Source organism: Clavelina lepadiformis, chromosome 1, assembly GCF_947623445.1.
Source record: "Clavelina lepadiformis chromosome 1, kaClaLepa1.1, whole genome shotgun sequence".
Classification (NCBI taxonomy): domain Eukaryota; kingdom Metazoa; phylum Chordata; class Ascidiacea; order Aplousobranchia; family Clavelinidae; genus Clavelina; species Clavelina lepadiformis.
The window spans coordinates 17,434,220-17,494,931 of record NC_135240.1 but is presented as its reverse complement, the minus strand read 5'-3'; the positions used below and the strand labels follow the sequence as shown (position 1 = coordinate 17,494,931).

The window sequence follows — 60,712 nt, the reverse complement described above, 5'->3', positions numbered from 1 at the left end:
AGCTCTAAACGTTGGTAGAAGCGAAAGATAAAGTTGCTGTTGTCGCAGGGAATGTGATTACCATAGCGGTTTTCACTAATGCTCCGAGGTCAGGTAAAGAAACTCTATATAAATATGTAGACTTATAACGGAATGGCATCTTATGCGACCCAAGAGGCTGGATTGGAGGACAGTTAGGCCTAATACACGAAGGTACTCTCCATATAAACATACAATTTCTCGATCTGCAGTATTCACGCTTGGTTGTCCACGATGTATGAGAAGACGTCATCGTGTCTTTAACGTAATCATAGTAAATGGTAGTGTGAAACAGAAAATCGTTTGTAACTTTCTCAGAAGCAGAACTTGGCCAAATCTACTTGTAATGTATTTCGAGTAGGGTATGCAGCAAGGTTAAACATAAAGAGTTTGCCATGTGAAGTAAATTTAGTTTTATTTCAGAATAAGCATTTTTGTTTTTAGGGTAGGTGTGTATCGAAGGCATTGGTCGATTTTTGATGACTCCCAAAGAAGAAGTAAGTGATTTTCCAGGATGTAATCTGTGAAGTGCAAACTGCTGTAGGAATCTCCTGGAGACAGATGTCTGAGCAAACCCTATTTTAGTGCAGTTGTGTACGGAGAAGGGTGTTTGCTTTTGACAATGGATGTCGTCATCAAGGGTAAAGAAAATGCGAACGCTGACATCATAGAAACTGTTGGGAGACCAGGTGTTCATTCACCTGAGCGACTGATGAAAACACAGTCAAACCACCAGTTTGAGAAGTGTTGACGGTGGCAGAAGAGGTTGTGGTATCTTCATCATTGTCATCTCCATCAGAAGCTGAACTACTCTGAGCTGGAACCGCATGATGATAAAAGGTACATCCACTTGAACGGTGTTGACACTTTTGCTTATGGGTGTTATTTACGTAAAGAATAAAATATAGTATATTCTAAAATAAATGGATCAGTGTTGTGAAATGCCAAATATTAAGAATATTGCTGGAAACAGAATTGGCTGTAACTGCAAAACATTTCATAAATTCATTAACGACTCTGACAGAACAATCGACTTTTGTGAAATTCGAGATATCAAGCATATTGCTGGAATCAGAACCTGCTATAACTGCGAAAGAGTTTACAGACCTCTACTCGTATGAAATGGTAAACTTTGACAGATATAAAATAGTTCCTCCAAAAACAATCTATCATAGAAGCTATCATGTTGAAGATAAACTATTTAAGCTTAATTTATCTCCAGAAGAAAGACAAATGTTTGATGACGCATGGGCTATTGTTGATGATCAACTGAACAGATTTTTGAGTGAAAACCATCTTAAAAGGAGACTTAAGTCGAACTTTTTTTTATCAACAAAAGCTTAGAAAATTTGGATATTTCAAAACAACTTCCTTGCAAAATTAAATCAAAAACTCCCCAAAAATACGATACTGTCTGGGAATCTATGAGTAATCTTCAAAACACCACCCAGCTTCGTCCATCAGCTCGCAAGAGATGCTTCATTTGTCCAAGATTGAAGGACTAAAAGTGCAGACTCACCTGCAGTAGATGTTACAAGGCCAGCGGCGAAGATCACAGCATGACGGTCTGTAATCAGCGCCAGGAGTAAATTATTTGTGTATTGAGCGCTCCACTACATTGTTCTGACAATAAACACTGCTTGATAACAAATTGAGTTTTTCTCCTGGTGTCTAAATGTATTTTCAGTGATTGGGTCATATTGACCTCAAGATACCGTTAAAGTGATTTCTTTCATGGTACCAGAGCAGGGTTAAGAATGTTTACGATAAAGTGAAACACGTTTTTAACACTGGGTCAAAGATTTTAAATCGAATACCAATCGGTATAAAGTATGAAATTAAAAAGTTGCTACCCCTTTATTATAAACGGCTGTGACTGACGCAATGAAAGCGACTGCCACAAAAGCAATGGAAAAAATTCCAACAAGTTTAAAAAAAAAAATAACACCTTTAGTATGTAACAGGTCAAGAGCTACCCTTACCAATTTGGTTGCAGGATGGGGATTTTAAAATTATTTATATGAGTTAAAAAAAGAAGAAAGATGACGCAGATAACAAGTCTTTACTTACAAATTAATAAAAGCAATTTAGTTGACAATTCAATTACTTAGTTTGATTATATTGAATATCTCCCACGAGAGTAAAAACAGCATGAACAAACATGGCCAACATATCATTGAAACCAAAGATGAAACGTGTACCTAGTTCCTTCCTCACAACGCATACTTAGAAGTGAGAAGAAAAGTGCAAACAAATAAAAGTGTTGATTACAATGATACTGATGTGATTTCTTCAGTAAATAATGGATGGTCTTTATTTCACACTGCCCTGTATCAAATAAATAACCAAACAGTTGAAAATATCTACCTTTATTTACCTCAAGTTTCGACAATAGGCTACAAAATTTAGTTAGCTTCATCGATGACTATTCAATGCCAACAGCATCAAACATGCTCTGGTTCAAGGATACCAGAACTGGAAAAACGTCTAATTCACGGACCTAATTCCCCATTTAAAAATATTCAGATTCCAGGATCAATAATATAAACATATATGTAAAACGTACTACTAACATTCATTACACTCAACTGAAAATCAGAAAAATAAAATTGCGAATACACACAAAGAGAAAACCGGTGTGAGGATCAGAATAACACATGCAAGTTTGAACTCACCAGGTACGCAAAGCGCCTCTGGTGATGTTCTTCTCTTGACGAGACAACAAATCAACAGAATCAATAAAGCAAAATCATCTAGACATGGAGTTAAAATTAAATTCAAGACTAAGAGGTTTTCTAAGTGCTTTGCTTAATTTAGGAAAAATGGTACTGCACTTTTTAGCTAAAAAGTGCTAGTTACTTCAAGATTAGCAGCAGCTTCCGGAACTATTCAACGTGCCACACACTAAGCATCTAGCTCGTAAGCAAACTCAAGCAAAGCTTGTACTAAATAAATAATTATATACTTTTTAAAATAGAACCGTTATCTAATCGCGACATTGACAATATTGTGAGTGAATTTACGAATTACGGTGGAACATTTAGTAAAGACATGTTACCTGAAAAAATTAATCAAAACGAATCAACTATTGTGAAACTACAAGACTATTTTAGTGGTGCGGGAATTCATTGGGTATGTGTTTATAATGACCCAAGCTCATTGAATGTAGAATATTTTGACAGCTTTGGACTTGTGCTTCCAAACGAAATTTTAAAATATATAAAGACTTTAAATAGAAATATTATTTACAATGACACACAAATTTGAAATATTAATTCAATTCTGTGTGGTTACTATTGCAATTATTATATCTTCCGATGAAACAACAAATAAAAACCAGAGGAAATTTTAATAGATTTTTATGAGAAACCTTCATTGTCTAATGAAATGTTCATGAAACGTTTCGCAAATTTTATCTAAGTCTGTAATAAAATGAAAACCTATCGGGAAAAAAGACTAAATGTGTTCCAGGAAGCGAAAAAACTCTAAAGAAAAAAGGAAACAGACTTATTTTATGATGTGTATGTGCTGATTGTGGTATAGGCCTACTTAAACATAGCTTTATTAGCAACAACAAAAGGATAAGGGTATTGAATGTACATGTACTCGTAGGAAACTTGTCCAAGCAATCAGGTGAATTTACTCTGCCAAATCACAAGTATACCGAACCGTATAATTCTCTCGACAAACAGCTTGATGCTAACGATCAACCTTTGCATGGACAACAGCTTTTTAATCAGGTGGATTTTATTGCAATAATGCATGATATATGTTGCAGGGACAACGACAACAAGATAAGAAAACTGAAATGAGACAAGGAAATGTTGGATAATAATCTATCAAAGACAAAAAGAAAAGATGTTCGTGAGTCGTTTGTATAGGTGGGCAGTACCGTGGTACTTTTTCAGTACCGATACCGGTACCGTCGGTACTTTGTATGTTTTCAAAAATACGTGTTAGTTAATCTTTACCTTTACCGGGGACAAAATAACGAGACAAACATTGCACTTGTAGCAGCATCTTTTCACAAAAAGTACTAGTACCGAGAATCGACAAAGTACCGAACTACGTTTTTAAAATATTACCGAATATCAAAACCGTCAGTACATTTTTTGCCAAGTACCGGTACCGTTACCGACGGTACTTTAAAAGTATACCGACTGCCCACCTATGGTCGTTTAACAAAAAGCTGGTTCAAGCTGCGATTGGAACCAAATATAAATTAGAGTTAGGAGTAAAATCGGGAGGTGGTGTCGTGGAAAACAGAATTGCTAATGAACTACACAAGCCACTACGAAGAAATTTTCCTCAACGCCGTGTTATTGCTAAAGGAATTTTTGAAATTTGGGCTGCTAATTTTGTTGAAATGCAACAATTTTCCAAGTGGAACAAAGGTGTGAGATATTTTCTAACAGTTATTGATGTGATTTCTAAGTATGCCTTGATTGTTGTTTTAAAAAACAAAAAGGTTGATTCTGTTGCGAATGCTTTAAAAACAATTTTAAGAAAAGAAAACCTAAGTTTTTCGGACTGACAAGAGAAAGGAATTTTATTATCAGTATATGAAAGTATTATTCAAAAATAACAAAATAACTTCGTATTCCACTGTTAACGAGAAAAAATCTTCAGTTGTTGAAGATTTAATCGCACCATGAAAAATAAAATGTGGAAACGATTTACAAAGCAAAATTCAACACAGTACTTGAATATATTACCACAATTTGTCGCTGAATATAAAAATACCAAACAGAAATCTCCAAAAATGACATCAACAGAAGTAATTTTAAGAAAGGACGAAGGAACTGTTTATTATAACTTTTATGGCAATTTACATAGATTACAATCAAAACCGAAATTAAAAATTGGTGATAATGTTAATATCAATATCAAAATACCAGCGAAAAATATTTGATAAGGGTTATACGCCAAACTGAACATAAGAAATCTTTGTCGTAGCAGAGGTATCGAACACAAATCCTTACACATACCAACTAAAATAGTTAAATAGTGAACCAATAATCAGATCATTTTACGCACACGAATTGTAGCATGGTCATCAGTTATATGCCTAATATGGAATGCCGTTACCGCAAAAAATCACTCGTTTGAAGTAATTTTAAAAAACAAATGGTTTAAAACGTTATTTTTGAATCACTTACCAGCTTTTTAACAAAATTGCTTAAAACATACCTTATTTTATTGTAGAATACGCAAATTACGACAAAAATATGTTGAAATCTTTTGATTTATTACGTAAATTGTGTATATCGATTTAATGAGAATAGAAGTAATTGAATAAATCATTTTGTTTAAAGCGTTAATTTTGAATCATTTGCCATCTTTTTGACAAAATTGCTCAAAACATACCTTATTTTGTAGAACATACAAATTACGACAAAAATATGTTTGATTACTCAAATGTAAGGATTTGAAAAAAGACGCATTTTTAATAATTTGTGATAAATTACGACAAATCACCTTTCAAAAATCGTGATTTGCAAGAACGTTGGTCGAAAGTGATGATTTGAAATAACAATGTGTTTTTGCAAAGTCGTAATTCAAATATTTGTTTTTGCAAAGTCGTGATTCATCATGAGCAGCCAATCAGAATTTAGTTAGAAATTGGATAGCGCGTGTTGCAGATTTGAGGTCCACAGTTTTCAGGATATAGCCAGAGAGTTGGTCTAGTTCTAGTCTCTGCAATTCCGTAGATGTTGGTAATGCTGACTGATTTAAGTTGGTTTGCGTGGTACCGGTATTAGTTTTATACAAATGCGAGCTTGGCCCATATTGCTCCCATTTGTAGATTGTGCAATTTTGGTGGTTAATGTGTAGCCTAGCCAGCCCGTAGTAGATCAAGATTTGGAAAGTCGGGCAGTTTTCGACGAGAAATCGTAAGTGCAGAGACAGAAATTTTGGCGTGATTGCATGCACTGAAATCTCAATACTTTGTTTATATATTATAAATTACCGTTCAAACAACCACTTTCTTTGTTTGTTTACCGTCGTGAAGATAACAATTTTCGCATGTTGATGGAAGTCATGAGTACTGTTGCTACATGACTAAGGAAAACTTGCTGACCCCAAGGCAAAACAGTAAACTTTTCAATCGAACTGCCACACGTTTCACTCCAGCATACTTTAAGGTTTACCATGCAAGGCCTGGTCTACATTAGTATATACAATCAGTCTGTATATTATTACAGGATTCGCTAAGATGTGGTGGATGCAAACTCGCTAATTCAAGTATGCAAGGCCAGCCTAGAGTGCACTAAATATTAAGACGAAGAAGTGTTGATTTAATTCAAGTTCAGTGATTGTGTTAAGCAAAATATTGCGTCTCTCTAGCAAATAGCAGGAAAAATGCTGAAAAAGTGGTCGCTAAGGTATAAAGTTATCGCAAATAATTAAAAAATTTGCATTTGGAATACGCAAGTTGCAGGCAGGTACTGCTATTTGTTGATGCTCAATAACTGTGTTCATGTGCGTATGATACGTTGTACCACGCATAATAATCAGTGTTAAAACCTAAATGCCTATGCACCCAAAAGTATCGCGTGACATCATCACGAGTATTCGAATTCGTGCCAGTCTCATTAGCTATTACCTGGCCTCTGGGATCCCGTGTAATTACATTTGTGTCCCACCCCTATTTTCCACTACTTAAACGTCACCCAAACTTTGTGCAATGTTCTTCAATTTTATTAGCGATGCTGAAACGTTTTATGTAATGATAAATATCTTCAAAAGAATTATGGCAAAAAAAAATTCTCAAGACATGTCTAATGTTATTAATCTGTTTGTTTTTGTTAATACCTCATGAAAATAAAGAGATGCCAGCTTTGGATTGCAGGTGGTTGACATTAGCGTTGAAGTGCTGACAACAACTAGCAAAGCGGCCGACCAAGTTTGAATTAACTTTGCACATGTATCCACCATCTGTCAATAAATTTTAGACAGCAAATCAAACATTGACAAACATAGTACCACAATTAACCAGATAACCGTGTGGCAATATATGACTTTTAACGTCACATGTGTTCATTACATTTTTAATACTATTTTGACACAGTTCTTAAGTTTTTAAGCAACATAGAGTAAGGTGGTTACACTTGTACACGTATGAGTCACAAGCGTGTGGCCTTCCATTAACAGTATACATGTCATTGTGTTTTTTTCTCAAAGATTTAGTGATAATAATACAATGCAACACTTAGTTGGCATTGTGCCAAGGCAAATTTTATATTACAGCAATCGTTTAACAAGGTCGAACACTCAACCAATTAAGCGAGGCAATTCAAAATGTCATAATTAAATTGACCCTTTCTGAGTTACTGCAACCAGTTTTTGTGGGTGGCAAGATTTTTTCGATCGCCTATAGGCCAAGCTCGCATTCGTATAAAACTAATACCGGTACCACGCAAACCCACTTAAACTACCTTTCTGTCAGCATTACCAACACCTACGAAAATGCAGAGAGTAGGCCAACTCTCTGGCTAAATCCTGAAAACTGAAGACCTCATATCTACGACACGCGCTATCCAATTTCTAGCTCATCTCTAATTGGCTGTTCGTTATGAATTACGACTTTGCAAAAACGCATTGTTAATCACTTTCGACAAACGATCTTTCAAATCACGATTTTTGAAAGGTAATTTGTCGTAATTTATCACAATTTGTTAAAAACGCTTCATTTTCCAAATCATTACATTTAAGTAATCAAAAATATTTTTGTCGTAATTTGTATATCCTACAACAAAATAAGTTATGTTTTAAGCAATTTTTTAAAAAAGATGGCAAATGATTCAAAATTAGCGCTTTAAACAAAATGATTTATTTAATTACTTCTATTCTCATTAGATCGATATACACAATTTACGTAGTAAACCAAAAGATTTCAACATATTTTTGTCGTAATTTACGTATTCTACAACAAAATAAGGTATTTTATGAGCAATTTTGTTTGAAAGATGGTGGGTGGTTCAAAAATAACACTTTAAACCAAATAATTTTTTTAATTACTTCAAACGAGTGATTTTTTATGGTAACGGCATTCCATAGTCTGATATGATTATTATTTAAGGAGTATAAAACAATTTTTATATCTTTTGATATGTTTCGTTGTATCAAAATATGATTGTGTGAGATAAGTACAATTGCAATTTTTATTCCTGGAATGGGGGAAATATTCTTTTAATTTATTCATGTTTTTGTGGTTAATCTTTATATCATCACAAACTATTATCTTTTGTTTGTCATTAAGTTCTTCTACTGGTAAGGTACCTGTACCAATTAAGGCCCACCTAACACTTTTTTGAAAATAACTCAAGAACCACAATTGAGAATAGATTGAAAAATCGTATTCTATTAGTGAGGGTATATTACAACATATTAAAACCACAATACCTGACAACCCCCCAAAAAACTTTTATAAAGAAATTAAAAATTCCAAAAAATGGGCCTTATTAGGAGCTAAGGCTCCTAATAAGGCCCATCAATTTTGTGAGTATTTTGATTCAAAACATAGTTGAAAATTCGTATTAAGCAAATAAAACAAGACAACAACCACCAATTTGTGTAAGACAACGACCAACAAACGTGGGTTGAAAACTTAAAGGAATGTGACCCATCAGCATAGGTGCAGCAGGCGGGGGGTCACCGGCCCCCCTAACCGTCATTAAATAGGCAATTTTTGGGCAGTTCAAAATTATTTGGGCAATTTTTGGTACTTTTTCTGGCATATTTTGTAGCAAAGACCTTTTTTCTTTTTTGGGGGGAATCAACCACTCTTTGTTTTTTTTTTTTAAGATAAACCTACTTTGTCTACGTAATAAATTTGGGCAAATTGACGACCACCCCCTCCCCCCCCTTTTAAGTTGTACAAACATTTAAAAAGATTCCACTAGGCGCATCAAAGTAACTGCAACAACTTGCCAACTGATGACTGGAACCACTCTTGAAGTCTGGAAATCAATTAGCCAAGCATCTTGCATGGGCCTTATTAGGCGCATGTGGCATCCACGAAAAAAATGTCACATTTTTATTATCAGAAAAATTTTAGCAAAAAAAAGTGCATTATCCTTTTCAATACTAAGTTGGTTGTTACATGAAAACTTCAGCCGGCTGACAACAGTTCATTTAACCGGCCAAATTCTCACTTACTTTTTTTCTAAATTAACAAAACCACCTTAACTGCAAATATCAAATTTTTGTTGTGCTCTAGCGAATCGGTTGATCACGTGACAAGGATGAAATCTGGTAAACCAACATGAATTTATATTAGTTTTTATAAAGGGATAAAATTTTTCATTTATTTGCACGGGTTTGCGAAATATGAGCAATGGGCCTTATTAGGGACCGGGCCTTATTAGGCACAGGTACCTTATAAGTTCTTCAGGATCTAATAAATCTAACTTTTTACCGGGTTGTTCACTCAAAAATTTATATTGATTTTGTTCTGGATTAATAGTATAAATAGAACATTTATCAAAATTGAGCCACTTCAAAATCATACTTGTTAACAGACTAGTCTTTCCTGAACCTGTTTTACCAACTATCATATAATGAAAATCTGCCGAAAGATAGTGGTTCTTAATTTTTCCATCATCATCGCTTAAGTATTGCTCAAAATTAATTATATCCATTTATATTGAAAACAGATTAAAAGATTAGTATCTCAAAATTTGGAACAACTTCTAAAAATGTTTGTACTAAAACTAAAGTTATAGGAATTGAAAGTAAAGTGTCAAAAGCTAGAGATATTATGCAAATAAACCTTGATTTGAATAGTGATAGCATTAAAAACTTAGCCAACCTGAATCTAAAACTGATGGTATAATCAAAGTATTTTTAGAAAGTTTTATAAAATTTTTTACATTTTCATAGGAACCCAGGAATTACAATTTACATGGAACTCAGAAACTTGTAATATTACCAAATCCAACTGATAATCGAGATGCTGTGAATAAACAATATGTTGATAATAAAACTGTAAATTTTAATGATAGAGGTGATTTAAGTATGATTGATAATAAGATTGTTGATTTAGCAAACCTCATTTTAGATGATGATGCCGTATCCAAAATATATGTTGAATCTATACCACAACCTGCTTATGATGCGTAAAGAGTATTTTTTTAATAAAGATACGCAAAAATCGACGTATATAGGTGGAAGAAATAGATTTTGAACTCTAATTAATAATAATATTTGATATTAAGACATTCAGATGTAGAGAACGAAGAAAAGAAATAATAGAAAAATTCAATCTTAGCAATATATCCAGTATAAAATAACGTAGATTCAGTTCGGTAGATGAATTACATCCTTTTCCATCAGATGAAGTGTTAATTGAGTATAATAATACAGAGAAAAGAGGAAGAGAACATCGTCCTATTGTAGGTGATAGGTATTTGTTTTTAGAATTAATTAAATTGGGTTAATATAAAAGATGGACGTTGGGTTTAATCACATCAGTAAGAGTTTAATAAATGAACAAGTTTCTGAATTAAAAAATTATACATTTTGTATCATAAACAGTTCTGGTGTTACAAGAAAATGTTTAAAAAAAAAAAAATTTGGAATTATCTTTAAAAATAACATCAGTTTTTCTTACTACAGCCGGAGTAATTGTTGGCTCCATAACATCAAATCCAATTATTTTGGGTAGTATTAGTGGTACCGGTGTTCTTTTGCAAACAAAAACTCCTAAAAAAATTACTACAAGAACTGAAGCTTGTAGACATGCTTTTCAATTGTATCAGAAAATATTAAACAAATTGAAGTACATTTTGAGGTCTGGAGAGTTTGATAGCTTTGTAGAAAGAGAACTTGCTATGGCTGATGACCAAGTTGTTGATGTTTGTTCACCGAATTCTGATTATTTATTAAGAGAAAAAAATATTTAAAGAAATTTTTTTCTGTGAACTCAAAACTTAAAAGTTTTTGTTCAATTTTATCCCAAAGAGAATTATATTTTGAATTAATTTCTTCGATACGGGAAAAATGTTTATCAATTCCAAAAATTTCCAATGTTGTGTTAATAAAAAAAATTAGTTTAGGAAATCTTTTGCTACTTTTTGTTTTAGATAATCTTCAACAAGACTCAAAACCTCATTAAATATTTTTTTTTTCATAAGGAGTTAGTAAAAAGAGCAGTTTCTTTCTAACGTGTTGAGTTCAATCATACACTGTTTTAGGTTTAATGACATTGTTTTGATTATAATCAATCCAAGCATAAGCAATTTTAGGTGTATGAACTTCACGACGACTCTTACACGATAACATTTCATCAACAGAGACAATTTTTTATTTTCACAAGATTTTTTAAATCTTTCACCCGAACGGCGCTGCGTGTCACTCAAAGGCGTATGAATTATGAATGTGGCACTGTACGTCACATTCATAATCATTACAGTTAGTACAAACGCAAAAACTCCTTTAAAATTCTTAATGTTTGAATTTTGACAACACCTTTTTTCATCTTTTTTATGGTGTACCGACACTTAATCACGCGACACTTAATCACGCGACACTTAATCACCGACACATACTCACTTGGACATTTAATCACGCGACACATAATCACTTGGACATTTAATCACGCGACACATAACCACTTGGACATTTAATCACGCGACATTTAATCACGCGACACATAATCACTTGGACGCGACAGCACTTGGACAGCGCCTTTGTCTATAGCCTGCCGCTGTCTTACCGTTGTAAATCGTGATTATTTTAATTTAGCGGACATTACTATGACTATGATGCACGCGCATGCATATGACTATGATGCATGCGCATGCATATGACTATGATGCAATTAAAACAATGATCCCCACTGCTGCACCGGAATGTGTTTTGCTCGATTTTGAGACTGCCGCAGTAAGTGCTTTCCGCACAGCATTTCCTACTGCAAATGGTAGGAGTTGTTATTTTCACCTTACGCAAAGCGTCCTGCGCAAAGTTAATGAAATTGGCATGAAATGTGACTACGAGTCTGATGACGAATTAAGAACAGCTGTTCGGTGTTTACCAGCCTTAGCCATGGTCCCTTCCTCTGACGTAGTCGAGTCATTTCTGATCTTAGCTGATAGCATGCCCGATCACGAGGAGATGCCTGAGCTGCTTTCGTATTTCGAACACACATATATCAGAGGCAGACGACGTCCGGGACGTGGTGAAAATTACGGCTCAGCCACCTTTCCAATCGAAAGTTGGAATCATTACGAAGCCGGGGCAGGTTGCATTGCAAGAACCACGAATGCAGTCGAAGGTTGACATTTTGGTCTCCAAGCGCTTTTTCAATGCCACCACCCGACATTGTGGACTTTCATACAGGAATTGAAAAAGACATTCAAATGCAACGTGCAACGTTTCTGCAAGGAATTGCTGGTACTCAACCTTCTATTCCAATGCGGTACAAGGCACTGAAACTGCGCGTGCAAAACACAGTTGACCGTTATCTGTCAAGCGAGATTTTAGTTTATCTTCGTGCAGTTGCTCACATTTCCCATGCATGACGTTGTTACCTAGTGTGTACGGTAGCCTTATCTGCGCAAACAATGTTTAATCATTTTAACAATTTCTTTTCAGGTTTATATTTGTTTTTCGTGTGTAGACATGCAATTTTCGATACTGTAAATGTGTGATTAAATGTCCAAGTGATTATGTGTCGCGTGATTAAATGTCCAAGTGATTATGTGTCGGTGATTAAGCGTCGCGTGATTAAGTGTCACCAAACCCTTTTTTATATGATAAAATATTTTCTTTTTAAGTAGTTTTATGGCCGTATGCTAAAGTAGTTATATCATCTTCAAGAATATATCTTTTATCATCAAAAAATTAAAAACATTTTTGGTTTATTTGTGTTGAATAAAGTTGATGATGGTCACTTCTAATTGTTCTCATTTTATGAAACATTTGTTTGGTGTCTTCCAGAGTATTTACATAGTCTTGATGTTTAATATCTTTCTTGATAACACATTTTTAAATACATTTTACCTTTGTAACTCCTTTTTCTTTATTCGATAAATAGCTAAATATTTCCGACCTAAGTCCTATGAATATGACAATTGGAATACCACAGGTTTCATCTTTTATTTTACCGATCACTTTCTTATTTCTTGAATGATAAACTCCTGAGTTTGAATTGTAATTACTAAAGTTAAAATTTTTTTGTCAACCCAGAAATCTTTGTATAATCTTACATCTTTTTTTCGATATTATATGTTAATGAATCTGTATCTCCGAATAAGAGTTTTGCTTTGTTACCATACTTCTCTTTGATGTACTTAAAATGAAAATCATACATCAATGTTATTTAAAGTTCTAGAATACTCATTCCTACATAAATTGGTCGATTAAGAATTAATTTTTCTTTCAACCGAAGGTCTCTTCAACCTAAACATGTGACCTGGAAGTTTTGAACGCATGATTTGCTAGGGTAATCCCCGCACTGAAAACCAACATCGATCATGCGGGCCTTTGATTAGTCTAACACGCTTTTTTTAACCATTACGTTGGTCGTAGAACATCCAAGATTTTCATGGAAATCGCAAAATTTTAGGATATACAGCTCCTTTATTCGTTCAAGCGGCAATAACATTCTGTACATTGAATTTGTCTCAACGCATTTACCACACACAGAGCATGGCCACTTGTCACACCTCTTCACAAATCCATACTTTGGATTCACTTACATATACCACTAGTCCATAACATTCCAAACAGTCTCTCTACTTCGTAATATTATCTAAACCATCAGCGTACAGCACTTCTATTAAAGACTAAATCCTACTTCTAAGTATCGATTTATTTGCCCTAAACCAGGGGCTCCCAACCTTTTTATGTTCTCGTACCACTTAGCCACCACGGATTGTCAACACGTACCACTATTTTCAAAACAACTAATTTGATCCAATATTCGCACAGCAGCATTGTATTAATAACAATGACAGCACACAGCAGGGAGCAAGATCGACAAAAGTAGCTTACTGAGTGCAGAGAATTTAGTACGGAAAGAAATAAAAGTGTTGTTCGCATATTTTAGCAACTCAAAATTAAATTGTTATACTACTATACTGTATATCGCATGCAACGGAGAGCTGCTCGCGTACCACCTGAAAAGCTCCCGCGTACCACCGGTTGGGAACCCCTGCAACGAACATTATGTTTTTATTTGAATTAATCGACCAAAATCGTATTATTTCATCGAATCAATAATTCACAACAAACCGAATAAAGCCATTTAAATCAGCGTTCACTCGATTACTTGGTAGATGCAATCGCCTCGATAACCTCTTATTTTAAAGAACATGCTAAGCTCGATGTGAAGCGACGTTTCCAAAGAGAGTCTGCATGTGAACTTCGACGTCGAAATGACGACTGTGAAGGACGCTGTTTCCATTGTCTACCGAGTTGTGACGTTATAATTATGTATCTGCTATTTACCGTGCTATTATTGCACACCGTCATACTTGTCATAAGTTTACTCTCAGTTCACGACATAAGTGTCATCCAATTGAAGAATATTTGATTGACAACCTGTTCCGTATCATGTTATCTGCATGTCATTATGAACTCACCGTATCCGAAATAGCCCCTGTTAGATTGACAAGTTAATCGTTAAGCATGTCTTCTGCTCGATTAGTAACCGTCTAGCGCCCTAGCCATTCTAAAATAGACGGCGATTGATTAAAACTTGTTTCTTTTTATTAATAATATTCTATTTTTAGAATTGACACTCTTAACTATAAATCTTCGAGTTCAAAGTCCAAACCAATCCCGGTTTTGATCAAGATAAAACTATGTTTCTTTAATTCCTCCCTTCAGCGTATGTATGTGGAGTTGCATGCTATGATTTTAGTATCCAGTTTAGAGAGAGACAGTGTTTGGTGATAAAGAAGTATGATGGTGAATTAAAAGAGATGCACTTTGATGGCGATTAGGATTCCTAAAATCCTTTTTATATGAACAGAAATATTGTTGCAATTTCTCGTGTTTGTTTGAAGTGACAATAAGAACCATTTGGTAAAATTATCAGTGACTGCTACATGTAAAAAAACAAACAAAAAAGATCGATGATTTCTTTAAAGAATAGGTGTCGAAAATCTTTTGCAAAGTTTTGCGAATAAGGTCAAATTTTCACCACACAAAGCGTCACAATTGGTTGTTTCGCACTGTCATATTGCTTAAGAATTATAAAAAAAACAAACACAATTCAATGCATAACGGTAATGAGACCTACGTGCCTGTGACCCAGACATGTAGAAATGTATCAGACTTGGGCGAGAACACTGAGTAGTATACAAATTCGCAAAATGCCAAATTACCATGTCATTAAAAGGGTAGTAAATACAGGTAAGGTAAAGTCTGTTACGCGGTTAACTATGCTACTCTGTGTGTCAGCACAATTTAGTTAGTCTGAAACGACTCATTGACTAGTGGTGGATGCAATGAAAAAGTTTATTTGTCTCAGTTAATCGCCAACTCGTTTGAGCGTTTTGTTTTGCCATAACTGTTTAGCTTGCATTTGTTAATACATGGAGCCTTTTAGCGCACTAATAAACAAAAATGTCAAAAAACAAAATTTGAATGAGGTTTGTGTAGTAGAAAACAGTCGTCATGTCTATGACGCAAAACGTGAGATGACCCTTTCGCCAGACGACAGGTAGACTATGCTATATACTGTAAAAACAGATTTAAATGTCAAAACCTTCATAAAATCTGATAATCCAGATAATAGGCAACAAATTGAAAAACTAAAAGAAAATGTGTTCATCATGAAGCATTCCGAGTATTCGACTACAAATATTGGCAATGTGTACAAAAACTGCCCAAACTATGGAAAACAAGCTTAGCAGACAGCCAGTGAACAGTCGTCAAAGTTACAATACCGTTGAGCAAGACTTATTGGAAGTTCGATCTAATCATAGTTTGCTGGCTGCACCAGCATCCATGATCCAATGAAGTGTTCCCAAATTAGGTTTGACTAAAGCAGCTGGTGGCAAATTCTTTAAGACTTTTCCTGACTTGAAGACTTCCTAAAACAACGAATTTTGAAAAAAATTTAAATTTAATGCAAATTTATCTTTCACGCCTAACCCTTTTAAGACCAAAGAGGATAAAGTTAAAAAACGTGTAAGCTAAAAAACACCAATAAATAGTTAATATGAAAGTTTTACAAAATTTAAGGTAGGGGTTCCAACCAGGCCTGCAACATAATCTTTACGGAATGTGATGCCTAGCGATCGACAATTCAGAATTTAACAAATCCAGAGGTTTCACATTCTATCTATACATAATAATTAAGTTTCCTTTACTTGAAAAAATGATTGATGATAATTAATTAACAAACTTATGATTTGCACTGTGTGTGAAGGAATTGTGACTCGTTTGTGAAAGCAAAGTGCTGTCAAAAGCACTCTATAGATCAGGGGTTCTTAAACTTTTTGGTACACGCCCCCCTTGACGGTACCTAAAAATTTCGCGCCCCCCTCATCACAAAATAAAAAAGCATTAAAAAAAACAACAATTTAATATCAATTAACTTTCATTAATGAGAAGGATGTAGTTGTTTTTTGGAAACCAAACGATTAATTCGAGGCTTTGTAGAAGATAATGCACATCTTAGGTCGGCTGCACAGTCAAGTTTGTTCCTAGGTTTTGTCTTTATATTCATGAACATGACGCTGCAAACGACTTGATCTCAAAACGTCGTTGCTTAGCTTTTCTAAGCATATCTCGCATTGCGGTACGACTTTTTCGTTCACTGTGGTATCTATAAAGCCATACGTCAGATAATTTTGGTCATACTTTCTCTTTTGTCCACTCAATACAATTAGTTTAATTACTAAAATATCTGGTTATTAAATCAATACTAAATTTATGTTTTACTACATTTTACGGTTTTAATATTGGCTGACGTTGGTTTTACCCTATTTAAACCAGGTATGCGACATTACTATTTTTATTATGTGTGGCCGACACTGCACACAAATTTTGAATCGTTAATGACTCCAAAATTATACGTCGTAAACTGATCGGATATTTACAGGTTAGTAGCAAAAACATCTGGTTTCCTGTATACAGCATAATTGTAAAACTAAAGAAAGTGAAATTAGTGTAAATTTAGTATTTCTACAAGTGATACATTTGTAAAAGTTTTTCTTGTTACGCCGCCCTCCGTTGTGAGAAAAACAGGTCACGCTAAAAGAGAACAGTTAGTCGAGCTAGGATTGCATGAATGAGTAAAGGAAAACATTACGCTTCAACGCGGAGAGACAACAGATATTATGACGTAACAATTGACGTATTTCAGAATCAAATTTCAAAAATACAATTGCCATCGTGACACACTTTAAAATTTTAGTAAAAATGAACCTATAGTGAAAGTCAAGAAAGCATGTTTAGACATAGCTCATATAATAGACAGTTTGTCATCTCTCGCGCCCCCCTTGTGAATGTTACACGCCCCCCAGTTTAAGAACCACTGTTATAGATACTTTGCAGCTGGAAAACTGAGGATTTCTGAAAATTCGATTACGAATCCATATTCCTCCAATATAAGTCATCTGTCAGACGATGAAGAGTTGAAACAAGTTTTTCTGGGTCCGCAGACCAATAGTACTCTTGAAACCCATGTCAAAAGAAGTAGTTGAAGGATTATTGGTTTTGAGCAATAAGATGTTTTAAAGACTTTTTGAAACAGTACTGGGTGTCTTCATCCCATTTATGATGACAGACTTATGTGAATCTAGATTTAGTTAGTTCTCTCAGTCAATCAAGACACAATCCAGAAATCACCTGAATCTATAGGATGTGCTGTTCGCTTTCAGCAACAAAGTACCATGTTTCAGCAAATTAATAACCAAAACAAGTGGAACAAACAAGTCGTTAAATGTAAATCGAACAGTTTTGAATAATAATGTTTTTGTTCTTATTTGAATTTATAATGTTTTGTAAACGTTTTATCTGCAGTTCAACACCCTGGTTTCGTACCACATAAATAATATTTCATCACAGAATTTTGCATATGCCTGTGTAACGAAATTATGTCACGCGTTATTCACAGTATTTTGTATTTTACCGTTTTTGTGAGTTTGTTCTCTAGTGCGTTGATTGGTTGCAATTACCTTTGTTTGTCTCACAATTTGTGCACTTTTACCGTATCACTAATTTGGCGCCTTGCCTTTTGTACCCTATAAAAGCCGTTCGTTAAGTGATTTGAGTAGGTCGGTTTTGGTTTTGGGTCGTAGAGGCTGTTGAATAAAATGAGTTGATTTCTTGGGTTTTACTGGTGGTGTCGCGGTTCACCGTGAATGTGGAAATTGAGCCTGGCTACACGAAAGAAAAAGTTCTGTTACACCTGATCAAAAGTTAGTTATGATGATCACTGAAAGAGAATCACTTGTACACGCCAAGTTTTCATTTCATTAAATAGTAATACGTTTAACACTTTTCTTATGGACAAGTCCATAATTTTGAAAAAATACTGTTTTCTGTGCATTTTGCCTAGGTTTGCTTAAAGCAATTTTTAAGTTTTTAAATTTTTTACGAACTGTATATTTTTAAACCCAAAAGTTCAAAATTGTTTTTATGTCCAAAAACTCCTATAGTGAAGGAAGTAGGTGACACTGTAAAATATAAATACACTATAAAATATAGTAAAAAATATAGTGACACTTGAAGGGAATCCGGTAACTCTGACCCAGACCAATATTATTTAATCGAATATTACTGTGCTGTACAAAGGCATTGCAATACTGTCATGATTTAGGCAACTGCATGTGATATGCACACAAACCAATGATATAATTAGTAACTAATAATAATTAGATACCGATTAGCAAACACAATGCCCTGTTTATTGAAATCAACAACACATATGTTTTTCCGTCAAGTTACTAATTTTTAAGAAAAATCAAGATCGTTGTTGCTTTAATCTTTGTAAAGAGTTTAGCCAATTTTCGTCTGTGATAATCTCATAGTATATCACAAGAACAAAATTTACTCAATGGTCTTTTGTCTTATCCACCTTGCTTTGCATAAGATAATGTACTCTATTAATTTGCGTCATCTCAGTGTGTTTAACTTTAATATATAATTAGTGTACAATAAAATAAAAAGCAAAATATTGGATAGCACAATAGGGCTAACTTTTAATTATACTTTCTCTACACAAGGTTTCGCAAGCATTAGCTTGTTTCATCAGGTGTAATAAGAGATGGCAAAAATATTTTCAAAGTTGCTTGGTTAAAGTCTGCTAGAAAACAACAATCGCAACATTGACATTATATCTACATGCATATAGCAACCAGAAAGCACTTAGTATCGTAACAAAGTTTGCAAAGCTGGGTAGGAGTGTGCTCACTTGTTGTGGATCCTTTTTTATATTTTTGGGATACAAATGTTTCGATTAAAAAAATTTTAAGTTTGTGGATTGCTTTGAAGACTAATTTTGTGTACTATTAAAAAAATAACTGCTTTGAGACTAATTAAAGACGCAACAATAACCAAGTCAGAACCATGTGTTGGTGGCTAAATATAAACGCTTTTTTTAAACTGATAACAATGGCCATAGATAGACTAACACAGATGAGCCGAATTGTCATCATAGTCTCATAATTTGGATCCACATTTCTAGAAGATTCTTAATACTCTACTGATTATTTTATTGGTTTTATTAATAGCATTAATCATTTGTGGCAAGTGTGAACAAATCAAAACTCTTCAACATCAGATTCCACAAAATTAACATTTATAACAAATAATGATAAGCAATTATTGTTTTACAGTTAGACACATGTTTTACACTACAAACTTGCAAAGTACGGATGCGATAGGTTTTCAAAAATGCGCCGGAGTGAAAATATTTTTAATTGATGAAAAGGGCGCTAGTATGAACTGCAAATACTGTCAATTATGAGCAGTGTATAACATCTGTCTCTTGTTTAGTAATGGATATGCCTGAGCCTGACCAAAATGATCTTCCTCAATTATCATCTCTGTCATTTACGTAAATGCCTTATTCTGATTACGTCATAAGTCCATGATATATGTTTGTAGCTTGACACATCTAAAACAGTCGAGAAACTGGACGGCTGCATAACAGACGACAAGGTTCCCTGAGACTTTTCGGGCTAGTCTTGATGAACTGTTTAACTGTTTTGGACTTAAATCAAACCTTCAATGACATTATCAACCTTTAATGAATTTTACTTGTGTTTGTGCAAACTGACGAATGAATTGACTACAATAAACACTATGGACAATTGTACTGCTACTGGATTCTACTGGATTCATAGAAGTAAATACAAGAACCACAAACATTTAATTAGAAAGAATTCTAATTCCAACAGGTGATGACTGAACTTGGAAATATCAAGGCATATTCTGATCGGGAAAAGCGACAAGTAAGAATCGGACCTCAAAATTCCAAATTAGCATGCTGGAATTGAATATACTTCCTGTTGAAACTTTACAGCTAGTACTTCCTATTTTAGGATGTACTTTTTGCTCATAAATGTAGTCAGTATTGAAATTTGTTGCACTCAAAAATTTAGCTTCTAAACATGATTAGTCATAGTCATTACATTTGCAGGTTGTCTCGACTCAAGCATGATTTAACGCCTGTGGAATGTTGCTTGTTGGATTATTTAAAAAATATCATGAATAATTGCCTGTGCTTGCAAAGCAACGTCACTAGTAACACGTACTGTATTATGAAATGGTAATAACTGTCAATCATTTACTTTTGCTGTATCTTTTCAATGCAATCAAGCTCATTTGAACTGAAGCAATTTTCATTTATCAGTTGCTTGAACACACCATCTGCTCGCCTGCTTAATTTTTGCTTTTTCAACTTATGTTTTATGGATTTAACTAATCATAGGTTTAATGGCCGTGCTTGTTGTTATCAGCAAATATCAACATTATTTCTATTGAGCACGTTATAGGCCTTTTCGGTTTTGTCACTTTTTCCTGCTCATTGGCGCGTGTTAGCGTGTTAGTAACAACTGGATTGATTTTTCGTCCCCACCGCGCTTTTGGCGAAAAATAATATGATTGATTGATTATATGCATTCGAAAATCGCAATGCCTATCCTTATTCAAACCTTATTTTTGTACTCTTCTCTATATCATTCTTATAACAATTTTGTGATATATTAAAATTTTTGTTTTGAAACATCATTCTTATTAAAAATATACGTCTCTGTCATGAAAAAAATTAATTTGTTGCATAGTGGTGTGCTAATTTATAGATCTTTTAAAACGTAATATAATATTGCTAATGGAATTTACTGCTTGATACTTTCTTTCTTTTGCGTGTACAACGATGTCTTTATTTCAAGCCGCTGATGATAGACAACAATGACCTGTGGAAGCAGCGACATATGCACATGCTACAAATTGCAAGGATGTTCAATTGGGCCCAGAATTTCAACGACAAACATGAAAACGCTCTTCAATTGCGATCACCTGAGCTATCATGTCTTTTAAAAGCAATGGTCGTTATCGTAGCGAGTTAATTTTAGAGGGACTTTGTGTGATTGTATACTGCCTGTTTCGTAGGGCGTTGGAAAGTCCATATATTTTATTCTAAATTACAATTGTGCATTACCTACTGTAAATTATGACCAGGGTATAAAAGCTGTCTCTTGGGTAGTAATGGATATGTTTGAGCTTGACAAAAATAGTTCTCCATAATTAATTATCAGCTGTCCATTACGTAAATGCCTTTTCTGATTACAACATAATTCAATGGTGTATGCCTGTAGCTTCACGGATCTAACACAGTTGCCACCAACGTTCCCTCTAATTTTTCACGAGTCTGAGCAAACACACTAACTCCCTGAGCGGTCCCTTGGACCACTGTGAGCAACATCAGACGTGCCACGTGCGCACTGTGGCCATTATTATGCGTTTATTTCATTTTTAATTCAGGTTGGATTTTTTTCTTGTGCGCAGCACAGATTTTCTGTGCGCGGAGACCGTGTCAGCAGTGCGCATTTGCGCACGCGCGCAGCTTAGAGGGAACATTGGTTGCCACATAAGGTTACCCAAGTTGTCTTAAGCTATCCTTGGTGAACTGTTGTTTTGAAATTAAAGCAAATTACTATGAACTTTCAATGACATTAGTTTGTGTTATGCGAACTGACAAATGAATCAACTACAATAAAGACTATGGACAGTTGTACAGCTACTGGAGGTATAGAAGTAAATGTGAGAATAGAAACATTTAAGCAGAAGCACTAATACCTACAGCTCTTTCTAAAAGAGCAGTTGTCCAGCTCTGATAGTGTGGAAAGCAAGCAAATGAAATTAACTGCTAAAAATATAACTAGTTAGTAGATGGATGAAATCAGGGATTAAGCTACAGCAAACTTTATTAAAATGAAAAAATATTTATTTAAAACAAAGTTCCACAAGACTACCATATCTGTTAGCGTTGCCGCCATTAACGCCATTAATGCAATTGTGGGAAGTGAAATTAATGCAATTGTGCTGTTCCTTGATTCTGCAGTCAAGTCAAGGTTGTTGGAAATTACACTACCACTGTAGGACCAAAACCTGTCCCCCATTGAGACATTATAAATTTCATTCTAAATATGGGTTTGAATCAGCAGAGTGCTCGTGTAGCTAGAAAAGTGAAAATTAAACACTGGCATATTTGGAATAGAGATAGTAATAAGAATTAAGACATAAAATTAAAAGTTTGGATAAGGACTATAGATCTTTAGCGATATGCTTAATGGGTCTCAGCTGTGGAGAGAATTTCATGACAAGTGAAGTTCTATATGACGTCTGTAACGGTACCTACACTCAATGCTATGTTTCCAAGCAAATCATATGGGTCAAGTGGTATGTTGCTTCATTGCTCGCGAGCCTCGGTTACTAAGTTAGCATTTGTGCAAGTTCATCTTATTGCCTGAAATTTAGAACTTTCCACCAGGTCCACAAGAACAAGTGTCGTTATTACCTTGCCCAAGGGCGTTACAACGGTAGCATGACTGGGTATCGAACACCAAACAAGAATTGCATTATTGCAATGCCTTGCCATCTCATCACATTGGGGTGATCAGTGCTTACTATGAACCCCACCTTACTACCAGGTGTCTGCTATCGGATAAATCTTATTGTACACACAAGAGATCGTTGATTTAGGTCAAGGTTCACTGAATGCCAGTGTCATGATCTGCCACTGAACTTTTTCGCAAGCTATGTCGAGCTCACGATAATTTTTATACTTTTGCAGGTGTTCGTAGCTATAATTATGGGAGTTTTGATTTCTATGATGATTCCTGCTTGGGATTTTTTCGCATATCTCTTTTCCTGTTTGCAGTAATTATAACAATTGTTACATCAACCTATAGTGCAATTACGACTAGGGAAATGAAAAAGCACAAAATGAAACGACGGAGACAGAGAGAAAGTAACACTCATGTTCACCTGCAGAACAGTCAAGAAAAAAGAAGAGATTACGCAAAATAGTGAAGAGAAAATAAGTAAAAGAAAAAACGTTGAAACGAAATAATAAAGACACCACAGCTAAGACAGCAGAAAGCACAACAGAAGGTGTAAAACGAAATAGCTTAAGAGAAAGGACAAGAGAGCAAAAAGCGCAACACGAGGCGGTCTTCAGCAACAACTTAACTATGACATTATAACACATTTTTCTCATTCAATGTGGTAATCTGTCCTGCAGGTGACGAGTATGAAACTGCGACAGTTTTTAAATAAATCTAAAAAATAAATTTGACTCGTGGGCTGTAAAGCAACTTGTAATGGTGTAAATAAGCTTCAAACTGTCCAGCTAAGCCACTTCAAATTTGTGACGTTAATCATCAAATCCCTTCAGCGTATGACCAACAGGTTTGACAATTAAAACGTTACAACAAAGGGTGGCATTAAAAAACATTGTGAAATAAGTTTTGGTGATCCTTGAAAATTTTTTAACAGCTTTGTAGCTTTTAAATAACATCAGCAGAAAAACTTTGAAAGTATCTATTTCGCAGCAGAAAAGTCACCCAAGCGACCTGCTGTCAACGATGGGCGATTAGATTAGCAAAACACTAATGTAGAATTGCTGTTTAGTTTTGTTGAGACACTCCAAATAGACAATTTAAACTTTGAAGTTTGGGTTTTGATGTATAATATGTTTAACCAACTCAATATGTAAAAAATGATACGCTTTTAATCTTTTTTCACAATGAGTGTGTGATTGCCTTGTTCTTAGATCCATTTTTGATAATGTTTTTAACAAATACAACTTGTTCAAACCATGCCAAGAAATTCGTTTTATGTTTATAGTTTAAATAAAAGTCTAACGTTTTTGGGGGATAAGTTGAAAACGCCAGTCACAGTATACGGTTAATATTATAGAACTTGTAAAATGTATTAGATAACTATAGAACACAAAAATGTTGATGTTATGTTGCTGTGACGCTCTCACAATGGGAAAATCCATCATATTTAATTTGTCCCCCACCAATTTTTCATTTTCTTTCAAGAAAAACGAAATCAACGGCTCCAATCACTCATCTACCAAGCCAACGAAGTGGCGTAGACATCCGTATAAATAGTTTGAATCAGCAATGGTTAATGTAACTTTGGCAACTTTACGAACTCAAAAACGGTCATTCATTTTCAATAATTAACTTGAGTTACATTTTAGATTCATTCTGATAAAAAAAAATCAACTTTTTCTTTGGTTTCAAGGTATAACTATCCCATATTTTATATACAATTTACACTTTCATAATTACAATCTTAAGCCTAAACGGTAGTGCAAAAATATTCAAAAATGACCCATTATGATGTGCATTTGTGATTTCATAACGATAAAGTTTTAATAGGTATTATCTATGGGATGTAATGTATTTACAAGAAACCTCAAAACATACTAAACTATAAACACTTAAAATGAAGTATACAAGTGTACCTTGACCATATCTGCCTTGTTTTCTCCAGTGCATATAAATGCAACATTCCGAGCATTGTTTAAAACTGGAAGTGTCATTGTAATGCGCTGTGGTGGAGGCTTGGGGGAATTTGATATAGGAGCAATCCACAAAGCAGATTCCTATAAACACAGCTTTTGTACCACTTTCAACTTTAGTAATTTTTGACAGAGAAATTATGTTGCATATACAGTGAAAACTGAAGTTATGTATGTAAAATTATTGTATATCTTGGCATATTAAGCCATCCTCAATATGAGAATGAACTACAAAGGTTTAGCAAGATTTGACAAATCTATTTCAGGTTGTATCGGTGCATCCCTACTGTTTTGTGAAAAATAACTAGTAAGACAGCAACTGGAGTCGACAAAGAGTCATTCATTATTTCATTGTATAGCCATGCAATCCAAAAACAAACTCTCGTGAAAGCAAAATGTGGGGTGTTAAAATTGTTCATTTGAAGTGGGGACGTGATTCAAGATTTGAACAAGAAAACTGTTTTATTGTGAGTTTAATTTTTATTTTGATTTAGTACCATTTTATTATTAACACAATTGCTGACACCTAATAAACATTATAGCTTGTGGTTACAATTAACCACGAATATAACCAACGAACATTTTCAAAGTTCCCTGGCATATGTTGTAATGAGATTTGACTGTATAAACATGTAACACTTAGTAGCGAAAGTGAGCAGCTGACGCCTTGTGTGGGGAAAAACTTAACTTCATTTCCACCAAGATGTTGTTTATAGTAAAGCAACCGTTCAACAATGTCAAAAAGCTAGATCTTTCAAAACGTCACTAAGTAAACATAATATCATATCCTAGTGTTTTCACAAGAGATTTTGGAATGTGCCAAATTCTAATTGCATTGCATTGCATTCTAATATCGCTTGATGTGATAAAAAGAAGACTTTCTAGTATTTACAAGTTTTTTTTATCAGATAACAAGAAGCTTCTACGAAGTTAGTGACATTGATTCAAATGTTTCTATACTGAAAGCTGAGTTAAACAGTACTTAAATTTAAAAGCAGAGTTGGGCACCTATTTATTAAGGATTGATCTCGAGAGCGGCGCTCTTTTTTTCGCATTAATAGTGGAACCATCAGTGCGCTCCTAATTAAGGGTTACTCACTTGTCGCTCTTTTTACTTGCATAAATAACGTTGCAAACGTACAAAATAGAAATAAATGGTTGGATTAAAAAAAATTTCAATTATTGGACTGCTTCAACACTATAATTTAATGTAGTGAATAAAGAATTGACTGTTTTGTGACTAATTTCGCTCACAAAACAATACGCAACATTAGCTATGTCAGAACTGTGTCATGGTGGTTTACTATAAAAGCTTTGTTTTTTAGGCTTTTTATGGTCAACTGATGAGATGATAGAAATACTCACACAAATGATCCGAGTTGTCAGCATAGTGTCGTAATTAGCTTCACACTGACGCTATTTTTATAACCGATGTATGCTTTGAAAGTAAAACAAATTAGTTTTAGAAGGTTGTCATCTACAGTTCTAAAAGGTTCCTATTACTCTACTCGTCTATTAAATATTGAACTGGATTCCATGAAATTTCCCAACGTATACAACACAGCAATTATTAGGCTACAGTTAAACAAACGTTATAGTATGCAATTTTGCAACAATTGTTGTTCAAAAGTGCGCCGGAGTAAAAAAAATTTTTAACTGCTAAAAAGAGTGGGAGAGTGGGTGGCAAAACCAGTGTGCTCTTTTTACATAGAAAAGTGAAAGCACAGGCAACACACTTTTTAAAGGAGTGGTTGCTCAGCACTACTAAAATTCTGTCGAAACAACTGTATTGAATAAATAATGCATTATCGCAAAAAGATGTATGAAAGCTATATGTGAGGAAAAGCTGACTTTCATGTTTAGTCTATGGAAGTGTGTTTCGCAATCACCGAAACCATGTATAATAAATGTCTACAAAAAGATTAAACAAATAAGAACTGAATAGTTTTAGATTTGTTTCTTAAAGATTTCATACTTTTAAATACATATCCCTATTCACAGAACAATGTTCCGATATAAAATGATATAAAAGCCAAACCTGCAGATGTTAATATGGACTAGATATGGCAAACAACTCAATTTTGCACTAGCTTCATAACTTACCTCTAATACCGGATTGCCTGGAAATAGAGAGCATGTGTGTCCATCAGGTCCCATCCCCAATAACAAAAGATCAAATTCTGGCCAGTTGCTGGCAAACACTTTTCTCATCTTGTTTTCATAATCAGCAGCACAGGCTTCCACTGATAGAGAAGTATCTATTGTTATCCAAGAATCACTGCAGTTTTCCTTTTCAATAAGTTGAGCCTTAAAAACAAAAATGTGTGCATGTATGTATCTAGTAAATTTAAATTTAAAGGATATATATTTAAATTTGATCTTTATCATACTAATGTTTTAAATCCTCAAAATGCCTAAAGACAAATAGTTACATGTTCATGTTGCATTTAAACTCACAAAAAGATAGACATATTTCCTTTTTACACACAAATTGTTAGGTCAAGCTTTTTTTCTTGCTCAATTTATTCACAATAAATTTGTATGAGACATAATCATCAATGAGTTATCAACTGTGAGAATTCCATATTTTAGAAAATATTGTTTAGTATTAATGGCAAATGAAGGTACTTTTATACTGATATAAAAGACGCAAGGTTGGGTGAATTTGTTGGTGTTTAGAATGATAATTCCAGACCTGCAGCAGGAGATGATTATGCAAAATAATTTTGGAAATAATATTGAACACTGGTAGCATTTCTACACTTTCAACCAAGTACAGGTAATCTTGGAAATCATAAGACTTCAAACACATTATTTTAATATTATGTTGTTAAAAAGCTTTTTTATTTTTTTTTTAATCCTGAAATTTTTAAACCTTGCTTAGTAACAGACTTCAAACAAGTTGAACTTATTTTCACAAATACTATTTATATTCTTATTTTCCAACATCAAACTTTTCGATAGTGAGTGAGGTCTAGCAATCATAGCTTTTATGCTTGATCTTTCAAGGATGTAGTATTCATGTAGTATTGTAGTTGTATAGCAAGCTTGACAATGAAATCTCATCTTGAAACCTTGTCACCTATCCATTTTTTATGGAGCACAAAAGCATTGATGCCTGCCAAATTCAAAACGTTGTAGAAAACAGCAACGGGCCACCGACGGGCTCTTGCTTTGACTCTTCCATAATCTGACGTCAGTCTTATTCCAGTGCTAACTGATAACTGGGAAAATTTATTATAACTCCTTTTGAGTTGTCCATTTCTTTTCAATAAATGATTGTATGACATCAAAAATAAAATCAATTAATCGGAAAATAGAAAGACAATGTTTGTGTACAACAAAAGGCTTAGAAACGATAGCTTTTATATAGCGGTCATAATGACCTTTAACGATCATTAGATTTAAACCACCCTCTAAAATATTTCTGAAAGCAGCCTTCGGCTTGTTACTCAGCACGAGCATTTCTGCTTATTACTTAAGAAAACTAAAGAAATTTCGTATCCATGCGAATTCTAAAAAAAAAATATCACACTTTCAAATTCCAAAACGGTCAAAACGACCATATCGGCCATTCTAGTGTTTGAGAAAAAGGTTTACCTTGAACAGACACCTGTGTACTCTACAATACTACGCTCTGACAAAGCCATACAAATTTCACTACGATCAGGTAAAACTGCCGTGTTCCTTATATATACCAGCGTATAACCCTATCAAACTATCAGGCTCAAAAACATGTATGATAAGTCTGTTTAAAACATCATTAAAACAGGTCTAATTAGTCAAAATACTGCAGGTACCATAAACAAGACACAATGCGCGTATGTCAATATGGCTAAAACAAAAAAGTTCAAATACGAAGCGCTAAAGTCTGACTGATGTGTTGTTAAAAATCATTGACCGTAATTGATATGCCTGTGTCAAAACCTTAGAGGGAGTTTAAACAGCAGGCTATTCCAGTTTTTAATAAATTTAAAACACTACATCCTACAATGCAGAAAATAATGCATAAAACAATTATAAACTATATATAACTAAATAAATAAGAACTATTAAACAAGAGATAATATTATAGAACTAAGTGAAAAGAAAAAAGGCTTGCTCAATTAACACGCACCTACAAACTAAACGCGCAGTAAACTAAATTAACTGATTGAAACAAAACACTTAGAAACAAACACTAATTAAACAATTAACGAAATGCGCCTAACAACGAGTGCTTGCTGAAGATACACATAAAATTTGAGTTTATGACAGCCTGTTTGGACAACATTCGCATTAAGTTATTTTGTATTGCAGCATTAGCCTACTAGTGTTCAGGTTTGGTACATTTTGAATACAGATGAAAGTCAGTGCAACTACACTATTTGAATAATGTCCTTTACATAAAAAATAGGAGAAAACATTATGGTTTACATCTGACGATTTGAAATGTCTCGCTTGGTTGATTTCTTGACCTTGTTTTGAAACCATCCTTTTAATATAAACAATGCCCTGGTACTTGGTGGGAATGCAGTTAAATTTTTCTCTGTTGCTTGTGCTGCCACTAAGCATAGTATTGTCATTTAGCTAAAGACTGCAGAAAAAAAGACAAACACTATGTAACGAATACCAATAACTGGAATGGACGACCTACCCTCTTGTAGCATGTACGTGTAGAAAGCTACCGTATCAAACTTGGTCGACCACACTGTGCGGCATAAACATTTGCAACGATGCCAAATTTTCAAGTCATTAAAAGCGAAGTATAACAGACAAAATGAAACTGGACAGACGTTAATAACGACTGAGTGAGAATTGCAATTAATATATCTGTTCTTCTGCAGGAAAAAAAACAGCTACGAATGTGAAAGAGAACTAAAGGATTGCATCAAGAAACACATGACCTACAAATGCTTGTTTTTGGAACATTTTGCTCATAAAAATATGCAATTAACCTAACATAAGCAGCAATTCAGACAAAAACCTTTTGCAATATTCTAATTTATTCCTGGTTTAAACGGTATGCAATTAACCAATGTTTTACTTAATGTTTGATAGAATTTGGTTTGGGACTTCATATTTATATACCACAAAAGGATATACAGTCGACTCCGCTTAATTCGGACACTTTGGTTCCGCTCACTTTTGGCCAAATTAAGCGGATAAACGGCTTTGTCCGAATTAAGCGGAAAATCAATTGTTCGTTTCATGGTCATGCATAAAGGCAAAAAACGCATTTAAAATACTGTACCGTTGCGTAATAAATGAATTGCAGCTGCGCTATACTGCAGTAACTGGCACTGATCGCATAAAACGTCTTCGTTTACTTTAGTGAGCAATTTCACTTTTTGTGCTAAACTTTTCTGTACAATTTTGTCCTACAAGATGGACGCAATTGTACCGAAGTAAAAGCGACTATGAAGCTGGCACGGCGTTATATGAGTTCATTGTCGATTGTTACTGCATGCATCGTCATTGTTTCACCATGATCACTCATAATGCAATTGAATCTTGTCTTAAAACGAACGAAGTACTTTTTATTGTGTCATAACCTAACGATGGAATTGCGAACCTATGTCCGAATTAAGCGGAGAATTGTCCGAATTAACAGGAGTTTTTTACGTTCAATTTTTACTTTTGTTCCGTTCCCGAGCATTTTGGCCGAATAAAGCGGTTGTCCGGGTTATCCGGTGTCCGAATTAAGCGGATTCGACTGTATGTGTTTAAGCAGTATGCGAATAACCGATTTTGCCTATATAAATATTCAATAGCAAATTATTTACTTATAACAAGAAATTGCTTTACCAAAAGACAGCAATGATATCACAGTGTTACCATAAAATAACACCCGTTGTTATACTATAATATCACTGCTGTTTTTTGCCAAAGTAGTAATAACACACACCATGCGATGCAACTATAACTTGTATGTAACTTGCGCAAATAAAATTCAAGTTCCTATAACTAAACCTTTAACCCATTCTTGTATTTCATGGTTAATTCTCTATCTAAAATGATAGCATTTACTTTTGTCCTCATAGAGTTGTGGTCCAGAAATTGCTAAGTGTAAACCAAGAGCATACCTATTAACAGATGTTGGATCAAATAGCACACAAAACTTATAAAACTCCTAATCTTTGCAACACATTATATCAACCAATTAAATTTAATCAACCAATCAAATTGAAAAGATGAAAATCTATCCTTTCAGTTCACTTTTTTTGAGAAGCTGGGAAAATTATGTTGAAGCAAAGGCATCCACAGCTTGTGATGCAGTTTTGATTTGAAACTACCACGCAACGGTATGGTTAATCTTGTTGCAATGTAATTACCAAAGTCAAATGTGTCATATGGTACCAGTAACGGATTTGTTGAAACTAGTAGACTAGTACTGCCAATCAGTACAATGGAGGAAATTTCTGACACTTGTAGCTGAGAGGTGATTGGAGAATTATCCATTGGAACAGTTTCACACAGGTATGTTTCATTTAAATGACTAGCCGAATTGAACTTTTAAAATTGTTTATTTAACAAATCTCAAATTTATTTGATCAGCACCATAAATTGTTGTCAATATGTTGGCCAAGTTATGTTAAAATGAAATGACACACTTTCTAAACAATTTGTTTTGTTACAGAAAAAATTACCGTATTTCTTTGAATATAAACAATTATATCATTGACTGTAAGCCACCCCAAGAACAATTCCTAAAGAAAAAGCCTTGGCAAAACAAAAATTATACTACCAATAGGCTATGTGTATCGATGCAAAAATGCAAAGGAAAGTTGGGAGATCAAAATACAAATAAATTGACTAAAACAGGCCAATATGTTTTCAAAAACATTTAAGGTATTTTGCTAGACTTGGGCAATATGGTATAAAGGTTCAAAATATCAGTGACAAAAGTCACGTTGAATGCAAGACGCTTGTAAAGATGAAAAACTTTAATACCACCGGTTACTAATAAAAGTTGACTATTCGAAAAAAGACGATAGTTAATTAGCAATCAAGAACTTTTAAATGGCTAATGACATAAGGAATGCTGATTCTTTATAAACTAAGCCACCAAATTAAATTTTCACCAAATTCGATAAACCTACAAGTCACATGTGTCAAACGCCTGGTTTACGGACCAATTTTGGCCCGCTTCGACATTTCATGTGGCCCATCCATGTTTAACTGTTGCAGTGTGTAACAGAGGTGTCAAATCAGTGGGCTCTCGAAGATTTCAAGTGTGGCCCACAGTAAGCAGCTAGAGTTGTTATGTTATCTTTGCATACAGACAGCAATGTTTAATTGTAATATTAGAATAACCAATGTGAAATTATTACGATAGATAGGTTACAGATGTTTAGTGACTGCAGTTTTCTTATAAAAGCTTTTGGGTAAAAACTGTTTCCTGCTACTAATTTTGGTTAAAAGCAGAAAAGAATACCACTAGCATAATGCCGATGTTACATGACAATGCCATGCTGCAGATTGTGCAAGAAAATAAGAACAACCTTATTGAAATAATTTGGCTATCTTGAATTTGTTGGTATGGCATGCATCTTACTCGAAATTTTCAAAGCTATATTAGACGTCTGCTATAACACGGAATATGGGAAAATACCTATTGAAACATAACTGGAAAAAAATTTTTTTTGCTTTTTTCGATGTCTGCAAAGACATCGGAGTAACAATCCTGACAATTCCTGTTAAAACAACAGATAACATAACAATACAGCAGTGAATTAAGTGTGTTAAAATTAGCCAGTTTTCATTGGATTAATGTTTTCCAATCTGCTTCAAACTTACATACTGAGTTAAAATCTAAATCATGAACATACTACTGCATTGGATCATCCATAAACATCTTACGAACCTTATACTGGCCATAGGTGCTTTCTGGGTTCCCGAAATCTGTTAAACGTTCATCACAGAAAAAAACCTTCCATTTACTCCATTCTATGTTAGGATTATTTTGAAGTTGCTTAGAAAGAAAATTCACTATGCTCCCACCAGAAACACCTGCAATAAATAAGAGCTGCTTTACTCGCGTAAGCGTTAAGTTTTGAAAATGTTTGGGTTTGCTTAACTTCAGAATCTCAATTTCAAACTATGGGCATTACCCTAATTCGCAACTTTTAAATATAATTTTTGTAAAATTGGTGTTTATCCAATTAAGGTTAACTAAATGGTTCATGAACAATAAATATATGTTATGATATTTATGATTTATACCAAAAACTCCTGGGTTCCTTTTTCAATTTAAACAACCGATATTTACTAGTAAATTATTACAGGTAGAATCATAGGTGTCAATACCCGGGCAGGGCGCCGGGGCACAATTGTGAACTAAATGAAGGGAGGCAGAATATAGGGGCGCCTCCATGGTTTTGATCTTCAGTTTCTACTTATAAATTAAAAATTTTCAATATCAACGTTGATGCCTGGCCTAACTTGCAATAGATAATGGTTGTGAAATGAGATGTGAAATGAGATCATAAAAGCAACTAGAAAGCATAACATGAGCAAAATTTCTGAAAACGCCTAAAGAATGACATAAAAATGCATTCAATTCTCACTTCTCGCTACACAACTTCTACTGCTGTAAATGAAATGTAAACTTTGAAATGTCTAGTATAACCAATTCAAATTTGTGACGCATAAATCTATTGAATCGTTCACCTTTCGAAAACTGAAGCGTCACAATGACGGTTGACATTAAAAAACATTACAAAAATAGGTTTGTCAATATTTTTATTTTTGTTAATAGCTTTTAAACAACATCAATGAAAATGCTGTATGATTGTAGTATAGACTTCTGATTAATAAAATATTTTCTACTGTTTTGACCCTTGGTAATTATTCCACGTATCAATTGAAAACCTTAGGATGGATAGTATTTTACCGACGTAATGTCACGCAAACTATTGTTAACGATGGAGTTTAGCAGCAGACCAATGCCAAAAGGTGCTCTTAAACAATGTTCTAAAGATACGAATTATTTGATAAAGTGTAACATTTGCTTTCCATACACAATTAAAACTATTTATAGGGATAATTAATTCAATGAATACGAAACAAAAGAATAATTTGCTTTTAAGCTTTTTGCACTTGTTTTAATTATGCTACGAAACGCATTGTATAGGATATATATATATAAAAGAAGGCATGTTTTTTTGGGGCAATAGACGGCATCACATTCTGGGTCATTACGAATAAGTAACATAATTGACAATAAATGGATTCAAACAATCTGACTGCGATAAAATTAGAAGCATGTGAGTCGTATTTTGCTTGTGTTTAGTGAAACAGTTTGAACATCTAGATTGGTTTTCTTTTAATATGCATAAAATAACATCGTTGTTTTGACCGTCTGAAACCATGCGGGAAGAACCTGAAACTTGTGCTTTAAGCAATGCCGCTTGTAGAAGAGCAAGCTCGAATTTTACAATTGTGAGTGAATTAAAATTCGTGGATCCATTGAGACCGGGAAGCAGAATTTGTTAAAAGCGAGGATCATGCTAAATTCATGCAAGAATGTGTGAAACGAGGACCATTTCATCCAACAGAGCAAGATTTAAGCGGTGGGTTTTCTGTAACAAATTCTCAAAGGTGTTATCCGTGGTGATATGACAAGCATAGTTGGTTGGAATATTCTCATAGTGCAGATGCTTGTTTCTGCTTCCCGTGTATGTTGTATAGCGATAACAACACGATATATCCTTTTTGCACTTTTGGAGTGCGTGATTGGAAAAGAGACAAAAAGTTCAATCGTCATTCAATTAGCGCTACTTGTAAATCAAATTTAAATCTATGGGAATCTGGTCTGAAAAATGTCCAGCCTAAGGTTTCAGAGATGCTGTGGAACCAGCTATTAAAAAATTGGAAACGCTAAGCGCAGCGCAATATTAATTTTTTTCCTGTCTACAACATATCAGAGGTCCCTCGGGGATAGAACTGAGAAAAGGAAGCAAGTGGCGTATTTGCTGCAGTGAAGCGTGTATTCAATGATGTCAAGTCTATATATAGACTAGAGGTGCTTTTGATGTGAATAGCTCGTGTGTTGTTGCTTGTTTGCTTTGCTTTGCAACATTTTGCAGAAATCTTAGCGCTATTTATTTTTTATTGATGCGTTTTCTTTTTTATCAGGTGTTGTGCCCCACATGTTTTGTTTGTGTTTAGTGTGTTAAGTCTCATGTGTTTTAATTTTTCTCAGGTGTTACGTCTCACTTGTTTCCATTATTTTCATTATGCTTTACTGCTTCAATAAATTGCGTAAAAAGGTGAACAACATTGTCTTAGTCTATTGGTGTACTCATTAATTTTACTAGGTTAAGCAACGCAATTCAATAAGGGTTCATGAATAAGGTCATCCGATACAGAGTAAGTTAAAAAAGGCCACACGCCAAGAAATTCAAAGAGGCAGTTAATTGATTTTGATATTAACAGCACTCCATTCTATTGTTGGCAGACAATACTACATGCAATATTTACATTTATCTGCACCAAACATAATGCATTTTAACAAAAAGTAGTGAGTAGTAATTCGAACGATTAGTAGCATTGCAACTAAATAGCATGAGGTCTACGAAGTAATAAGCAAAGTTGCAGATTTACCAGAGCGAGTAATTAATTTCTGAGCTAGTTAGGTACTGAGAATAGTCATAATGTACAGTTGTACGTTATCGTATATAGTTGTGCATCACCTGATACGATAGGTTGCATTTTGCCATTATGTCATTGTGGTTAATGGTCATCATTGTGGTTATGTCATTTCAATCAGTTACGGCAATAACTATGTCAATTTCTACACTCGTTGTACTGATTACATCATTTTGGTATTTTCATCTTTGTTATGACCAGTGATGGAAACAAGTCTTAATGGTCGTAACACAAGTCAAGTCACTAACAGCGCAAGTCCAAGCAAAGTCGAGTCATTTTAGTTACATTTCCAAGCCAAGTCGAGTCAGTAACGTTTATCAAGTCAAGTGCAAGTCTTAAGACATGCCTAGTTACGATAAATTTTTGATTTTAAGTCGATAATAAACGAATTTTTTAAACTCATAACGCAAATAAAAGCATAAAATTTGACTTTATCTATTTTTGATAATTTTGAACATTTAATAGAATCTAGTCCAGAGAAATTTGTCAACAAATTTTTTCACAAATATAACCACCAGACCAACCTGTAACGATTTGAAATGATTTGTTTTGTGGCTTGAGTCGAGTCAAGTCAAGTCAGGTAGACTTGAATCAAGTCACTGACTCTAGTCTTTCTATTTCTGGTAATGATGCAATCCGTGCCCGAGTAATTTGCTAATCCTACATATCTGGTCCGATGCTTACGATTAATTGATAAGTGGTGGATCCACGTGACAAAGTTTATTCGTTTTTTGTCTGCAAACTAGCTAACTTCACTTTAAATAATTATTTAGACCGTTCAGTGTTACCAAATGATAGGTTAAGACACTCGTTTGCATGACAATGCAATTAGCTACTTTCAAACTTCAGGAAACTCGCCAAAAATTGTGAACATGCCCAGTTAGTGCTGACCTATTTTGGTTCCACAGTTGAAGTAAGCTTCTTGAATAAAAAAAAAACATAGTCAAACTTATTACATCATGTCTGAAAGACAAAAGCGCTTCACTGCCTTCACAACAAGCTTCTGCTATGCTCAGATCTATAACCGATGATGATTCTGGAGGTGAAAGTGAAATTGATGAAGGCATCGGGTTAGATTGGGAACTCTGCTCCTCAGATGAGATGGACAACGATGAAGAAACTGAGCAACTTAGTGATACACATCAACACATTGTTTATGTAGGTGATTCACAATCTGCTGATACTAACGTTGAATCCCATTCCTCTACATGTTGTGATGGTGATTCTTGTTCAGGTGCTGCTGAAAGTTCGGCGTAGAAGCACGAGGAAAGCGTGCAGCTAAGAATGCTCTAACGGAGCAAACAGGTGTAAAACGCTTTGCCGTTAGAATGGCATATTCCACCGTTGGTACTTTTCAAGCTCTATTTGATAACCATATGCTCAAACACATTCAACAGTGTACCAATGTGGAAACTCGAAGGAAATGAAGATTGGGAGGTATAAGTTTGTGAGATGAATGCATTTATAGCATTGTTAACTTATATGTACGAGGAGTGTATGGTGGCAAAAACTTCCCCTCCAAATCGAGATTATGCGTTTTCTACACTTCGACTTGCGCAGCGCAAGGTCAGCATGCTTGCAAACTGACAAATTTGCTCTTATCTCGGATATTTGGAATAGGTTTGTAAACAATAATATCAGCTGTGACAAACCTGCAGAAAATATTATGATTGACGAGCAGCTGTTTCCGACAAAAGGTCGTTGTAGATTCATCCACTATATACCACACAAACCAGACAAGTTTGGCATAAAGTTCTGGCTGGCGGTTGATGTGGAATCGAAGTATATCCTAAATGCCATTCCATATCTGGACAAAGACGAGTCACATCCACCCACCCAAAGTGATAATGTTATCATGAATCTCATGCAACCATTTATGGGTAAAGGCAGAAATGTTACAACTGACAACTCTTTCACGTCGCTTTTACTTGCCAAAAGCTGAAAAAGAAGAAAACCAGTCTTGTTGGAACTACGAACAAGTTTAGACGTAAGCTGCCTGCATCTGCAAAATGCTTGCAGCAATGATATTCTAGTAAGCTCATGAAGGCGAGCGATGTGGCAACTCTGACTGTGTATCAGTGTAAGCCCAAGAAAAGCGTTTTTATTCTTAGTGTTCTCTGCATCAGTCTGTTGAACTTGGTGCATCTAACAAAAAGAAACCGGAGACAGTGAAATTTTATAACAAGACCAAATGTGGTGTTGACGAGGCTGATCAAATGGCCAGGCAGTATTCAGTCAAAGCAGGTACACATCGTTGGCCCGCTGCTGTTTTCTATAACATTTTGGATTTAGCAGGCATCAATGCTTTTGTGCTGTATAAAAAACGAACAGGTGACAAGGTTTCAAGACAAGATTTCATCTTTAAGCTTGCTACAGAACTACGTGAAAACTACATCGTTGAAAGATCAAGGAGCAACGCTACGATTGCAAGTCCTCACACACTGCCGAACGCTCGTGAAAACAGAATTGCTAAGAAGCGTAAACAGTGTGAAATAGCTGCAAACTGCACACAAAATAAAACCAAGAAGCGTTGTTTGAAATGTAACAAAACCGTATGTGGTAAGTGTACAACTACGGAGCTTTTTGAATGTATTAGGTGTGCTGTGCGACAATGCAAATATGAAAAATTTTCCAATTTCGTGTCCAGATTTTTGCCCATTCCTTGAAATCAAAATCTTTTTGGTGGATAGATTGATGGAATTATGTGACTTGAATATTTGTTCAATAATTAAGCTGCAAACACGCAAAGCAATTCCTAGCAAAAACGAATTTTCGGAGAAGCGGTCAAAATGACCGCTAGTGGCCGTTAAGGGCTTATCGCACCTCCGGCCGTTCTAGTGTTAAAACCCAATGCAAAATTTACATTTAAGAGAAATCTATGCTAATTGAAAGTAAAACACAAGCTACCATATAAAATAAAAGTCTAGTTATTTTTACCAAGTGTAAAAATGTTGTTTCTGGCAATGGCATCATTTGCAACTCTATGAATCAAACTTCCAAGAAAGCTACCAACATCATCAAGGGATTCAAATACATTTTTTATGACCATGCCTGTTAAACTTTAACCTAATTTTATTTAAGATAGTATGAAAATAATCACTATTTATTCAAGCTCTAGTCTATACAAGTTTCCCAAACAGAATAGAACTACTTCTCTGAAACATATTTCCACTTAAACATTAATACAATTACAAGTAAAATTTCAAACCAAGTTCTCGACAGTCTTACAATAAATGTATCATAGATATTTTATTAATTCGCAAAATACTGTAATTTTATTATGTGATTTATTCATATAATGGTTGCCAACCATTCTTGTTAGCAGCACCCTAAATTGTTAACAAACTTTTGCTTTTGCAGTAATTTATTGGCATTAAAGTATATAATGAGAGGTTTCAGAAAAATATGAACTAGGAATGGGCCAAGTCTAATTACTCTGTTAAGTATTAGCATGTTTTCAATACTCAGACTCGATTAAGTATTGCTTAATACTCGATGGCGTTACCCATGTTGGTTTTTGCGTGTAAGTAGATTTCATTAAAATTGTTTAAATAACTAAGCCATTAAATAAGTAAGTTAATGAGATTGCCACTTTATCATTTAAGTATATTCAAAAACTAACAAAATTATAGTGAGTTTGTTTCAGTGGGCTATTTCATAGCAAAGACGTAACGTTCAAATCAGTGTTTGCTGTGTAATTTGACTATGCATCGATGTTCTCTTATGTGGAAACACAAAAGCTTTAGTTATTGATTTCACAGGTTGAGATCAGCACCAGGTATTTAGTAATTACGGTAGTTAATAGTAGCCTAGAACAACAAATTCAGCGAGTGGTACACCACAGCAAGTTATCAAATGCAGGACTTTGACAAAATAGTCTTGCAAACGAAATGTCTTCGCCAAAGCAATTTCAGCTAATTGCACAACAAAACATAACTTTTTTTTTTCTCTCTAAAATGCGGTTGATAATAGCCTAAACACTAAATATTTCTATGTGGAGGCAGTGATATAGTCATATAGTGTAGTGCAGTAGTACTTATATACCGAATGGGACCGTATGGGACCGAATGGGACCGAATGGGACCGAATGGGACCGAATGGGACCGAATGGGACCGAATGGGACCGAATGGGACCGAATGGGACCGAATAAGAGTCGATTTGGGACTGATCGGATAGGGACTGAATAGGAATCAAATGATTCCTATGGCTTTGAGACTGATCGATATCGAATAGGGACCGAATAGAAGCAAATCTGAGGAACAAATAAGATCATATGGATCTGAAGTGGAAACGGATGATGGGCCTAAGTGAATTCAAGTAGAATCAAACAAAAAACGACTATATGTAATATGTAAGTAATTTAGACAGTATGTGAATGCGTGGTCATCGAATTGGATATAGTATAATCAAGGCCTGTAGGAAATATATGGAAGTGAAATGTGAATGTCATTTAATGGGAGGAAATTTGTAACAAAACTAAATAGTCTATTCTTTGTTGCATTCATAACCCCGGAGACGAAGCTTGCGGTAGATCATCCCCCTCGAATAAACACAAATCCGGTAAAAGTGGGGCTATTGGAGGTTTAGTATATTTTAGTTCAGAATGTTAACTGCCTGCAGGCAAAAAACAGATATTTTAAAAAAGACAATGTATTACTGAATAATATAGATAACGCCAATGAGTTTAAACGTGGCTGCATCAGCGTTTCGTGTAACTTCACGCCTTAATTGGCTTCTACTTGTATGATATACCTGAACTTCTTAACTAGGATGCAATAATACAGGCTCGTGCTAAATAAAAGGATTAGGACAAAGGTCAACAAATGCGATGGGTTTTACAATATAATTTTACATGAAATAAAAATTGTGTTCACTAACTATATGCTACATCGACCTTACGATGTAAAAAAATTAAAAGTTTTTTAACAGAAGAGGCCCCCAAATGAAAAGCTCGTATAAACGTCTTTTTCTGTGCTCATAAATTCGGCAAGATTGTAATAAAATCTGCAACGTTAACGTCACAATGGTAAGATGTATACAGTATATGAATTAACTGATAAGTATGTCCAAGTTTAATTTTGTAGATAAATAAATAGGCCTAATAAGTTATTGATGCTGAAATGATCATGTCGTGCTGCTGTGCACGAACCCTTGTTATAATTATAATTTTGACCTTTCGGGTGGTTTTTGCTCTGGCCTATATATACGTTTCATTAAAAATACAATGTTCCAAAATTGAAAAGAAATTGTATAACGTCCTAATTAAGCGTTCATTTTGAGTGGGCTACTTTGAACAATAAATTGTTTCTATTTTAAGCATAAAATTTTACTTGAGTTTAACTTAAGTCACTCTTTAGCGCTATCAAATATTTACGTTTTCCTCACAGATGAATTTTATTTGAGTCCTGTATATGGTGTTGTATACATTATGCCGGATTAACGGTAAGAATTATACATCACAAGACACTCAAATTAGCTTCTTAAATTGCTCGTTAATATGTTAATTGATTAATCTTAATTTATGGACAGCTAATACGAAAGTCGAAATTGAAACTTTTTTTGGATGAAATAATTCTTACAATTTCTATAGCAAATACTGAGTTTGCAATAGCCTAATTATCATTTCCATTTGGCTCACGATCTATGCGCAGATTACTATATGACTACCCTACTTGATGGCTTGTCTAAATGTTTCACGAGCGAGCAAATAAATTTATACTGTAAGCTATAATTTTAATGTCCACACTACTTTGAAAGTATATATACATACAGAAAATTGCCACAAAAAAATGGACTGAATACGCAATACATGAACAAATATAGGGATTAAAACTTTTCGGTATGTAATAAAAGAACAACGAAAAAGAAATGAAAAATGTACAGACAATAAACGGTTATAAAAAATTTAAATAAGCTTCATACATATACCCCTACATTTACTATTGCAGATAGATATCCCAAATACAGATCTGTTCATTACGTTTTATTACACATTCTTCTTTTTACTTGAAGTTTTATCCGCACGACGACGCTTCCGTTGATGCGGTTTCTTTCCTGCATCTTTTTTCCAGGCAAACGTGAGCTTTTTATCTTTTGAAACTGCTAATTTGCCTTTGTTTTGCAAATGGTTGCATAAAAAATCGTGGATTCTTTTCTGCCTTTTTGTATCGGACCATTGAGACCAATCTCGTAAAAATCTAAAATAGTGGTTCCATTCTTTTGCGAGCAAAAAATCTCCCATCCCGAAAAGAGCCCTTTCCAGGTTTATCTGCTCATTTCTGACAAGCCGTTGCAATAACTGTATGGTGCTGAGCATTGTGTTCTCTTTCCAATCAGCAACAGCTTTTATGATGTGATTTGCGGATTTACGCATTTACGATTTACGCAGTTGTTGGTGGTCCATGTACTGTAGTTCCTATTCCTCTATTTAGGTTGGGGTTTACTACTCCCCTGTAGAGTGTCGGCTGAATGACTTTGTTGAAATATTTGCAAAAATCTGGCTTTGATTTATGGTCTTCTAAAAATTCTGCGCATTTTTACTGCAAAAAATAGAAGCTGGTGGATGTTACGATTCCATTTTTCCAATTATTTTTCGCTTTGTTCTGTTCCGAGATTGTTGATTTAAACCAATTTTATTTTTCATGTAATCGTCTAAATTGTTTTTCAAATGTCTAGTGCTTGTGACATTGCACGAAGATTCAAATACAGCTTTGGTAGCAGTTGTGAAGTCTTTCTCATTATCGGAACCAATTATTATCAAATTAGATCTATCAGTATACTACTTCCAAGGCCGATTAAAATCTCTGAGAAAAATCTTTGAAAAACTTCTTTTGTAGACGATCCATGGATCAGAATATGACCAAATATGATAGGAGACTCTTGAGTATTTTTACATAGCACACCGGGATGTTTGAATGACGTTATAGTGACAAAGTAATTATCAACGTTGTAGGTTTTGTCAATTCCCAGGATAGAAAAAGTCTTGTCTATACAACACACACCGCGCAAAATGTTCATCATTTTGTCATTGAATAAAATTACAGCAGGACCATGTTTTCTGTCATGAAACACCGACTTCATAAATGCGTTATTATTCATCGTGATGTAACTGATCACCTGCATGACCTCGTCGGCAATATTTTGAGGTGATACTGGTTGGTTCTTGCTGCTTGATAACTTCTTCTTTTCAGTGTGCTTAAGGTTTTCAATTTGCTTTGTGTCCCGAACTCCATCTTCTTTTCCAAAAGTTTCTATAAGAGTGTCATAGATTTCATTTGCTTTTTTGAATCTATTGAAATCTTTAATCCAAACATAATGTTGTTTTATCAACAATAAATCAAGAGTTGTTTTGACTACTTTTTGAAACATGTAATGGATATGGCTCTTTATTTTCGTAACCAAATACATTAACACCGATGTTATTTTGTTCTTCAGTGTTTGGTATTTGTTTGATTGTAAATGGAAATGTTATGCTATTATAATTCAATGTGTTAACATATTTTTTAAAATGAGTTATTCTTTCAAGTCGACTTTCCACCTTATCAGCAAATATGTTTGCTAAATTAGGCAACACCAGCTGAAACACTCATTATCTTTGGTCTTAATATTTATTAAACCTATCCTGGAATTTTTAAGTTCTTTTAGTGAATTAACGTAAAAAAAAGAACGTAGGTAACGTAGAAAAGTGCGCGGGGTGTAAAAATTAATTGCGCGTATGATGGCTATTGTTTCATGTGTTGTGCGTGGGATTTCTTAAAAAAAACAGCAAACATTCTAATCTGGAGCAGGGTTATAAAAATGCAAATTATTCCAAGTATCAAACATTAAAGTTTTCATTTAGTTTAAAGAGCAGTTATGCTTTGTGCAAAAGGTTGATGTTTTTGTACGTAAAATTTGAAAGGTTTTCAACATCGAACAACTAGTACATAATCACCAGTATACTCTTCTAAACAATTTGAGCATGAAGACTGTTTCAGGAATTACCATAGTTACCTACTTCTGAAAATATCTACGGTGGAAAAACGTTAATAATAGAAAGTTAGCGACTAGGTTGTCTAGTGAATGTCAAGAGTACTTTAAATTGTCAGTTCACACACCACAACGAGAAATCGTGCGTGCAAAGACGAAAGCTTTGACGTGCATCTGAGTCTCAATTCCATGTTTATATATTAGAAATTGGCGTTCAAACAACCAGCTTTTCTTTGTTTGTTTATTATAAATCAGCATGAACATAAAAAATGCGTGCATGTATGAAAGCATTGCGCTGAGTCATTCTATGCGTTTTATGTCACGATGAGGGTACCAAATTTTATGGAGGGACCATATTTTTCACGACACTGTAACAACTAAAACCTAGTAAAATGGAATATTAGAGAAAACAATAATTTAAAATTAGTATTAATAAAATATTATTAAAAAGATCACCGAAAGCGGCCGTAGCAACCTAAAGTTGTTCACAAAATCAGAATAACTGAAGAGTAAAATTAAATTGTAACTCTTTGATATTAGACCACATGGTATCATCGGATATTGAAAATGTTTAGTTGTAGAAAGCATTCATCACTCGGATCGATTTCGGATTCAATCGGAAGAGTATTGCAGTAACTGAAGTAATATCAACTTTGTATCGCCCTATGCCACGATAAATACGCGCCATCTTTCATTGAAAGAAACCAGCCAATCATGGGCGGAATAATAAAATTTTCCCCGGTAACCAACGCGTAAGTGTCAAACTTACAACAGGTCAAGTAAACTGTGCCAAGATTGGTCTGTCGTTTAACAAACGTTGCTATACGTTACGATATTTGGTAGCAGTTCAGCGCAATAACTGACCTCAAGCAATGCCCTTTGTGTTCATCATAGTTGCCATCCACTGTTCCTGTGGAACGAAATAAATCTATTTTATTGCTTAGGCTAACGATTAGGTTTGAAGGGAATTCTTTATCTTAATTGACTGCTTGGACTAGCCTACACGCGGGTTTTAGTTTCATGCTTTGTCTCATTCGGTCATACAAACCTACTAAACGTTGTTGACATTGGGTTTTAGCATAGATTAGAAACATAGCCTATTATGGGCGGGTGCTGCGTTAGGCTGTCAGTCAAGTTTTACACTGTTACGGTACTACGATTCTACTTGTATTGTACCGCTACCAGTACGCTACACTGGTTGACAGAGGGGTCTCAAATTTCGTGCTGTTTCTATATTGAAAGTTAATATTGACGCAGACATTACACTCAAGCACACCCGGCTTTGCATGTACATCATGTAAGTAGCCTATTCAGCCTAGTCAGCTTGTAGACTAAGCTAGCCTATAGTGGATTTACGACCGTCACCATTCCCCATAGTGGAAAGCATGGTAACTACACCTTTGACATTCTTTAAAACTGTGGTTAGTGCACCCTTGGTCTAAAGATCGCACATTTACCATGTGTTTAGGTGAGTGTTGATTGTGAAATGGACCATTTTGCACCTCAATTTTCGCCGTCCTGCCAGATTGGGAAGTTTGCTGTTCCTGGAAGAGAAATCTTCCACGCAATCAGGATGAAACAAAAGCTATTTAACATGCAATTAATTTTAATTCCCCGTGCATTCAGCAAACTTCCAATCTGGTTGTCCTGCACTGTGACATGCTTTCCAGCCTGGACCATTCCTATCTAATTTTCATTCTTTGCGCTTATGCCCTAATCAGAATATCTTGGATTACTTCTGAATTTTGCCAATAATAATCATATCTTGTTAAAACAGTGCATATCTGTAATTTTGCAAGAATTGCTGAGAATTTCTTCTAAATTGCTTAACGAGCTGTTACAGAAACATTTTATTTCTGTGCCAAGTGTAACGTTCAGATAAAAACTTTAGCAAAAGGATTTAGAGTTGCAGCCTGTTTATGATAGGAATGTTTATCTGAAAAGCCATTGTAAAACCAAAGTTCAATCAAAATCAGATTATAATATGATCTCTTTAAAAATTATTTCCAAGTTGAAACCTTTTGATGTAGTCAGTCAGCATGATATACTTATTATACTGTATTGTTATTAATTTTAAACTAATTGTGATATTGTCGGCATTCCTATCTCCTACTGTTTTTTCCAAAAGATCCTTTGTACGTACGCCATACAGTAATAAAAAGATAAGACACGTGTCTAATATAATAGGCAATATTGTGCATTATTTTATTGAAAAACGCATTATATATCATAATTATTTTATTGTATATTGAGTATGCTTTGAGTTTTGGAATTGCATCAATGTGCAAATAGTTTGTTTTAAGTTATAGTACATTACAACATGGCCTTGTATGTCATGTACTATACCTCATACAAAAGAAATACATATTCATGAAAATAAATATAACTATAAATTATGGTATGAAATATTGTTGACTTTAGATGGGTAAACCTGGAAGGTATAATATCTGATCTGTTCTGACATGAGGAAACACAAGTTTAGAACCAATTACATGGTCAGTTAAAATGGCTGATAACAGACCACTTGGGAGAGACAAAGCTATCACCAAGGCTCCCAGTGCAAGGTCTGCTAGAAGAAATCTTTTTGGTCGTGATCCAAGACAGGATGATGATGATTTGGCAAAAGAAAGGGATGATCTTGCCAAAAAAGATGGCGCAAGGTTTGCCAAACAGTGGAATTTTGATACTTCTGCTGATGCACCACTACCTGGAAAGTATGAGTGGGGTCAACCCATTATGCTTAATCAACGCACACCACTCATGTATGCACCAGTCACACAAACTGGCTCATCGCCAAAACTATCAACATTACTTGACTCAAAATCATCTGATTCAAAGGCTACATCACTGTGCGATTCTGTTTCATCTGGTGATTTTAGTCATTCAGTTACAAGTTCAAGTGATGATATGTCTAGCCCTTCCCGCTGCCAACCAACCAATTTTGTGACTTTAAGGCCACCAGCAAAAAGGCAGAGATCTTCATCACCAGGTTAGTAATAATTAACTTCAGTCATAATACTCTACTTATGGCAACTACTTAACTGCAGCACTGCATAATTTTCATCAATGTAACCACTCCATAGATATTTTGTAGTCGCAAGTAAACCAATAATTATAATTTACCTCTCTCATAAATAGAATTGTGTGATTTAATTGTTTAGTTAAAATACGATCATAGGTGGGTAGTCGGTACTTTAAAAATACTTTGGTTACAATATTCAGTACTGTTTCAAAACAGTAGTTTGGTACTTTGTTGATATTTTGTACTGATACTTTTGCTATTGGCAGCCATTATTTTTGTGCAGTCAAAGTTGTTTTCACACTTTCTTGTTTACCTAACTTAAATGTTATATGTAAATGTTTTCTCTCAGTTACTCAGTATACACCTGGTGAAGCAAGTTTATGGAACTTGTGAAAGCTCGTGTAAAAGAATAAGAAATAAAGTTTACCCTGTAAAGATCTGTTAGTATGCACCTGATGAAGCAACCTTATGCTTGCCAAAGTTTGTGTAGAAGAATTAAAATTAAAGTTAACCCTATAGAATGCCATCTAGTATTCTGTTTCAAATTTTTCAAAACGAGCTTTCGCAAGCATAAGCTTTCTTCTTCAGGTGTACTGCGAAATGGCCAAAAAATATTTCATAATTGCTAGGTAAAGTTCTGCTTGGAAACAACAATCGCAATTGTGACGTAATATCTACATGCATCCAAGCAATCTCAAAATACTTGATGGCGTAACAACATAAAATAAAATAAATCGGTAAATGAGTTCTTCCAGTATTTCTTCTAACCTAACCGCCTATGTTTAACAACACTCTACATGACCTACTTACGATGAAATATTCACTCTCTTTTCTATAATCGATCTAACTGCATATGGAATTTTTACCCCTATTTCGGCTTAGCTACAGGTTACTCCAAGTCTAAAAATAATTAGGGCTTAAATCAAAGATTAGTTGTCAGTAAATATACTGGAGAAAGGATTTCTACTAGTTAACTTATAGTACTTAAGCAGTTATTGCCATAAATAAGCAACAAAAACACAAATTTGTTGGTTAGTTACGACGTAAACTGGGTTCTCATTATGTCACAATAAAAACAATAGAGTTAACTCACATATTTAGGTTAGCTTTGTGTGGCCAACAAGTAATAGGTACAATTAAAACGTACTTAAGTGTATAACAGGAACATTAAATAGCCTTAATCCCGCTTCTGTTGGGGTATTTACACTGCAGAATGTAGCTGCTAAGCTGCTAAGCTACAGCTCAGTCTGGCTGTTGAGGCTAGCCAGTACTGTGTACCGGCAACTGCCGAAAAAACAAGAATGTTTTATCGGTTCGGTGCTGTCATTTGTGATATTCCTAGGCTGAAAATGAACATTACCTGCTACTGTACTAATCGCCTACCTGCAGTCCATGGAGACGTATTCCGTCAAAAATACGTTAGCGAGTCTACCTCTACTAGCTACTACCATATCTAATCCTAACCCCAGTAGTCATCAAGCATATTGTTTTTGCATTGTGATACCATAATGCCCGCCATCTCCATCATAATAAAAAGGCCAAATTTTCGATACAATTTCAGCAATAACTGCTCAACCATTAAACATTATTAAAAATCCATCCTCAAGCATATTTACTGGCAACTACTCTTTGATTTAAGGGCAATTTGTTTTTTGACTTGCCATTCACTTTATGCCAGTGCTAAAGGTTGAGGTTACGGTTTCATTAACATGAACTTTTGAAAGGCGTACTTCATAAAACCTTGAAGTAATCACCTTAAAGGTACTGAGTACCGGTACCAACAGAAATTTCTTGAAAAAAGTTATTTGCAGTATTTTTTCATTATGACGTATAGATACTGCAGCATTTCCCACCTCTCAATATAATTATAATGGTCAGTTTCCGGACAAAAGATAGAATTTTCAAATTTATGAATGCAATTTTTTTAGTTTTATATAAAGTGGGACAAAAATAAATGTGTTTTCAGTTAATGGTAGTGGCATACAATACCAAAAAACTACATATAAAAATTTTCAAAATTAATATAAATGAAAGGCTTTAAAAATCAGATAATATTAGCGTGACTGACGGGACTAGAATTTACATTAAATTTTGAGCCAGTGCCGATGATGTTAAATTTCTATATCATTATTTAACAAAACTAATTTTTTTTTTGGCAATCTCATTATTAATTTCGAACTGTACTTCAAACTAATTTTGAAGTTTTAATGCACTTAAAAAGTACAAAATTGTAATGCATCATGTGCGTGACACACCGGCCAATATTTCTAGTAATGATTGAACATTGAACAGTCATAGTTTTTGAAAGATGCATTCAATAAAGTCCACTAATTTTAATTTAAAAACAAAAACTAAACAAAGATTTACTAATATACAGTATACATTAATCTGAATGATAGACTTTTGTCTGACAAGCAGTATAATACTGCAAGATGCTGCTGACAATACAACTAGTAACAAAAAAATTAATTTTATTATAGTAGAATTTGCCTAAGTTGCTACCTCAAGGGGAACAGAAACTGTGGCGACTTAGGCAAACAACACAAAATTATATTTTTTATTGCATTGTTTGAGATACTAACTTTAGATTAAAAACTCTGTAAATTGTTTTGGGTTAAAAATTTATGCTTGTTGGGACACTAAAGCTTTAATTTTGTACATTAAATAGCCTCCTGGTCTAAATGGGTTTTTGGGTTATGGCTGTTACCAACCTATAATTGTTACCAACAGTTATTACCATAACTTTTTCGAACACATTTTATACATTTACGACTTTGTCACATTTTCCCGTTCATTGGTGCATGCTAGTAGCAATTGGCTTGGTTTATGGTTTTCTGGAGACAGAAAACGACTCTCCACTTGATAGCAAAGGCAAAACTGCGCTATAAAAACGATGTTGTCTATTCACTATAGTTAGTCTTCGTCTTCATTCATCATCACTCTCATCATCATTCTGTAATCTCTGGCTAGGCCACTTCACCTGACTGTAGCATGGCGAACTGTAGGAAAACTAAAACTGATAAAACAGTGTATAATGGCAAGGTTTCCGGGTCCTTCATAAACAAACATTGTGACATACTACAAGGTTGTGTTACGTTAAAAAGGATCACATACAGCTGGGCAATGCAGGTGTAGTTTAGTTGTAGCAGGTTAAGTTTGCCATGTAATCACGCTGACAAATTGTCTTAATGGTCTGGCTACCTGTGTGAATTATTTTGGTCATAGTATCAAGAATGGAGGCGAGTTGAGCGAATTATTCCACTCATTGTAACAAAGAGCCGTGACTAGTTAAGCAAATAAACAAGTTAGACGAAGACGACTAAGCTGAACTTGATACTAAAGAAAATAATAAGCTTTTCATTGGGACCAAGTGATAGATGGCGACTTAAGCGAGTTGTACTGTAGTAAATATGTATTAACTCTTAAGTATAAAATAACATTGTGGGCCTATGAAAAAGTATGTAAAATTCCACATAAACCGATTTATTCTGCAAAATACCTTACCGTTATGTGTCATATTTGCCGGTGTATACTGCAACTTTTGCACTATTATGTTCAAGTATTAATGGGACTTACACTGATATGTTTAATACATTTTCGATAAATAGTAAACACTCTATAAATAAAATACAAAAGAACAAGTTAAAACTATAAAATGTATGTCTCAGCAACTGTTATTATATGTTGTAAGCAATTCCATACATGGCTTAGCTATTTGTCAGAACCACTCAATTTTCAGTTAATTTCTATGTTATCCTGAGTTTATAATGCAGTGTCATGATCAGGTCAAAATTTGTAAAGTGAAAAATGTCACATTGTTTGGCATGCTGTTATATTTACCAACCACTTTATCTATTACTACCCTGAAAAAGTCCCTTGCGAAGTATTCTACCTAAATATTTAGCCAAAAATCTCCAACATCCTATTGCAAAATCTTTTTTTCCTGCCAAGGTAGTGCATTGAAAAGCTAATTTCATATGGCTTAACTGATTCAAACAAATAAGCATTTCTGGTACTGAGAATTATTTTTATTTCCCTTGAATGCCATTTTGAAAGCAACACTTAGAAAATCAAGAAATTTATGTTCAGAATATTAGTTGTTGTGTCAATCACGTGACCAGCATTACACTTTTTCAAGTTTAAAATTAAAAAATTTATGGCAAAAGTCTTTCGATAATGACTTTTCAGAAGATAGCTAATTAGAAAGAAACACAGTAATACAAGCATTGCATTTTTTATCAAACAATACGTACTATTTTTGTGACTGACAGGACAAATGTTTTTAACCTTAAATTTGTCTTTTTTAACCTTAATTTTGTAACCAGGCAAAGGTGAACAAAACTAAGCTGATGTTTTTTTGCATACATTAACTTTCATAGTATATATGTACAAAAATAGTGATAATTACCCTATTCCTACGTACTGAGAACTAGGAAAAAAGATAAGGCAGAGGTGCATACTCTACCGCAAACATAAATTTATTTGACGTTTTTTTGATTGAATTTTTGCTATTTTTGCAACATTATCATGGAATTAGTTGTATATATTTTATAGGAAACATGCTTACAAGACTGAATTTATTTTCTACAAGGTTTACAGTTATTTTATAATTTAATAAAAAAAAGAAAGTGGCTATTTTTCTGACAGATTGCACCGTTTAGAAAGACAGCTGGGTTAGGAGAAAATACATATCATTTTTTTTAGTAACAGTTACGTTAACATGTAAGTCGGTGTAGGTCTTCTATTAAGGATGTAATAAGAACATGATGATGATGTAATGTTCTAACATGTAATAATTTTCATTTTATGTGAACATTTAAACAAGAAAAACGCTGTAAATGTACACATTTTGTCAGTAAAATAGACCCTGTCTAAAGCAAGAAAGTCTCTTTTAATATCACATTTTAAAGCATTATTAGTTTTGTATCTGAAATAACATTTATTAAAAAAACAACCAAAACATGTTGTTGCTTTGCCCCGGTATGTTGTTATACATACATATTAGATATCTTGTATTTTATGTATATAGATGGCGGTCAAACTTGAAAATATAATAACTATTCAACAAAGCGTCTGTTGCTATGTTACCAGCCTAGGACAGCGATGTCAGTAACTGTTTGTTAACGCTGTTTAAGTGGCGTGATGACGCGTTGACAACAAACAGTACTTTCCAAAGTTTTGTGCTTGTGGCACAAGCAGTAATTAAAATATTGTTTGGAAAATTACATCACTCTTGAAAACGTATATGAGGTTAAATCAGCAACAAAACTTGGTTAGGCCAACCGACGCAAATTAAACAGTTAGCAATATGCCATTGGTACGATTTGCGTAGCATTGCCACTTATGCTTTATATTATATTATTCCCATTACCCTTCTTTGTTTGAAGAACACAGTGGCAAAGGTCGAATTGAATTGACACCTTCAAAGCCTTAGGAAGAACTACATTCCAAAGCAAGACCGAAACCTTTTTCACTCACTTTTTCTATTGATGTTGAACTGTCTGGTCATGATCACAACAATAATAACTCTACGAGAAACCATCGACGGTTATCACATAACGCTAAGTTATTTTGGTTATACATACCGTGCTAATGACTTTGTATTAGTCACAAGGGATTGAAGACATTCGGAGGAAATGCTCTTGCATTTATAAGAAGCTTTACAATCGGTTTTGTTATTTGTGAAAATTAGTTACGGTGTTTAAAAACGCTAGTTCGTTTTACTGTGATATCTTAGAGTCGTATAGGCTGTCTACCAACGTGTTCTTGCCCGATTTCCTATTACTTCTTGTGTAGACGTAAAATATAGTTTTGCTTAAGATCGTGTATATTGGGACTGTGCTTTATCACCGTTTAACTGACTTGCGTGTATTTTTAAGTCGAGTGGGAATGTTTTACATGTTCACGATTTTAACCCACTTTCAAATCAGTGTTGTGCTTATGAAGGCTTACCTTTCAAATGTTTGACGCGGAAGCTACAGCATCAGTGACGGGATATGTTATAATTTGCACGCTGAACGTCAAAGTCGTACGTCTGTTGAAGATTAACGAACTTACTGAAAAAAATTAAAATTGCTCCATTTCGTGATTGTTTACTGCAAAGGTAACTACGCATGAATCACAAAATCGTAGCATTATGTAACGATAACGTAGCGTAACAGGATGAATGATGTTAAGCATGTTTGTAAGGTACGGTTCAATCGGTACCTTGTGTTTGTGGTGATATGTACATTTTTACTTAAATAGTGTTGAATGTATAACACTATTTGCTGATTTATTTAAGTTAATCAGATACTTTATCATCTGTTTGTGTTTTGTTAGCACTCAGTATTCCGTGTACATCTGCTCTCTTGTTCTTTTTATGGTGTTTTTGCTATTGTTTGTCCATATTGCGATTGCCACCAGAAATTTGATAAAATGAATCTGTTGAATGCGTTGTTGGTATTATTTTTAATTTGCTTTTATGGTGTTATCTTTTTCGCACCAGATTGATAAAACAACCAAAAGTTTACCTTAAAATTGTTTTTGATATATGCAGAGGTGGGCAGTAGATACTTTGAAAGTACCGTTGGTCACGGTACCAATACTTGGTAAAAAATATATCGACGGTTCCGGTATTCGGTACTATTTCAAAAAAATAGTTAGGTACTTTGCCAAAGTACTTTTTGTACAGCAGATCCTGTTACAGGTGCAAGTTTTGTCGATATTATGATCCCGCTAAAAGTTATTTCAGGTCAAAAAGTATGTGCACTCACTTATTGCGAGTTTATTAAACGTTTGTGGATCAAACAAGAACAAAAAGCACTAAAATTGGCAATAACTTTAATTTAAAAGAAATTTTAAACAACATACTTTTTAAAACCTTGAAGTAATCATTTAAAGTACCAAGTACTGAAACCGACTCATATTTCTACATTTTTGTAGAAGTAACGGTATCGATACTGAAGAAGTACCGCGGTACTGCCCGCCTTTGGTATATATGATATATATTTTTCCCCAAAAGAGTTTTTCGTGTCCAACATGATTTGGTAAACCGAACAATAGCCTAGGTATGCATGCAAACAATTTTAACATGTCTAATTTATGTTCCGGGGTAACTTTCCTGCAATTAACTTAAAAGAATGATGTTATTAGCGCTTATGTTTCGTGATTGGTGTTTTGTAAGTAATGGACTTAGTAGGGAACGCCTACAGCTGGCAGAGCAAAGTGATTGATGCTCGTAACCTTTTTAATATTTTTGTTGAAATTTTTAGATAGTGTGAAATAACGCATCGATTTCTTTAAATGTGTATTTATGCATAAATTTCGCCCTTACATAGTTTATAGTATTTATATCAGTTTGACGGTTTGTCAGGAATTGATGCCGATACGTTGTCCAGAGCAATACAGTAAATAGATAGCGCATAGCTTCTTGAATCGAGAATCCGCCAAAATAGTATTACTCGGCATCAGTTTCAGTTGTCTACTAGAGCTTTTCTATGTTATGTTGATTACAGCTTTGCAGTAAAGTTTGAATGGTGTTGTTTTGATTTGCTATTAGATGCTTTGATTTCAAAATTTTTGCAAGTGCCTATAAATCCTTAACAATGAAATAAACCCAAAGGATATTCAACAGCTCTAAATATTATGTTTATTTATTCAGTTATTTTTACCTGTATCAAGCTTTTTACTGTTAGTTTAATTTAGAGTCAATACTGAGCCGATTTTTGATAACGTATCAGACATTATCACATGATCATACAGATTATCAACATGTAGTATTACCTTGCCAAAAGAAATAGGCCTATGGATAAAAAACCCAAAATGTGTTTTTCCTCTGGTAATTTAGCTACGAGAAGTTGCTCATGAGTGTAATAAGAAACGTATTAAAATTTGATGTTATTGAACTTATTTGCCGTTAGAACAAGGCTGTAGCTAGCATTATATTCTAGAGGCACACGAAATTTACGAAGGGGCACGAGTTTAACGTTAATGCACACTGAAATGGCAAGTTATTAATCTTTAGTTTTACCACAGCTCTTACGGTCACTCAATCTAAATGGGAAAAAACCTTTGTGATAATCAAAGAAATCGCCTTCAAAACAGAAAGTTTTACTGTAATTGCAGGGTTAGGCATCACACTAACAAGCGGAATTTCAACTGCACCAACTTAATTAATAAAGCATAAATCAGACGTCAAAAGTAAGAAAGCGGTTTCGTAATACACATCACAAAATACGGTAGTGTATAATTTACGATTGCCAAAGTTGCCTAAAAGTAATGTATAGCAAATTGTTAACGCAATGACACCACATTATTATCACAAAGGTTGTTTATACAATATACGACCCGCCAAATTGCTCAGGTCAAGAAATTGTTATTATTTTTTGCTTAGCTTTTTCAAAAACTTTTAAAAATTTTAAGTGAATTGATTTGTTAAATCTTTTTCTATATTGTCAAAGTAACCAAAATGCTTCTGACCCATAAATAAATAGTCGGTGCACGTACCGTGTAAAAGCGTGGGAAAGCAATGAAAATCTGGTCACTCGCACTGTCATATAAACGTCAAATGTTTGTGAACATACAAACGCAACAATAATGAAGGAAAAGAGCATCTCTACCAGATAAGTATAGCTTTTGTGTTTTTAAGGTAGTTGTAAACCAGTCGGTCGTAAAAAATATTTATTTCACTATTATAAACTGTTTTGCAACCACCATTTCATTGGCCAAATTCGTCGTGAAAAAAAACCCAATTAATTTAGAAGTTGTTTCAGCTTTTCTCCATAAGCAATTCCGTTTTTTTATCTAATCTGATATAGCAAACGCCAACTTGGTAACGTCGTTAGCAAGATTAAGGAGGGGAGACTTGGGCTAAGTTGTGGCACGGAGGCATGGAGGCACGTTGTTACATTCACAATAATAGGCTAACTGTTTCCATTTTGCTCTGGTAAAACTAGAAGTTTTCGAAATTGTGTTAAGTTGGTACTTACTCGACTTCCCACATAAAAAATATAGTAGAAAAACTATAAGGTTTGACTTTCTTCACATCAGTCATAGGTTTATTTAGGATTGCGTTGAGAGGGGTCCAGAAGTTTTTGACATTTTTTACATAAAACTCCCCTGTTTGCCTACCCCGTTCAAAATACAGTATAATATATTTAAACAAATATAATTCTAATTTGATATAAAAGTGTTGTTTATGTTTTATGTGCATTTAAGTTTTTAATTACGTGACAAGTGTTCAATCTTATTGTAGTCTATGGTTAAGCACGTAAAACATAAGTAAAATAGTGACTTTAAACAGACGAGCAGGTGGTGCGTTCGAGCAACAGAGGAAAATCGCTTGAATGCTGTACATTAGTGGATAGAAAAAGAAAACATACCAGAATAATAAATATTACCTTACTTAACGTGAAGGGCAAGTTCAAAAACAAGCGCTGGTCTTAAATCAAAAAGTAGTTGTCAGTAAATATTAGGGTTGTGCTGGTAGGAAGATTATTCGGGTTCGCACGAAGGTCGACACGAACCGGAACCTTCCATCAGGAAGGTCGACACGAACGAATCCCGAATTTATTCGAGTTAGAACCAAACAATAAAATTTCATCCAAAACTTGTCAAGTCTTGCTTGTAAAATGACGTAATCGATAAACAAATTGCTTACTTTCGAAAGAGTGTTTAAAAAACGATTGAAAAAGAAAAATCGTAAGGAAAACGACCTTCATTGTAAGTACTGCTGACTCTAGTTTAGCTTTGTCGAGAAACTAGATCATCATTTTTAACAAAAGTCAGTAAATTTATAAGTAGCCTAATATTGTATTCGGGTTCGCCATTGTTGGTATGCGTGTTCGTCCGAATCTTTCATAAAGGCGTTATTCGGCGAATCTATTCGGGTTTGGGTTCGTATCGGCCCATCCCTAGTAAATATACTGGTGAAGGTGTTTGTACTAATATATAGTGACTAAGCAGTTATTTCCATAAATAAGTGGCAAAAGAAACGCAAAATCATCGCTTAATTATGAGGACGATGATGATTCTTATTACGTCACTATGGTGTCACAGCAAAAAGTAGAAGTCACAGTAGAATGTTTCCTGTGATCTACAAGTGAGCAATAGGTATACTTATAGTGTACAATAAGAATATTTTGCGTTAAATATGCCTAAACTAGCTTGCTTGCAGTTAATGTATTTGTGCTGGTTTTGTAAATGCTAATCTGCGGTATTGTTGAGTTTTGGCTGTAGCCTAGTCCGGTATAGGGATGTGCCGTGAGGAAGATCATTCGGTTTCGTGCGAACCCGAATTTCTTGAAGGTCGACACGAATTACGAATCCCGAATCTATTCGAATTAGAACCAAATAATAAAATTTTATCAAAAGTTGTCAAGTCTTGCTTGTTACATGATGTAATCGATAAACAAATCGCTTTCTTTCGAAAATAGTATTTAAAAAACAATTGAAAAAGCAAAATCGTTAGGAAAACGACCTTCATTGTAAGTACTGCTGTCTCTAGTTTAGCTTTGTCGGGAAACTAGATTATAATTTTTAACAGAAGTCAGTAAATTTATAAGTAATATTGTATTTGGGTTCGCCATTGTTGGTATTCACGTTCACCCGAATCTTTCTTAAACGCGATATTCGGCGAATCTATTCGAGTTTTGGTTCATATCAGCCCATCCATAGTCCGGTACCTCATGAGTAGTATAACGGTTATCCAAAAATGCTGCGTGTCGCAAGGGAACCGTTGGGTGTCGTGTGTGAGTCGTTTTTGACTTGCGGAAGCGATTGAAACATTACAATGTTTATATGGAAAAGCAGGTTGGTAACATAATTGGTTTATTGACAAGAAAATGCGCGACATTATAAACGTTCACAAAAAAGCAGAAATGGTTGGTATTATAATTGGCTTGCTTACATGAAAAATGCGCGACATTGTAAACATTCACATACAAAAGCATAGATTATTCGAAAAATTCTTTGTCGATGTTCGGGTGTAAACAAATGATAGTATTCGTTCAACCAAATTGATTTGTCTTTCAAAACGATTTCTGTCACGTGTATAAGATTTCCAATCATCTTTTCGGGATTGACAATAAGCGAATGCCCACGTTGTAATTGGGTGAGTAATATCTTCAATCTAAACAAACCTATAAACCAGGCATGCACAACTCAAAACAGTACACGGGCCGTTTTAGGGAAAAAAATTTTTCGCGGGCCGCGTGCTAACATTGTTGTAACTAACGTGTAGCCTACTTTATATAATGTGACCGATTAACCGTCGAATAAGAGATATTATTGAGAAGATGGTTACTGTCAAGAGACGGTTGCCTCTCGCACTACAGTATGTAGTTGTTTTTAACGCTTATCGGCGGTAAAGCATCGGATTCGTTGATTATTATGTAACTGTAACCGAAATCACGGAATATCTCGTGGGCCGCACGAAAAGGTTTCGCGGGCCGCATGCGGCCCGCGGGCCGTATGTTGTGCATGCCTGCTATAAACCAATATGCTTTAAGCTCCATAACCTTTTATAGCTTGATGACTGACTGATCAACACATGGGGGAATTATTCAATCTGGCGACACAAGCTCACGTGTATGATATGGTTAAATAAGACAATTTGATGGCTAATTAAAACGTATAGCACATTCTTGTTTTCCTCTATTGATTCCAATTCACCAACAACCGAAGAATTCCTCCACCGTTGAATTGTTGTTCAGGTGGAGTTATTAAAAGATGTGGTCCACAGCATTTTTTGATTCACTCAACAGCTGTGGCTTTGGCTAGGTTGAATATCGTTGGTTTTCTCCAATTTGGAAATCTTGAAAACAAAACAAAAACGTAGCCTTTTTGTATAGTAGATATTCGAAAAGGAAGAAGTAATTGGTGTGCTCCCGCCATGCTTAGTCTCCAGGCTCCCAGGTTTCCAACCTTCCATCGCAGTACCAACACTTCACACAATCCCTCATTCGTGCATAATACCAACCCGCTTCAGCGAGTTTTTGAAACTCAGGTTGACTTCGTGTATAAGCTGTCCAGTTTTTTACCTCACGAAGAAACGTTAAGAGGCAGGTTTCCCGGACTTGTCAGACTTTTCATATCACTGGCAGTTAACATTTTTTCTGACCAGGGTAATCCAGGCAGGTTTTTGGATGCCATTTTTTATATTTTTATTTTTCGTGAATGATGCGATTCTTTCAATGCAAAATGGTGACCCGACTTTCTTCTACAAGAGAAGAAGAACACTGCACTTCTGAAGATCAAGTATCGAGACGCGAAGTTTACAGCAAAACCTCTTCGGATTACTCCTACATTGGAACGTTGGATTATATTTGGGATATATATCGGACTGCTTAATATTGTGATCCCAACGCTGATTGGAGTGGACATCTCACATCTCTAGTGGAAATTGTTGGAGATATTGAAGAAGAGGAAATATACTGGGGCGCTTTGAACGACATTCCACCTATACGAACCACCAGAAGAGGACGTCACATTCCCTTGTCCAAGTGTTTTCAAGACTAAGCATGTACATTGTACATGCCACTTGTCCTGTACTTCATTGGCATAGTTGTGGTCTCCCCACCGACAGCTGCCTTACAAACCTTTAACCTGTGTCAACCTCATTACAAAAAGGGAGAATATTTTATACCTCCGCCGGAACCATGTTTGCATAAGAAGCATACTGCAGTTCACCAATGCAAAGCAACAATTGATGATCCTAGTCACCGCCTCATCGATATCGAGGTCTTTGTGTGCCGTACGTTCATCACTACTTCCATAGCAACCCATTATTTTTTTGGATCCAAGAGTCACAATGATTTCCTATATGATTTTTCACCAAAGCTTAGATGACGTGGAATAATGTTAGATATGATATGTTACACGTAGCATGGCTAGAAACATATCTGTCGCTGATTGGCTGGATACAGGGTATAAAAACTTAGGCTTGGTTAAAATCGCTCTTCTTCTCCTCTTATCAGTTTACCTTCTGGATTATTCATTATTGAATTGAAGTGATAGCTCTATTCCAATGTGAAATGGTGATGAAACTGTTTCTGATGTGACTACGAGTATATTTCGGACAATATAGCAATTTAGACTTTATGAATGTGGTGCTGATTTAAAGAAACAATTAGAGAAAGCATATACAACGGAGTCAAAGACAAAATAGTTTAAGAGTTCTAAAAGACCGTTTATCAATAAATTCCATGGTAATTTTGCGGCGTTGCTAATTTCGTCATATGTAGACGTTACAAAAGTTAGCCTATTACTCAGAATAGCGTTCACAAGAATCATATTAAATTTATAGGCAAGAATTAATTGTAACATATCAAAAGACACAAAATTCAGTAGCCTACGGTTCCACAACGGCGTTGCCACCGAATGGCTCACAAATTAGAGCAGGATGGTCCAAGGAGAGATTTCGTGCGGCCCGCAAATGCTGTACTTTCAGAGTTTTGGTACCCTGTATTTACCAGGGAAAATCTGCAGCTGTTAAAATACTCTATCTAAATGAAATGTCTCACATCACTGAAGTACAAGTCAATAGGTGATTATTATGAGGTGATGATGTCTTTTTACCGCTAACATCACTGTATGGTGTTGCGATATAGGCCTATACATGCGATGATTTTAACTTTTTGTTGCAAGCACAATCGCAAACAAGTAGAAAGTATCAAGGAGTGCCTTATTAGTAGCACAGCAAAGCATCAAGTCCATTAGAACAGTAAACCCAGGCCTTTGCTAACATTGGAGTTTACCTCATTTGCTGCCCGCAATGTTCTCCTCAACCTTAATGTGGCCCTTCATGCCGGCAGCGTTGGACCAACCTGAATTAGAGGTTGCGCAAAAAATGAAGCCGAAGCGTCATATTTGCTCACAAACTTAAATTTCATATCCAGGTTAAAATACATATATGTATTGCCAGAGTCGGCGAAAGCAGGTGACGATAACGCGTGACTAACAATGGCAAATAAGATAAAGATGAATAATTATATAAAAGGTAAAAAAAATTGTTATGTTCAAGGATGAAGTAGAACTTGTAGGCATTTGTACCATAAAATCATTTTTTTGATGTTTTTGTTTAGGCATC

The 60,712-nt window shown here is 34.7% G+C and overlaps 2 protein-coding genes across 2 annotated transcripts; one reads left to right on the top strand and one right to left on the bottom strand.

The window, feature by feature from the left end:
- Nucleotides 1–15,093: 15,093 nt before the first annotated feature.
- Nucleotides 15,094–38,831, bottom strand: LOC143445186 (putative 6-phosphogluconolactonase). The gene is made up of 5 exons (XM_076944109.1): nt 38,591–38,831; nt 32,868–33,013; nt 27,125–27,328; nt 24,965–25,105; nt 15,094–16,064 (listed from the first exon to the last, which is right to left on the bottom strand). Exons 1-5 carry the CDS (start codon nt 38,700–38,702, stop codon nt 15,951–15,953), a joined length of 717 nt encoding a protein of 238 aa, XP_076800224.1. The 5' UTR covers nt 38,703–38,831; the 3' UTR covers nt 15,094–15,950.
- A 7,210-nt stretch (nt 38,832–46,041) lies between these two features.
- On the top strand, nt 46,042–54,258 carry LOC143458654 (uncharacterized). Its single transcript, XM_076955499.1, has 2 exons — nt 46,042–46,611; nt 52,032–54,258. The coding sequence occupies exons 1-2, from the start codon at nt 46,128–46,130 to the stop codon at nt 52,076–52,078; spliced, it is 531 nt and encodes a 176-aa protein (XP_076811614.1). The 5' UTR covers nt 46,042–46,127; the 3' UTR covers nt 52,079–54,258.
- The last annotated feature ends 6,454 nt before the right edge of the window (nt 54,259–60,712 follow it).

Bases quoted from the DNA above. Each gene is read 5' to 3' on its own strand.
- LOC143445186 (XM_076944109.1), bottom strand. From the start codon at position 38,702: ATGGTCATAAAAAATGTATTTGAATCCCTTGATGATGTTGGTAGCTTT. The intron at 27,329-32,867 runs GTTCGTAAGATG...TTTGTTTTTAAG, and splicing joins GCACCTATGGCCAGTATAAG to GCTCAACTTATTGAAAAGGA. The intron at 16,065-24,964 runs GTACACTTGTAT...TCGTTGTTTTAG, and splicing joins ACAAGGCAGATATGGTCAAG to GAAGTCTTCAAGTCAGGAAA.
- LOC143458654 (XM_076955499.1), top strand. From the start codon at position 46,128: ATGGCTGATAACAGACCACTTGGGAGAGACAAAGCTATCACCAAGGCT. The intron at 46,612-52,031 runs GTTAGTAATAAT...CTTTGTTTGAAG, and splicing joins GCAGAGATCTTCATCACCAG to AACACAGTGGCAAAGGTCGA.